The sequence below is a fragment of the Nicotiana tabacum genome, chromosome 15 (assembly GCF_000715075.1).
Source record: "Nicotiana tabacum cultivar K326 chromosome 15, ASM71507v2, whole genome shotgun sequence".
Classification (NCBI taxonomy): domain Eukaryota; kingdom Viridiplantae; phylum Streptophyta; class Magnoliopsida; order Solanales; family Solanaceae; genus Nicotiana; species Nicotiana tabacum.
Genome location: NC_134094.1, coordinates 49,195,119 through 49,267,207, shown reverse-complemented (window position 1 = coordinate 49,267,207; position 72,089 = coordinate 49,195,119). Strand labels below are relative to the sequence as shown.

The 72,089-nt window shown below is 38.8% G+C and overlaps 1 protein-coding gene across 1 annotated transcript; it reads right to left on the bottom strand.

The window, feature by feature from the left end:
- Nucleotides 1–35,268: 35,268 nt before the first annotated feature.
- Nucleotides 35,269–45,382, bottom strand: LOC107790347 (importin subunit alpha-2). Its single transcript, XM_016612269.2, has 11 exons — nt 44,847–45,382; nt 40,945–41,041; nt 40,758–40,849; nt 40,534–40,665; nt 40,207–40,392; nt 39,334–39,497; nt 39,136–39,214; nt 36,399–36,527; nt 36,056–36,183; nt 35,592–35,966; nt 35,269–35,476 (listed from the first exon to the last, which is right to left on the bottom strand). The coding sequence occupies exons 1-10, from the start codon at nt 45,054–45,056 to the stop codon at nt 35,594–35,596; spliced, it is 1,590 nt and encodes a 529-aa protein (XP_016467755.1). The 5' UTR covers nt 45,057–45,382; the 3' UTR covers nt 35,269–35,476; nt 35,592–35,593.
- Between the last annotated feature and the right edge of the window lie 26,707 nt (nt 45,383–72,089).

The following is a 72,089-nucleotide window of genomic DNA, read 5'->3' as shown; positions in this document are numbered from 1 at the left end:
TATTTGCTATATTTGTTTCCAGGTTTACTATTGTGCATACTTAGACAGCATGCCTATAGGATACCATAACACATGTTTTGCTAATGCCCATCAAGATACCATGCCAATAGGACTCCAATTAATCAATCAGTCAATCGCTTCTATTTCTTTTAGTCCACTGCTCATCTAGATATCATGACTATAGGATCTTAATCAACTAATAAATTACTTTTGTTGCAATACTTTATTTTTCACGACCCAAACTGCAGGGCCGCGACGAGCACCCGGTGCCTTACTCAATCGAGTACCAACGTAACATATCTTTCTTATCATACCATCATGGATAAGTGTGCCAAAAGGGCCGTCATGAGATAACCAGAATAAAACATAAGGTAATACTAGACATAGAACGACCCAACATGATATAAAAACTTATACATGTGACATACGGTTCTATAAGGCCGACATGATCATTTGTACACTCAAACCATAGGCCGACAACGCCATACAAGTATCCATATACATGACATCTTTCTACAAGCCTCTAAGAGTACATAAACATCATAAAGGTCGGTACAGGGCCCCGCCATACCAATCAATACATGTCCAAATCACGATGTTATACCCCATGTTTTCGTACGTAAGAGTACGCCGTAAGACAATTTATGTAAGCTCAGAAATGAGATCATTTTTTAAAGTACATAAGGTAAGTTAATCATGTTACCTTACCTTGGAGGTTATAAATATTTAAGATCATAGATAACAAGTACCAAGAGGGTTGAAAGACTTAGAAGCTAAACAAACTGAAGAAAATAAGTTTCGTCGAAAGTCGACAAGTTGGGAATATTATAACATGTACTCTTGGGATAAGAATAGGGTGCTTAACATGATAAGGAGGTTATGTTATGAGTTATTTTAGTCGGATGATAGTCCTGTATTACGTATTGAAGTCAAGCGAGTTGTAGAACAAAAGTTGACAAAGGTCATCACAAGTTACATTCATAAATGTGTTGAAAATTATGTCAAATGTAGCTGCGATTTTCTCCCAATATACTTGGAATTTGTACACCCCGTGCGTCCCAAGGTAACGTATAATGAATATGATATTTTCTAATCATGATTTAAATGAGTGTAAAGTCATAATATGACTATATATGATGTTTGGATATAAAATATAAAGTTTGGGAAAATTGGAAAAAATCGAATTTAAGTTGAGGAAAAACATACTAAGGATTTGCCTTGTAACAAAGTTTTTTGAGAAATATATTTCGTGTATTATAAGAGGTCTTTTTGGGACATATTATATACTAAATTGAAGGTCTTGGAATGTAATTTCCAACACTCTTAACTGTTCATTCATACGACATCCGGATAAAAAGACATGAGCATCTGAAGAAGGACCAATGCTAGGGGGCCAAGCTAGCACCTCTTTGACTTTTCAAAGGTTGATATATATAGGTTTTAAGTTGTCTTTCTCTTCATTTTTCACATAACACGAACAGAGAACCCCAATAAACCTATACTTAATCTCTCTACAAGAGTTTCAAAGAAGATTAACATCCCGGGTACGAAATCAAGAAGCGATAACATTAGAACGATCCCTACAACATAAGTATCATTATACCACCTCTCGTTCTCTTTGTAGTTTGAGTTTTGGAAGGTACTTCATAGTTAAAAAAAATACCTACTTTCTATATTTAATCTTTTAAATATCAAGGAAGGTTGACAAATTTGTTTTCTAATAGTTAGAACTCACGGGATGATGATCAGAAGCCGTGAGTTCAATTTATTCCACTTTTAGCGGACTATTTTGTAGTCCACTCATGTTGACCTCTTGTGCTGCAGAGTTATGGAGTTTGGAATGATAAAGGGCGTGGAGAAACGATTCATGTGGTAGGGTAGTGGGCTGGTTGCAAGTCGTTGCAGTTTTAGGCTACTTGATAACTTGTTGATTGGGTGTGTTATGGTATATTTGGGGATTTTGTTGTATTAAAGGTCCCGAATTGTAGTTAGGTTATTTTCGAGTTGCTGATTGTATTGTGTTGTTGTCTTGCCTATAATAGGCTTGAGGGATCAGTAAAATCAGGGAAAATTCTGCCCGTTTTTTGTTACAGATTAAGTTACTTTCGTTATATAAATGAGAGAGTCAATCGTAACTTGACAATAGCTTCATTGTTGTAGATTAAGGTGCAGTGAGCTGAGTTTAGCATTGTTATTGGACAGATTTCTATAAGGTATGTTAAGGCTATCCCCTTCTTTCCTTTTGGCATGATCCATATGATACAACGAAACAAGCAAACACACAACTTTCACAATTGGCTCTATTCTTAGAAGTAATAGGGTTGCCTATGTTCTTGATTCCCCATATGTCCTATTATTATATTTTCTGTTCATGGGTCTCAGAAAATACATAAGTGATAAAGTTTATTTCGTGATATTAATCAAAGGCATATTGATCTTATGATATCTGGCAAGATCTTATTGACTTACTTCATATGCATTGCATTCATTTATACATATACATTGACCCATGACCAGATGGCGTTATATACGCGTATATTATATGTATATGGGGTATGGGGAAAGCTTATGGCGTTATATACGCACCACCACCTGATCAGCTGGTAAACATTGATGATTTCGCCCACAGAGGCCGAGATGATTTGATGGGATGCCCTCAGAGGCTTGATGATGTTATGTACGCATATACCTATGCATGATATGATATTTATACGCATATGCATGACATTATAAATGTTTCATGATTCACAGAGTTATTCAAACTTACAGGTTGAGTTCTTTACTCCATGTTTCTTTCATGTCTTTTATATACTACTTTTCATGCCATACATACTCGGTACTTTATTTTTACTGACATCCCTTTTACTTGGGGATGCTGCGTTTCATGCCCGCAGGTCCCGATAAACAGGTTGACAATCCTCCTAGTACGCTATCAGCTCAGCGGAAGGTGTTGGTGCACTCCACTTGCTCCGGAGTTACCTAATTGGTCAATATGATTTGGACATGTATTGGTTGGTATGGCGGGACCCTGTCCCAACCTTTATGATGTTTATGTACTCTTAGAGGCTTGTAGACAGATGTCATATATATGGATACTTGTATGGCCTTGGTCAGCTTATGTTTTGAGTGTACAAATGATCATGTCGGCCTTATAGGCCCGTATGTTACATGTATAAGTTTCTATATCATATTGGGTCATTCTATGTCTAGTATTCCCTTATGTTTTATTCTGGTTATCTCATGACGGCCCTTCTGGCCCACTTACCCATGATGGTATGATAAGAAAGATATGTTACGTTGGTACTCGGTTGAGTAAGGCACCAGGTGCTCGTCGCGGCCCTACGATTTGGGTTGTGACAGTATTGCCGCACTTAGATGACATGCCTATAGGGATAAAAGATTATTAAATCAATTTCAATTGTCAACTATTAAAAATCCTGTCCATTAGATATTGTTATCGTCTTAGACAGTATGTTTATAAAAGCAGCACTGTTAATCCTGAGCTTTCAAGTAGTGTACCATCTCATCATGCAAACAATTAGAGAACATGCCTATAGGATCTGCAATGCTTTTAATCTACCTATGCGTTAGTCTAAAGCTACAGTACTGCTTGTACGATACTAGAAATCAGAATCACATAGAAACCATGCCTATAGGACTTAGCGACTCTAATGTGTCTTAATTCTAAAAACTGTCTACTGCCTAATCTACCGCGTGCATTTGCTGTTTATGTGGGGAGGTTAACTTGAGCCTTTTATTGTCTGTATGTGAAGTCCTATATATTTTGAATGTATGCTAGTTTTATCATTTTTGAGCATCCTAAGTAAAGTCTAGAACCACCCAATGGTAGGTCCAAAGCCTCCTGGACCATAGGCACGGAACGGGTAGTGCACGCATAGGGCAAGACCTAGAATTGAATTAGAGCGCCTTTAAGTAAACAACTTTAACATAGTAATCGGGTAGTAGGAGATGATAGTCTGTGTCTGCTGAATAATATGAGAAACTCCTATCTTAAGAGAGTTACGGAGTATTATTTATGTTGCATTGGGTGATCCTTTAGGCTAAAAAACTTAAGACCCCCCCTCCTTTTCTTTTATATATTTATTGTTCATCAAATATAGACCAATCAAGTTGTATTGTATAACCTCTAAAGACTTGTACTGATTATCTATATAGTTTAACTGTTGTCCGATTTTCCTTACACTTGTTCACAATAGAACCTTTAAATTCTTTGTCTTCCCTCACTTATATGATCACATAGGACAATAATAATTTATAATCCACATAGTGTAAATTTCGGTCGAGACCCATAGTTGTGGACCTCGAAGAATACCTAACACCTTCTCTTCGAGATAATTTGAGTCCTTACCCGATCTTTGGTGACACGGACTAGTTAAAACAGAGTTATTTGCAAATAGGTGCCCTAACGCACCTCAAAATCGTTAGGCGGCGAATCTTCTCTTTTAATACCCATTTAAAAGAGTTGTCACGCGTCGAAACGGGGCGCAACAATCAATGACAATAACAACAACAACAACAACAAAAACAACAACAACAATATAATCAAGTTACTCTAACAATTTCAAGCCACTTTAAACAACTCAACCACCTCAACAAATCCACACAACACAACAAACGACTCAAATACACCATTCATCCATTACTTCCATCTTAAAAAGATTCAATATAACTACAACATCAACATGTCTATATAAATAGAGAGGAAGAGGGGTTTTACCTTGTCATATATTTATATATTCATAACTATAACTCGGCACGACCTTCAACAACTATACATACCAAGAACAATGTCAACATGTTATACAATATACTCAACAAGTTGCTTTCATCATCTATTCTTCAACTTACAACTTATAACAACTAACATGATTAAATCATCCAAAATGTCCAGCACATAAATAACCACATTCATATAATTTACAGCCTTATATCCATCATAAAAACAACATTAGACAGCCCAACACATCTCAAAAACATCACAAACAACTTTTGAGTGCTATCTTGCAACATCTCAACCAAACAACCTAGCTAGGGCTTAGATATGATCAAACCCATGTAGGATAAGAGGATCTTACTTTTAAAAACCAAGACAAACTCCAAGAAAAACTCTCCATAAACTTGAAATAACTCACAACTCATCAACAACATCATATAAGTGATCTCCACCACTTCTACAACACTTTTAATAAAGAACTTTGGTGGTCTGGCCTTGGATTTGTGTATGAACCTTTAGGATATGCTTAGATAAAGTTTGAAGGTTCTTGGAATTCTGGTTTTGTCGAAAATTAGACTTAGAGATAAATGCCACCACTTTATATAACAAGATAAGTCTCCACCGACTTTGTGGGTCCCAAAGGGAGCTGCTTGTGCAGTCTCGCAAAAATGCAAATATCTCTCTACTCTAATATTGTATCGATAAAAAGTTTAATGCGTTAGAAACTAGACTCATAGTTATTAAATTTGGTGGTTGTATCCCCCTGTAACTCCAAGTACATTGAGAGTAAATCGCAGTGATATTAGACCCAAATGTTCAGTAAAATTATGAACATAACTTGCGACAACTTTTGGTGTCTTTTGCTTTACAACTCGCTTGACTTCAAAACTTAACATACTAGTCTTATACGATTCAAGTACATCATAATATTACCTTCTTAGTATGTTAAGACTCCTAGTCTTACCCCATAGGTACGGGTTATAACATTCTCAACTTGCTGGCTTTCGACGAAACTTATTTTCTTTGACTCATTCAACTTCTAACCCTCTTGGTACTTGCTGATCATGATCTTAAACCTTTGTAACCTCCAAGGTAATATTATTAACTTACTTTGTATAATCTCAAGGATGATCTAATTTTCAAGCTTATGTCAATTGACTTATGACATACTTGACGTATAAAAATGCGAAATGTAACAAAAAAACACATGACATGCCTCAGATCCCCACACCGTAGCAAGCCCTCTACAGACGTGGATGCTAAACTTGGATTTGTCCCTGACGACCCGAATAATGACCATGGTAGCATTGTATCGGAGGGGCACTAATGGGAGCTGGAGGTGCATTGTATGCTAGCTGCTCAGTACGAGGTCCATAAGCATTGTGGCTGCTTGATGTACCATGTGTAACCTATAGTGCTGACTGTACTAGCATGATAGGATAGCCTCTACCAAGGGAACCCCTTCCTCCAGATGAGGTACCACTAAATCCTCCAAAATGACTAGACCTCTTGTCAGAGATTGTCTCTCTCTCCTGGCCTCTAATGCATTCTATCCTCCTGGAAATCTCCACCACCTTGAGTGAAAGTAGTCTCGACCTCTTTAGCCATCTGAAGCTCGATGCCATATGTAAGACCCTCTATGAACCTCCGCACCTTCTCTCTCTTAATAGGGATCAGGATAGTTGCATGGCGAGACAAGTCAACAAATTTAGTCTCATAATGAGTAACAGTCATGCTATCCTACACGAGTGCTCAAACTAGCTGCACAACTCATCTCTCTGGGTGAGGGGAATAAACTTTTCCAAGAACAACTACAAAAGCTGAGCCCATGTGAGAGAAGGTGATCTCGCTGGCCTGCCCAACTCATAAACCCATCACCACCTCTTGGCTGACCCATACATCTGAAAGACGGTGAAATCTACTCCATTGGACTCCATTAGTTCCAAGTTGCGCAAAATCCCATGGCAATGGTCCAAGAAGTCCTGGGCATCCTATGAAGGTGCACTGCTAAAGTGAGGGGGAAACAACTTGGTGAACCTATCCAACCTCTTCAGTTCATCAGCTGACAATGTGGCCTATCCCTGGGCTGTGTGACAACAATAGGCCGAACCACATCAATTAGTAGAACTCTAGGGTCGGATAACCATGGTCCATCTGCTCTAGGGTATGAGTAGCAAGAGTTTGAACTCCTCCCCTATTCTGAGAAATGGTTGGTGCAATAGGAAACACGCTGGCCTGGGCCATACTCTCCATGAGGCCAACCATGCAAACTAAGGCGTCCTAAAGCACTGGGGTAGCAATAAACCCCTCTGGGACCTGAGATGGTCCTACTAGCTCGGTCGGAACTGGAACCTCACCATCCTGAGCTATCTAAGGCTGAGCTACAGGTGTCGCTACGCGTGTTCTAGGCTGAGCTCTACCTCCACCTCTACCTCTACCTCTTCGGCCCCTACTCTTGTTAGCGGCTACAATCTAGGGCTCCAGCTCCTGATCAGCTGTAGATGAAGCATGTGTCCTCACCATTTATGAGAGAATAAGAGAAGAAGGATTCAAACTTTAAGATAGAACAAAGTCGCACGATAGAAAAAGAAAGAAAATGAAGTTTCCTAGAGCCTTATAGCATCTAGAAGATAAGAACAGACATCTCTGTACCGATCCTCAAGACTCTACTAAGCGTGCTCATGACTCGTGAGACCTGTGCAACCTAGGGCTCTGATACCAACTTGACACGACCCAAAATCCTAACCCACGAGGTCGTGATGGCGCCTAACACTACTTGCTAGGAAAGCCAACACATACGATAAATATGAAAGGAATAAAACTAGCGGTTAACAGTAAAATGATAATATAGAGTAAAATAACTCAGAAGCATACACAATAAGTCTAAAGATCAACATTGACGGTCAACCATCCCAAGACGTAGAGTCACGAGTACATGAGCTATTAGAGTTACTAAATACATTATCTTAAAAGAAATATAATATTGTCTAGTAAAAAGAAATAGTATAGAAGAATTGGAAAGATTACTCTAAAGCCTGCGAACGGTATGCAACTCTATCTCGAGTCATCTATCTTGTATCCGCTAATCACCCCTCGGGACTCTGCTGGTACCAATGTACGAATCTACACAAAAAGTGCAGAAGTGTAGTATGAGTACAATTGTCATGCACCGAACTCAGGGAGCGCGACCGACGCTCAACCGAGTGAACCCGGCTGAGCAAGCCTATTAGATTTCCTTCTATCCAAACTCATCCATGAATAAAGAGAATACATATTTTCGTTAATCAAAATAATAAAGTGATCATGTCTACAATATCAATTCTTATCATTAGTTACTTCATCTTAAAGTCTCAAATTTCACACACATTTTTCATAGTCTGAAATGGAATAAGTAATTCAAACACAACATAACTAGTTTGACTTTTCCAGTACCAATATACAACCCACACTATGTCTACGGAGCCTCTAATAGATACAAAAGAGTATTATGATAATGCCGGTAACAAGGCCCCTGCTATACCTCAAACACGATACACGAGGAACAAAAGATACATGACCCCGAAATGAAGTGGGGCTCACTAAGTCTGTTGGGAAGAGAGTGTACTGTTATCACTGATTAGTGTCTCCTGCTGTGGAATTACCTGCATCCATTGAAGATGCAGTGCCTATGGCAAAAGGGACGTTCGTACATATGGAATAGTACTAGTATGAATGACAAAACACCCTCTCAATAGAATGGTAAATAATACAAACAAGAATAATCATAATATCAATGGAAACCTTAAACAACATCAAATCTCAAATTAGGATCAAGACAGTGTTCAAATTAATTTCCATATCTTACGTTTGTCACCTTTCACAATACCAATATTCATATCACCAATACCACTGTACTTGTAGCACGTAGTCCGATCATGACCTGATCGGCTAGGCCATCTCATCAGAGACATCAACCACAATCATAATTTCCAGCACAATCACCACCATTTGTGCGGCATGGTATCCGATCACGACCCAATCGGCTAGGCCGTCTCATTTGAGACATCATCCCTTTATACCAATCATTTGGTTTCATACCTCTTTCACATCTTTTCATTTCATTGGCACTAGTGGCCACAATTATATAATCATTCTTGGCACATCGGCCGTATTTAGTATTTCATGCTCACCTTTCTCACTTTCAAACATCACCATCATCAACAACAACAAAGCATTACAATCAAGGTTTCTAGCACACATGTGAGCAATTAAGAGTCTTAGACACATAGAGACTTTTCACCAATTTTGGCATAATAGCCTTCGTTCGAATTTGACTTGGAGTCGAAACACTATTATTGCACCGCCCATACTTTGAACATATTCTCAAATGATAACATAACATGATAAAATTATTTTGGGATACCTATTGAACATATATCTTTCAACACAAGCTTATTCGGAATAGCCACTTTCATAATGAACAATTCGGGACTTACATAAATTACATGAATACCATGGGATTCAATTCTAGGAGAGAAGTTTAGCCAACATACCTCAAATCTGTCCCTTAATGATACTACAATGATTCCCTACACTAAGCAACTTCAATCTACAATAACAACATCCAATAGGACCAATATTAGTAACAAATTCCATAATTTAGGCCATTTAGGCATTTTATCAAACACCTAATAAGCATGAATCTCTACACCTCTTAACCATAGAATTAGTTCATCCAACTACTACCATTTACCAATAATTTATCCCACCATCATTCTTAAATAATTCATAACTTCCAACATCACATACATGACAATCCATCCACACCCAACCAACAAAATTCCATCAAATAGTCACCTTTCAATCTCTACAATGGTTATGTATTTAAATTGGGAACTTATGGCTTCCAATCACCATATCATAAATTCCAATACTTAATTCATACTCATATACCCATAATATATCCATACATGTAAGTCTAAGGGTGTAGTATTACCTTTTGGAAGAAATCTTGCAAATCCCTCCTTTGAGTTCTTGAAGAAATATCTTGAAAATCTATGTATTGTATGGAGGATTGAGTTAGTTTTAGGGTGGAATTGATGGAATGAAATACCAAATTAGTAGGGATTACTCACCTTGAAGATGGGTGGAATTGGAGGTCTTGAGAGAGTGGAGGAAAACCCCAAAGTTCGGCCAAGAAAAATGGGGTAAAATGAACCCCGAATGAGTATATAGTGTTTCGGGCGCCACAGGTGGCGTGGGGCACTGCCTGTGGCTCTGGTTCCAGTACCTTGAAATAAATCCCAGTTTTGGGGATAGCGCCCCACGCTACCTTGGGCACTGGAGATGGGAAATCGTTTCTATCTTGTCCAAAAATGGGCATAACTCTCTCATACGATGTCTGAATTCGACGATTCTTTTTTCTATGGCTCTGTAATTTCAATGTGGATCTAATGCTTCAATAAAAAATGAATTTGGATCTCATTTTCTTAATGTGATACCACTTATACTCGAAGAAACAACATCGCTGAAACACTTTTGATATCAAAATAATGCGGTTCCACCCCATAGTTCTCCTTTGATACTCGAATACGTTATTCCCGAATACCGTTGTCGCACTTTAAAATATTAAATTATTAGGAAATTTTAACGGGGCCTTACATGTACTAGGCTCGCTCATATGTGTTCGTCCATAGTAAGCAAGGTAGTAACGAGGCAAAAACAAGACACTTGCATATAAACCTGTGTAGTTAAGTAACGAGAAATAACGAGATGACAAGTAAAATATCAAGTAAGATGACAAGATAACAACATATGAGTGAGACAATGTATGTAAGTATAAAGATATAAAACGAGAAAGTAAAGGAAGGTACTTCTGAAGAAAACCACAGTTTATGCTTCTACAAACAACTTCGAACAGACCTTTCAAAGACAATTATGAAGCAACATAACCAAGTCCTTAGTCCGAATAGAAAAATAAAGAACAACAATACTAAAAAACGACAAGGCATCACCCTTCGAGCTTTTACTCTCAACCTCACCATTAAAGCATAATAGCAAGAACGGAAAGACCTTCGTGCATATTCTCTCAAGCACGGTAATACCCTTTGTGCAATAAAATTGAAATATATAAGGAAGGTACAAAAACACCCTTCGTGCTCAATTATTCTTCCTCACAAGTACGGTAACACCCTTCGTGTAATTCACTCTTCCTCACCAAGCATCACATATAACACAGTATCAAGCAAGGTGGGAAGCATGAACAACATCAAGAAATGTAATTGAACATAGCTCTCCATATGAGAATTTACCAATACTTTTGCACAAAATAGCCAAATTAATAATTCAATAATCCTACCGCCCAATATTTCAATAAGCCCAACATAGGCAATTTCATGGATAGAGAAATTAAAGAAAGTTTCACAACTATTTAGAGCATGGAAGAACATAACACATAAAGTAACATGCTACAAATAAAGCTAATTCTACCTGTATGCTTATCCCATGGCTACCGCATATACACTCGTCACCCATATATGATGCCGCCAACACATAGATCATGTACCAAATAAACCCATTTATACCCTAATTCTCTCAAATCAAGATTAACCAAGACACTTACCTATTTACGGAACAAGATTAACAATCCAACATGGCTTTCCCCTTAGAACAAGCCTCCAAATCACCCGAATCTAGTCAAATATTACTCAAATAAGTCAAAACAAGCTTTAGAAACTACCCTAGTATCAAAAAAGTTCGATCTTTAACACATTTGAAAAAGTCAACTCGAGCCCACATGGTCGAAATCTGAAATTGAGACAAAATCTCGATTACCCATTCACTCCCGAGTCTAAATATGTGATTTGATTCGATATCCGACCTCAATTTGAGGTCTAAATCTCTAAATTACAAAATCCTAAATTTCTACCCAAAACCCTTATTTCTACGCTATAAAATCTTAGATTTAACAGTGAAAATTGACGGAAAATAAAAAAAATTGAACAAAAACAAGTTAAAGTTTACTAACATGTGACGTTGGAAAGAAATTGCTCTCGAAAATTGCTTATATGTGGAGTCTAGATCTCAAAAATGGAGTAAACTTAGCTAAGTCCCAAATCCTAACCTTTTACCCAGCTGCAGGTATCACAATTATGAACTCTTGTTCGCAATTGCAAACAGTTCCTGGGCCCCTTTGATGTCGCAAATGTGACATAGACTTTGCAATTGCGAAGGTTGGACCCTCCGCAAATGCGAACAAAGTTTCACTAAAGCGAAGATGTTCCTACTATGCCCAGGGTTGCAAATGCGATAAAGAACTCACAAATGCAAAGTCAAGCCCTCTCGCAAATGCAAACGAAGCTTCTCCACCTCCTCAGCATCGCAAATGCAAGACTCGCATTTGCGAACAGACCATCACAAATGCGAGGTCTGAAGCACAAGCAATCCCAATTCCTAGCAAATTAGTCCAGAAATCATCCTTATCCCAATACTAATATCAAGTATAATAACATCATACGAACTCACTCGTAAGCTCAAATCATCAAAACAACATCTAAAATCAAGAATCAAACACCAAAACTCAAAGAACTTCAAACTTCAAAGTTCAAAATTTCAACTTTTCACATTAAGCGTCGACACAACCTCGGGTCGCCCGGGACCCCAACCAAACATGCGTACAAGTCTAAAAACATTATATGAACCTATCGGAATTGTAAAAATACCGATCCGAGGTCATTTAGCAATTATATTGACCGTGGTCAACTCTAGCCATTTTCAAGTTCCAAAATCAAGTTTTCTTTAAAATTCAAATTTAGACTTTATGTAAATTAACACATACCACGCACGCAGGTCATAAATCATCAAATACCGCTATGAAAGGTATCAAATCATAAAAAGAGGAGCTAGTACTCAAAACAACTTATCGGGTCGTTACACTCTCAAACCATCAACATTCGGAACACAAATCATACCCTAAAGCCGCATAACACCATCATCTCTAATCACAACCTTCTTTGCACCACCTCTCTGCATCGTGTCCTTTAACACCAACAAATGAGGATCATCAAACTGGCGAGCCTTGATGCACTCCAACAAAGATGACTATGCAACAACACTAGCAAGAACCTTACTAGGCTCGAAAATATTCAATCTCACAAACTTGTTAGTCAAGGCCTCAACGTCCATAGGTAATGGCCTCTCCTCAGCTGGTATAAATCCAAAACTACCTACACTCTCTGCCTTCCCACTCAAGGTATCAGCTACCATATTTGCCTTCACCGAATAATACAAGATAGTGATACCATAGTCTTTCAACTACTCTAACCATCTCCGCTGTCTCAAATTCAAATCCTTCTACTTGAACAAATGCTGGAGACTCCGATGATCAGTGTAAACCTCACATGACATGACATAAAAGTAGTTCCTCCAAATCTTGAGCGCGTGTACAATAGCTACAAACTCCAAATCATGAACAGGGTAGTTCTTCTCATGAATCTTCAATTGGGGAGATGCGTAGGCAATCACCCTACCCTCCTGCAACAATACTGCACTAAGCCCAATGGGTGAAGCACCACAATACACAATATAAGGCCCAAATTTATGGGCAACACCAACACTAGATCTATAGTCAAAGCAATCTTGAGCTTCTGAAAGATCTCCTCACACTCATCAGACCATCTGAAAGAAGCACCCTTCTAAGTCAACTTGGTCAATGGGGCTGCAATAGATGAAAATCCCTCAACAAAGTGATGATAGTAGCCCGCCAAACCTAAGAAACTCTGAATATTAGTAGCTGAAGTATGTCTAGGCTAATTTTGAATCGTCTCAATCTTTTTGGGATCAACCTTTATACCCTCACTAGACACGACATAAACTAAGAATGCAGTTGAGTTCAACCAGAACTCACACTTCAAAAACATAGCATAAATCTGGCGATCCCTCAAATTCTGAAGTACAAACCACAAGTGTTGCTCCTGCTCCTCTCTAATACAAGAGTAAACTAGAATATCATCAATGAACACAATCACGAAGGAATACAAATCCCTCAGTTCATCAAATCCATGAAAGCTTTTAGAGCATTAGTAAAACTAACTGACATCACTAAGAACTCGTAATGACCATAGCAAGTCCTAAAAGCTACCTTACGGACATCCAAAGACCTAATTTTCACTTGATGATAGCCATATCTCAAATCAATCTTAGAGAAGACCTTGGCACCCTAATCAAATAAATCATCAATGTGAGGTAATGGATACTTGTTCTTGATAGTAACCTTGTTCAACTATCAATAATCAATGCACATCCTCACAGAACCATCTTTCTTCTTCACAAATAACATCAGTGTACCCCCAAGGAGAAATGCTCGGTCTAGTGAACCCCTTATCAAGCAAATCCTACAACTGCTCCTTCAATTCTTCTACTCGGGTGGAGGCATATGGTATGGCAGAATATAAATGGGCTGAGTTCCCGAAACCAAGTCAATGCAAAAGTCAATATCCTGACTAGGAGGCTGAGTTCCCGAAACCAAGTCAATGCAAAAGTCAATATCCTGACTAGGAGGCATGCTTGGTAAATCTGCTGGAAATACCTCTGAAAACTCTCTCACTATTGGTACTGAATCCAAAGAAGGGACTTCCACATTAGAACCTCGAATGTAATCCAAATATTTTAAACACCCCTTCTCAACCATGCGTTGTGCCTTCAAGAATGAAACCACCCTACAAGTAGAATTTCCAATGGTCCCTCTCCACTCTAATCTAGGCAACCCCGGCATAGCTAAAGTCACGGTCTTGGCGTGATAATCCAATTTAGCATCGTACGAGGATAAACAATCCATACCAAGAATAACCTCAAAATCCACTATATCCAACAACAACAAATCAACTGTAGGATCAACGCCATTAATAGTAACAACACAAGACCGATACACTCGATCGACTACTATAGAATCCCCAATCGATATAGACACAAAAACAGAAATATCAAGAGAATCACGAGGCATACTCAAGTGCGATGCAAAATATGGATACACATATGAAAAGGTAGAAGCCATATCAAACAACATCGAAGCATCTCTATGCAGAGTGAGATAATACCTGTAATAACTGCATCAAACGACTCTACCTCAGGCCTACCTGGAAATGCATAACAACGGGATTGGACCCCTCCAACATGTCCTCTAACTCTAGGATGACCTCTCACTTACTGGCCTCTACCTCTAGTTGGCTGGCCTCTACCTCTGACTAGTTGACCCCCACCTCTAGCTAGTTGCGCGGGTGGTGTAGTAATTGGTACTGGAATGATGGCATGGCTACCCTGTTGTATTCTACCCTACAATCTCGGGCAATGCCTCTTGTAATGCCCCATATTCCCACACTCAAAGCAATCCCTCACCTGACGTAGCTGCTGAGTATGAGGCTATACCAAATGACCCGAATCACTACTGTAGAAACTCTATATAGAAGGTGCACTTATGGGAGCTGGAGATGCACTAAATGATGGCTTCCCTAAGTGCGGACCATAAGTACAATGACTACCTGAAGTACCACGAGAAACTTGAAGTGTTGACTGGACTGGCCTGATAGAATGGCCTCTACCAAAAGCAACCCCTGCCTCCAGACGAGGTACCACTGAAACCACCAAAATGACGAGGTCTCTTATCCGATCCCGCCTCTCTCCCATAGCCATGAATTTGCTCAATCCTCCTAGAAATCTCAATCACCTAAGTGAAAGAGATCTCATTCTCGGCCGCTTTATCCATCTGAAGTCTGATACCATAAGCAAGACCCTCTATAACCTTTCGCACCTTCTACCTCTCAATAGGGATCAGGATAGCAACATGATGAGATAAATTAACACATCTCATCTCGTATTAGGTGACTGTCATACTACCCTGCTGAAGGCACTCAAACTGACTGCACATGTTACACCCCACACCTAAAGATTTAAGATTTTTCGAGTTTTGTTTTAGACCGGCCAATTAGCCAGCGACGTGTGTGAAGGCAAAGGGGATTACACATTGCATTAGACTTGCGCCAGTTGTCACCGGGTGCAGTGAATGACCCGTTTTGCATGTGGTAGTGGCGGAGTTTCCTAGATATGGTGTAATATAAAAAGGCAGCATCACTCTTTCTCTTTCATTTTTCAATAAGAAATCACTAATATCAGTTCTTCCAAAATGCTCTCAACACCCCCATTAGAATTCCTAAACAATTTAAGGCAAGCCTGAGGTTGAATTTAGGAGGATCTAGTGTAAAGGAGCTAGAAACTTCGCTAGTACATTTATCATCTCATTGTATCGATTCCGAAAATTCATGGAGGTGGGATTTACCACCATAGAAGTGTAACTAGTTCTCCAATAAGGTATGTAGGGCAACTTCCTTTCTTGGCATGAGTTGGTGTAAGTATTTATCTCTCTTTATCCTTCCAAAGGATTTCTGTACTGTAGAACTTGGTTGTTCTGAGTCCTTCCAAATGATGTTGTTCTGTTCTTGTACATACTTGCCGGTGGCATTTATTTTGAAGTCTATAAAGTTTCTAGTTGGTATCTTGTGGTCGGGTAGTATGGTTCATTCAGAGTTTAAACTTGTTATCCCTTGAAACTGCTATTGAGTTGCACTTATATATATGTATCTATTTTATTTTACCAAACCACGCTATAGGCGGCCAGGTACGGCACCTATTTTGCAACCACTGATCAATTAGGTATGATTTGAAGTACTACTGAGCCCTTGCGTGGCTGAGTATGACCGAGCTCTCTATGAGGTTGGGTACAGAATGATGTAGTATAAGATGTTACGATCCCTCCTATGGTCGGGTACGATATAATGGAAGAAATAAACTTTACCGAGACCTTTTTGAGGCCGGGTATGATATGAAGTAATATGCCCCAAAGAAGGGCTAAGTAACATTATGTTACATTTAATGCTTAGCCTCCAAGGGTGGCTCAACCTTACTTAAATCTTGCACATTTTCTTAATTCCATAGTTGTTACAGCTAATGCCCCCGGTGGCTTGTCTTCAAAACTCAGGTTGAAAGCAAGTACTCATATCATTTATGTTTTTGCCACTGACTTTTACATGCTATCTTAATTGCACATACTCAGTACATTTTTCATATTGGCGCCCCTTTATTTTAGGCGATGTGTTCATGCCCACAGGTACAGACATACCCAATGACGTCACTCCCCAGTAGGGTGCTAGCTCCAGTTGATTGGTCGTTGCACTCCACTACTTCGGAGTAGCTGATCAGACGTTATTAGGTATCAAAGCACATTTTCTAGTCATTTTAGGTACGGTGGGGTCCTATACCGAACAAATTAGGTGTTATGATGCTCTTAGATGCTTGCAGACCAGTGTTTTGGAAGTATGTAAATATTATGATGGCCTTGTCAGCAACATTTGCCCACATAAATGTAAAACATATTTTCTAATGCTAAAGTTTCTTTCACATCCAGTTGTATGCATTTTATCTATGGTGTTACTACTTGGGGGCCTTGTTGGACCAGATTCTACATTATGAGGTCTAAGCATGAACGTCGATCTGCACGGGCCTTCCGGATCTCCCCTCCCAAGGTTGGGGTATGACAGCACAAGTCATCTCTCTAAGTGAGGGGGAAAAACTTCTCCAAGAAAAGATGTGAGAACTGAGCCTAAGTAAGAGGTCCTGGTCTGCCCATTCATAAGTCTCCCACCACTTCTTGGCTGAACCATGCATCTAGAAAATGGTGAAATCAATTTCATTGGACTCAACTAGTCCTAAATTGTGCAGAATCTCATGGTATCGGTCCAAGAACTCCTGTATATCCTCCGAAGGAGCTCCACTAAAGTGAGAAGGAAACAACTTCTAGAACCTATCCATCCTCTTCAGCTCATCGACTGACATCGCGGGTCTAACCTCAGGTTGCACGGCAATAATGGGTTGGACCACCCCAACTGGTAATACTCCTAGGGTTTGATATCCCAAAGCCATGTGCTCCAAAGTATGAGTGGCATGAGTCTAACTCCTCCCCCAGCCTGAGAAGTGGCTGGTGCCATAGGAAGCACGCCTGCCTGAACCATGACCATGCGGACCAAGGCGTCCTGAAGCACTGGAGTAGCAATAAATGCCTCAAGAACATGATTTGGTCCAACTAGCGGACCAAGAACAGGAATCACATCAACTAGAGCTATTTGAGGCTTGACTGACGCTGCTCTAGCATAAGCGTGAGTGGCTGTAGGTGCTTATGCGCATGCTCTAGGATGAGCTCTACCTTTGCCCCGACATCTACTCCTTGTAAAGGCTACAACCGGGGGCTCTGGCTCCTGATCTGTTGCTGCTAATGCGTGTGTCCTCGCCATCAGTGAGAGAATAGAAAACAAAGATTCAAACTTTAGGATAGAACAAAATTGAACGATGGAGAAAGAAAGAAAGTGAAAGGTTACTAAAGCCTTATAGCCTCTAGAAGATAAGTACAGACATCTACGTACCGTTCCTCAAGACTCTACAAAGCTTGCTCATGACTCGTGAGACCTAAGAAATGTAGGGCTCTGAATACCAATTTCTCACGATCTAAAATACCAATCAACGGGTTCGTGATGGCACCTAACACCAATTATTAGGCAAGCCAACACTTAAGAATAAATAAATAAATGAGACTAACAGATAATAGTATAATACTATATGAATAAGAGTAAAACTCAGAAATAAATAAATAAGTCTAAAACCAAATGTTGTTTACATAACCTCCCAAGATCTGGTATCACAGAGTATATAAGCTACTAAGAATACTACATACAATGTCTGCGATGAAACAATATTGCCTGGCATAATAAACAGTAAGGGAGAAAATGGAAAGATGACTCTAGAGCCTGTGGACTGGTTTGCAGCTCTATCTCGAGTCATCTATCTGGTAACGACTAAGCACCTCTCGAGAGTTCATTGGTACCAATGTTTGAATATGCACAAGAAGTGCAGAAGTGTAGTATGAGTACAACCGACCCAATGTACTCAATAAGTATCGAGCCTAACTTCAATAAAGTAATGACGAGGCTATGATAAGACACTTACCATATAAACATGTACAGTTAATAAGCAACAAAAATACCAATAGAGATAACAGGATAATAACAGGAAATAACAAAAGAATCCGATAACAGAAGTAATAACCACGTTTATTGAACAACACAATTGAAACCCTTTTCAGAAACTCAAATCAACGGGGAAGAACAATATCCATAATCAACATAGCCAAAGCCTACAAAAAATAACTATAGCACAAACCACACCAAGATTCATAATACATATGTTGTTGCGCACAACCTGATCCAACACACAAAAATATTATTGTGGCGGCAACCCGATCCCATGGTCATACTATTATTGCAGCGAGCAACTCGATCCCTATAACAATATTATTGTAGAGGCAACCCAATCCAACATATCAATTCATATAAAATCATCCAATCAACACATTAACACATAGTTAGGTTCAAAGTAGAATATCGAAGAGAATAGACAAATCCAATTCATTAAGGGAGAGATGATCACTAACAAGGAATAATAGGCAAATCCAATAGCCAAAGGCTAGTCTTACACACATATCTAGACGCGAAATCAAACAAGGTTAATAACACGTGAATGATCAAATGGCCACACAATCCAATATAGCTTAGAAGAACAAGCCATAAACGAGTAAAGACATGTGACAAGTAAGGCATGTAACAAGTAAAGACGTATAGCAAGTAAATCATATAATAAGTAAAAGCATGTGGCAAGTACGACATATAACAAGTAAAGACATATGCAGGTAAAATCAGGTGCCAAGTAAAGGCATATATCACGTACAAGCAAAAAATAAGTGAAAGCATTTAGCAAGTAAAAGCATGAAATAAGTAAAGCCTTTAATAAACTAATTCTACATGAATGCTTTAATCAATGACATCACATATGCACTCGTCACCTTCCATATACATCGTCCTTAACACATAGAGCACGTAGCAAATAGTCCAACCAAATTCTAATTCCCTCAAATCAAGGTTAACCACAATACTTACCTCTTTCCGGAACCAAATCAACAATCCAACATAACTTTGCCATTAACATAATCCTCTAAACGACTCGAATCTAGTCAAATAATGCCCAAAAAAGTCAAAACAAGCTTTAGAAACTACCTTAGTATCAAAAAAAGTTTGATCTTTATCATATTTGAAAAAGTCAACAAAAAGTCAACTCGAGCCACACATGGTCGAATCAGAAATTAAGACCAATTTTTGTTTACTCATTTCCTCCCCCCCCCCCCCCCCCCGCCCAAATATGTGATTTGTATCAAGATTGGACCTCAAATCGAGGTCCAAATTCTCAAAATTAGCCTTCATAAATTTTTTTCCCAAACCCCAATTTCTACATTGAAAAATACTAGATTTAGGAATAAAAATCTATAGGAATTCCTGAAACACTAACCTTAGAAGTTGGGATGAAATTCTCTCAAAAATCTCCTCAATCCATGATCTAGGTCTCAAAAATAGTGAAAAGTTGCTAAATCCCGATTTTCAATCCTTTATATACCTGGGTGTCAGTGTTCTTCGCGTTCGCGAAGCACCTATCATGTTCGCGAAGGTCAATGGTCGACCGACCATCACGTTCGTGAAGACTGCCGCCCCCCAAGCCTCTGTATTTGTGACATTGTTGTCGCATTCGCGATGAAGAAAGGTCCACCAGCCCCCCAATCGCCCAAAGCCTACACGTTCATGTGTGGGCAGCCACGTTCGCAAAGGCCAGATCCCCCCAGGCTATCGTGTTCGCAAGCTCACCCTAGCGTTCGCATAGAGTAAAACCACCCCAGCCCAATTAACCCTTCGTGAACGCGAGACAAGCTCTGCGTTCACGATGCACACCACACCAGCAACAGATCAGATGTTGCAACTTGTGCAATAATGACCGAAAATCACCCTAAACTCACCCCGAGCCCCATTTCAAACATCCACACAAGTATATAAACCTCATATGAACTCGCTCGTAAGTTCAAAATATCAAATTAACATCTACAATCATGAATCAAGCATCAAAACTCAAAGCTTTCAATGTTCATAAACTCATTTTTCCAACTGTCCACAATAAGCGCCGAAACGGCCTCGGGTCACCCGGGACCCCAAACAAACATGCGCACAAGTCCAAAAACTATCATATAAACCTACCGAAATTATCAGAATACCGATCCGAGGTCGTTTACTAACAATGTTGATCGTGGTTAACTCCAACAACTTTAAATTTCAAAAATCAAGTTTTTCTTGAAAAAATCATATAACTTTTTGAAAATCAAAAGGGACCACACACGCAAGTCATGAATCATTAAATTAGGCTATTCAATGTTTTAAAGCACAAAACGGAAAGTTAGAACTCAAAATAACATATCGGGCCGTTACATTAATATCAACGGTCACATACATATTTCGGATTGCTATATTACCATGTTGATAATGTTGATTATATATTGGATGTTCTTATTAATGAAATAATAATACATTATGTACAATTTGATGCATAAAAAGTGTAGAACAATCAATCTCACATCATTTACTATATTCATGTCGAAGAACTTGCACGTTGCATACTTTGGATGACTTTTCCAACATATTCAATGTGTACATAATGTGGGTGTGGCAGGTAAATTCACCAAAAGAAAATATTTAGCAAGATAAGTATATCACGTAGATATTAATTATATTACACATCAATAAATTTAGAGGCTTTAGTAGTCTTGTTTTTTCTTATTTCTCTAGATGACAATGCATTGTGTATTTTAAAATTAAATTTATCGTTATCGGAATCAAATAATGATTGAACAATTACAGCAGTTGGCAAAAAGTCACTCAATTTTTTAAATTGACGGGATCATATAATGATTGAATAATCGTATGAGTTATCTGATCATCAACATTTGTGTTGCCCGGGTGACTATCAGATGGATTAATCTCCTTAACCATTTTATTCTGGAATTCAAGTTCAGGCATGTCATCTATCTTGTACACCTTTGTGGTAGTAAAGTTTTCAAGTCACTCGCGCATATTGTACCTATTAAGTTTGAATCAGAAGATATATTATTTGTCGATTAATGAATAAAGTTGAGGAAGTAACTCATCGCAATCATCCACTTGCTTATTCATCAATTTAGAAGCAGGTGAAGCCAGTAATCTTTGCGCTTCAAAATTGAACAAAACGAACGATGTAGTTGTCTTATCCGCAACAATCGAATGGACCTTATATCTTTCAGTAAAATCATTAATAAATATAAATCAGTAACTCAGCTATATAGATGGAATATTATAGTAAAAACTTAATTTATGACCAAACAATTGAATATTTGCATTCTCTATTGCAACCTTCGCAAAAGTAGACATTATTGCCACATTTGGCCTTTTTATAAATATTGCATGATACATAACTCCATCTAAAATATGAATCTAAACATGTGATTAGTGCATGAACGGTAACATACTTTTATTGTAATATGATAAAGATATTTAAATTAATTACATTTACAACAACATGGGCTGTAAATTAAAACAGATGGAACTAATCGATGTATGGCTCACCTTATCAGTTTAACCCCCACACTTCGCTTAACCAATCCGGGGGTCATTTCGTATGATGGATAAGCAAAAATAATCCTGGGATAAAAATTCAGTATCGCCTTATCTCTTGTTTGGTTACTAATTATGGGATAAGTTCATAATTAAAAATAGTACTGGGATAACTTATACATGCTAGAGGGTGGAATAGTAATCACATGATAAGTTATCCCAAGATAAAGAAGTAAAAGTAACAATCCCAGAATTAATACAACATACCAAAATGTCAATAAAAAATAATACCAAGATAACTAATCCTAACATAATTAATCTCCGTATAACTAATCCAAGCGTAACTTATCATGCGTAACTTTGTCTTAAAACAAAACGACCCTTTAGTGTTTGTAAACATGTTAAACGTACAATGCCAGGGTCGATCAAATCCCGGGGGCTCCACCAATGATAAAGGGGCTTGATTCGAAAAAATTCATACAAAAGCCTTTTCCGTCGAGTGCGGTGCCGAAGCCAATCCCCAAAAAATTTCGTATGCCCGAAATTCCCAAATATAATGGTACGACCGATCCTAACGAACATGTCACCTCTTACACATGTGCCATAAAAGGTAACGATTTGGAGGACAATGAGATCGAATCCGTGTTGTTGAAAATGTTCGGGGAGACCTTCTCGAAGGGAGCGATGATCTGGTACCACAATTTACCGCCAAATTCCATCGATTTTTTTGCCATGTTAGCAGATTCATTCGTAAAGGCACATGCTAGTGCCATAAAGGTTGCAACAAGGAAATCAGACCTCTTCAAAGTAAAGCAAAGGGAGAATGAAATACTGAGGGAATTCGTATCCCGATATCAAATAGAACGCATGGAATTACCCCCGGTCACAGACGATTGGGCCGTACAAGCTTTCACCCAAGGTTTGAACGAGCTAAGTTCGATAGCATCACATCGGCTGAAATAAAATTTGATCGAGTATCCAGCGATAACTTGGGCAAATGTATACAACCGATACCAATCAAAAATTAGGGTTGAGGATGATCAGTTGGGAGCTCCGTACGGACCCGTTCATCAGAACAGGACAGTTACTAAAAACCAGAAGGAGATCGATAGAGAACAAAGGTCGAACAGAGACCGATATCGACCGTACGTCGCAGATCGGGTGAACAACGGTTCAGCACACAATGCAATTCGGAACAATCGAAGGAATGATCGAGGGCAAAATTCTCGGGGGCTTATGAGTAAGAACGGCTTCGATAAATATGTCGATCCTATAGAAGTACCTCGATTATTAGAATATAACTTCAGCGTTGGTGCGTCCGCTATCGTATCAGCCATCGGACACATCAAAGACACTAAATGGCCTCGACCCATGCAGACTGATCCTGCCCGAAGAAATCCCAACCAAACGTGCGAATATCATGGTACCCATGGCCACAGAACGGAAGATTGCAAGCAACTAAGAGAGGAAATAGCTCGCTTCTTTAACAAAGGGCACCTTCGGGAATTTCTGAGTGATAGGGCGAAGAACTATTTTAAAAACAGGGATTTCAACAAGAAAAACGAGCAAGAAGAACTGCAGCACGTCATCCACATGATCATCGGCGGCATCGATACCCCTCAAGGACCAGTGCTTAAACGTACAAAAACATCGATGGTGAGGGAAAAGCGATCTCGGACTCAAGATTACACACCCATGGGGACTTTGTCCTTTGATGATGAAGATGCAGAAGGGCTCATCCAACCTCACAACGACGCACTGGTAATATCCGTACTCATGAATAAAACTAAAATTAAGTGTGTGTTAATCGATCCAGGTAGCTCGGCCAACATCATCCGATTGAAGGTAGTAGAGCAGCTCGGCCTACAGGATCAGATCGTACCCGCAACTCTGGTTCTAAACGGGTTCAATATGGCATGTGAAACCACCAAAGGTGAGATAATCCTACCAATAAACGTGGCCGGAACCATCCAGGAAACAAAGTTTCACGTGATCGAAGGCGATATGAGATACAACGCCCTTTTCGAAATGCCATGGATCCACAACATGAGAGTTGTATCTTCGACCCTACACCAGGCCCTCAAATTCCCGACATCGAGAGGTGTCAAAACGGTGTACGAAGAACAACCAGCCGCAAAGAAATGTTTGTCGTTGACGAAACTAAACCAATATCCTCACTTTCATCAATAAAAGTATCGGGCCAGGAAGGAGAACGGGACACCAAATAGCAATCACAGACATCGGCTTTAACCCAGCCAGACAACTAGAAAATCGAAGAGGATGATGATCAAAGGATCCCTCGATCTTTCGTGATTCCCGATGACTCCCATGCCACCAAATCAACGATCGAGGAGCTAGAGCAAGTCATATTAATCAAGCACTGGCCCGAGCGAAAGGTATACTTGGAAACGGGGTTGAGCCCCGAACTCAGGAAGAAACTCGTTCAATTTCTTATCGATAACATCGATTGTTTTGCCTGGTACCATTTAGATATAACAGGGATCCCGCCGGACATAACGACGCATCGGCTAAGTTTGGGCCCCAGGTTCAGACCGGTGAAGTAAAAGAGAAGACCCCAGTTCGAGAGAAAGTACGCATTCATAAAGGACGAGGTAACCAAGCTTCTCAAAGTAGGGTCCATTCGGGAGGTGAAATATCCCGAATGGCTAGCCAACGTAGTTGTAGTCCCTAAAAAAGGGAACAAATATAGAATGTGTGTGGACTATAAGGATTTGAACAAAGCATGCCCCAAAGATTCCTTTCCGCTGCCCAACATCGATCGCATGATCGATGCCACGGCCGACCACGAGATCCTCACTTTTCTCGATGCCTATTCCGGGTATAATCAAATCCAGATGAACCCGGAGGACCAGGAAAAGACTTCATTTGTCACCAAATATGGAACGTATTGTTATAATGTGATGCCCTTCGGGCTAAAAAATGCAGGGGCTACTTACCAACGCCTAGTAAATAAAATGTTCGAAGAACAAATGGGAAAATCAATGGAAGTTTATATTGATGACATGCTAGTTAAATCCATGCGTGCAGAGGACCATTTGACCCATTTGCAGGAAACGTTCGAAATTTTGAGGAAATACAACATGAAGCTCAATCCCGAAATATGTACTTTCGGGGTCGGTTCGGGCAAGTTCCTCGGCTTCATGGTGTCACATCGGGGAATAGAAACTAACCCCGATAAAATCAAGGCCATCAAAGACATCGTCGTCGTGGATAGCGTGAAGGTCGTACAATGGCTAACGGGTCGGATTGCAACCTTAGGCCGGTTCATTTCAATATCATCTGACCGAAGTCACAAATTTTTCTCTCTACTCAAAAAGAAGAACGATTTTGCTTGGACCCTAGAGTGCCAACAAGCATTAGAGGAACTAAAGCGATATCTATCAAGCCCACCACTACTTCACACTCCAAAAATAGACGAAAAACTTTGTTTGTACTTGGCAGTATCGGAAGTCGCCATAAGCGGTGTCCTAGTTCGAGAAGAGCAAGGTCTCGAGCTAGCTAGAAACTTGGGAGCAGAAGTCATTGAAGCCAATTGCGACTCCTTGCTGGTGGTGAGTCAAGTAAACAAAACCTTCGAAGTTCGAGAAGGTAGAATGTAAAGGTATTTAGATAAACTGCTTGTCACTTTGCACCATTTCAAACAATGGACTTTACGGCATGTACCACGGGAACAGAATAATGAGGCCGACGCACTTGCGAATTCGGGGTCGTCAGTCAAGGTAGATGACTCGGGCTCGAGGAATGTTGTTCAACTTTCGAGATCGGTAATCGAAGAAGGTCACGCCGAAATAAATTCTACAAGCTTAACCTAGGATTGGAGAAACAAGTATATTGAATACTTGAAGAGCAGAAAACTCCCATCAGACCCTAAAGATTCCAGAACCCTACGGACTAAAACTGCTCGATTCACGTTGGCTTCGGATGGAACGTTGTACCGAAGAACATTCGATGGACTGTTGGCAGTATGCTTGGGTCCGGGAGATACCGATTACATCCTACGGGAAGTGCACGAGGGTACTTGCGGGAATCACTCTGGAGCCGATACATTAGTTCGAAAAATAATCAGAGCAGGGTATTATTGGATCGATATGGGCAAAGATGCGAAGGAATTTGTTCGTAAATGTGAAAAATGCCAAAGGTTTGCACCGATGATCCACCAACCCGGAGAGCAACTTCACTCAGTCCTATCCCCATGGCCGTTCATGAAGTGGGGAATGGATATCGTCGGCCCTCTGCCATCGACCCCAGATAAAGCCAAATTCATTTTATTTATGACTGACTATTTTTCTAAATGGGTTGAAGCGCAGGCGTTCGAGAAAATAAGAGAGAAAGAAGTGTCATACCACCCCAGTAGGAATGGACAGGCCGAATCAACGAACAAAACTGTCATTCAAAACTTAAAGAAGAGGTTGAACGACGCTAAAGGGAAATGGAGAGAAATCCTGCCCGAAGTCCTTTGGGCATATCAGACAACGTCAAAATCCAGTACGGGGGCGACCCCATTCTCCTTAGTATATGGGTCCGAAGCATTGATACCAGTCGAAGTTGGTGAACCCAGTGCCAGATTTCGATTCGCGATGGAAGAATCAAATAACGAGGCTATGAATACCAGCCTCAAACTATCAGATGAAAGACGAGAAGCTGCTCTAGTCCAATTGGCCGCCCAAAAGTAGCGAATCGAAAGATATTATAATCGAAGAACCAAGCTCCGCCATTTCAAGCCTGGGTACTTAGTGTTAAGAAACATTACCACCAATACCCGAAATTCGAACAAAGGAAAACTAGGACCGAATTGGGAAGGACCATATCAGGTGCTCGAGAACATTGGAAAGGGATCGTACAGGCTCGGCATTATAAACGGCAAACAGCTATCAAGCAGCTGGAATGTATCACATCTAAAACGGTACTACTGCTAAGGTACGACCTTTCCATATTCGTCTATATTTCAAAACTGACCCCTGCAGAAGTCCGAACAAGGGCTAAGATGGATCTCTCGCTTGAAAGCACGCGTTGCACTCTTTTTCCCTTAGACCGGTTTTATCCCAAATGGGCCCAAATGGGTTTTTCGGCAAGGTTTTTAATGAGGCAACCATTGATCGTGCAGCATTTACAACAATATCCGAGGCCTCGCAAGAGAGTTATTTCACAACAACAGGGTTCCAATAGGAAAAATTATAAGAGCCAAATGGTCAAAGCGCACCATGCTCATATAGATTGGCCCGAACCCAGGCGTGTAATAACGTGTGAAGAAAGTTCTCTTCTTCATCAGCATCTTATATCCAAGGAAAATTCTTCTATTTTGAGATTTATTATGCAATCAGAATTAAGATAAACTCGACCATTAAGCCTACGGGCTACTTTTATTTCGAGTTCGAGCAAATACTTACCCGACCATTATGCCTACGGGCTACATTACTTCGAGTTCGAATCATTCATTGGACTAAGCCTACGGGCTACTTTTATTTCGAGTTCGAGCAAACACTCACTCGACCATTACGCCTACGGGCTACATTACTTCGAGTTCGAATCATTCACTCGACTACTAAGCCTACGGGCTACTTTTATTTCGAGTTCGAGGAAACACTCACTCGACCATTACGCCTACGGGCTATATTACTTCGAGTTCGAATCATTCACTCGACTAAGCCTACGGGCTACTTTTATTTCGAGTTCGAGCAAACACTCACTCGACCATTATGCCTACGGGCTACATTACTTCGAGTTCGAATCATTCACTCGACTACTAAGCCTACGGGCTACTTTTATTTCGAGTTTGAGTAAACACTCACTCGACCATTATGCCTACGGGCTACATTACTTCGAGTTCGAATCATTCACTCGGCTAAGCCTACGGGCTACTTTTATTTCGAGTTCGAGCAAACACTCACTCGACCATTACGCCTACCGGCTACATTACTTCGAGTTCGAATCATTCACTCGACTAAGCCTATGGGCTACTTTTATTTCGAGTTCGAAAAAACACTCACTCGACCATTATGCCTACGGGCTACATTACTTCGAGTTCGAATCATTCACTCGACTAAGCCTACGGGCTAATTTTATTTCGAGTTCGAGCAAACACTCACTCGACCATTATGCCTACGGGCTACATTACTTTGAGTTCGAATCATTCACTCGACTAAGCCTACGGGAAACTTTTATTTCGAGTTCGAGCAAGCACTCACTCGACCATTATGCCTACGGGCTATATTTCTTCAAGCTCGAATCATTGACTCGACTAATAAGCCTAAGGGATACATCGCTCCAAGTTTGAGTAAGCGCTCGCTCGGTTACAGAGGCTATGAAATCCAAATTTGATTAAAGTTGTTTAAACCATTGTGAAAACATTTATAAGGCGTGAATAAATTCCTCACAAGACAGGAAACAAAAACAGAAGCAAGTCGGCAAAAAAGGGGATATATCTATATACAAATTTATCTGCATGGGTGATTATAACGTAAAAACTAAGAACTAAACTTCTCGATCAGGAGCGGTCTCTTCTTTATCAGGCTTCCCCCCCGTTCTCGGATCCGCTTTTGCTCCCATCATCATCATCATCGTCATCATCATCGCCATCAGAAACCAGAGCTTCAGCATCGGCTTCGAGTTCTTTGGCCCTTTTTATCTCTTCAGCGAGATCGAAACCACGAGCATGGATCTCCTCGAGAGTTTCCCTTCGGGGTCGGCACTTAGCAAGTTCGGCGACCCAATGTGCTCGAGTATCGGCGGACTCGACTGCCTCTCTTGCCTGGACTTGGGCAGCTTCAGCATTGGCCCGATAGACGGCCACGAGCGCATCCGCATCGGCCTTTGCCTTTTCAGCATCAGATTCGGCCTTGGCAAGTACAGAGGCCAACCGAGCCTCAAGCTCCTCAATTCTTCTTGCTTGAACCGGCCTTTTTCCTTCATTTTCTAAAGTTAGGTTTCGGACGATGATAACTGGGCTCGAGTAGTCTCTTTTTCTGTAGCAAAGCGGTCCATACCTTCTTTCCACCGCCAAGACTCCGTTCTTATCACGTCGACCTCCTCTCGAAGCTTCCCGATCATCTCGATTTTTTGCTGTAGCTGTGAGACCGAAATGTTAGCTATTGTTCCGGTATCAAGCCCATAGGCTTTCAAAAGCATCATTACCTGCTCAGACAAATCGGTCTGATCTTGATAAGCCTTGGCCAGCTCAGCTCGGAGGTCTTTTATTTCCTCTTCTCTCTGCCCTAAGGAAAGTCTAAGGGAGTTCCTCTCGTCAGTAGCCCATTGTAGGTTGGCCTCGTATCGATGCAGCTCATTTTGGGACCGAGAACATTGTTCTCGATGAACTGCCGTTGGCTACAAAGAAATAAGAAGCGAAGTTAACGAAAAATGAACATAAAGATAGTACCGACAAAATAATTTTAAAAGCTCAAAGCCTGCCGCAATCCGTGAAAAAGATCCGATTCATCACTAGCACCGCCAACGTCCTCAATGCCGGTAAACAGGTCATGAAAGGGATCTTCTTCATCGTGAGGCCCGTCTAGATCGAGGGCTCCCAGAGCTTGAGCTTCCCGAATCACCCCTGCGGAAAAAGCGGAAAAGGTAGGCGAATCCTCGATTGCTGCTGCCCCAAATGAATCGCCTGGAGCATTCTCCTCGGTTCGAAGGGGTTCGAGGGCCCCTTCGGTCATATCCCCTGCCCGTTGACTCCGATGAGATGCGTCTTCGATATCCGATAGTTCAGGGACTCTACCCGAATCTTTCTCCGGTATATCCTCAGTTCGAGGCGGAGCCTCATGGAGCATCATCGATCCAGCCGCCGATGAGGCATCGGTGGTTCTCTTCATTCGGACCACCAGTGCGGACTCATCGTTTTCTTCTTCTTCTTCTTCATCTTCATCCCTTAGATGCAGAACGGATTCCACGGTCAAAGGAATGACATTCTTGTTCGGCTTACGAGCCATCCTCTTCTTCGGTTTTGGATCTTCGAGAACGGAGGCTCTTTTCCTTTTATTTTCCTTCACCGGCTTTGGGACAGAGGCCGAAATTTCCTCCTCATTGGACAAGGGCCTCAAAACCGCGTCTTTACCCAAATCTGCATATGGAAAACCTTAATATTTTGAAAACCACCTCATTCGGATCATCAAAAAGTATGAGAAATGAGCTTACCGTGATTTTTGGCCTCCCACTGACCCTTTGACAAATCACGCCTTGAGCGCTCGGCGTATGTGGAGGTCAAAACAAAGGCCCGTACCCAGTTCTTGAATCGGGAACTGCTCCGGGCATTCAGGGAACTGCTACATCACAAAAAGAGGAGTATCGATAAGAGAATAAATGAAAGAACAAAGTAGAAGTAACAGCAAGATCACACTTACGTTTCATATTTCACTCCTCGGGAAAGGGCATTTTTTCAGTCGGAATCAGGTCCGAAGTCCTTACTCGAACGAACCTGCCCATCCAACCCCGGTCCTTGTCCTCGTCAATACTCAAGAACAGAGCCTTGGTAGCCCGACGCTGAAGTTTTATTAACCCTCCTCGAAAAAGTCGAGGACGGTATAATCGGATAAGATGGTCGAGGGTGAACGGCATCCCCTCGATTTTGCTTACGAAATATCGGATCAGGATAACGATCCGCCAAAACGAAGGGTGGACCTGGCCTAGGGTTATTTAGTATTGACGACAAAAATCAATGATAACGGAATTGAGGGGATCTAACGTGAAAGGGTAAGTGTACACATTCAAAAACCCTTTCATGTAAGAAGTGATGTCTTCGTCAGAAGAAGGAATCATTATTTCTTTTTTTATCCCAATTGCAATCTTTCTTTAGCTGTTGGAGGTGCTTCTCGGTTATCAAACATATATACCTCGATACCGGTTCACATCGACTAGGCACCGATGATCCTTTATCAACCTTGAAATCAGAAGTAAGGACGCACTCCCCAGGAATGCACTCCTCAGGCCGTGGTTCTACCGGCGTATCATCAGCGGCACACTGTGAAGATGAAGTTTTCTCTTTCTGAGGGATGGTTTGTGACGTTTTCGCCATTTTCGAGTTCAGAAGCGAGCAATAGAGAAAAATGACAAAGATTTGGTAAAATTGAGGAGGGACTTTTGCAGAAAGAAATCACAGATTTACTGGTAAGTTGGAGAGTACGAAGAAGAACTTGGGAAATTTGGAAGATAGAAGATGTAAAAGTGGTAAAAGATAAAAGAAAGGGTTATTTATAGGTTCAAGCGATGGCGGTTCAGTATCAGCGGTGGCCGACCACCGCCTGACATGCATTAAATGCCTTGAAAAACTAAACCGACGGGACAGCTACCAGATGCGTCATGGTCGAACCCGATGGAAACGTCAGGTTATAATTCGATCGAGTCGTTAAAAAATCATATCGTTTCTCGCCACATTCTTTCTGAGAAACGAGAGGACTATCTGTATACGGTCGAAATAGATTTCGGCCTTAGCACGTCCGATCGAGTTCGAACGATGATCTATCGAAGTAAGATCCCGAAGGTGGAACAAACTAACCTCGAACCCGGGGAGGCCGATCCGTGTCGAGTTCGATATCATTATCAAGCTCGAATCGAAATCGAACCATGATGCAGAGTAGATCTATCATGCTGATAATCTAGAGACCAACCAACATTGACCTCGAATCAATTCGAGGGCTCGAGCCAGGATCGGGCTCGAACCAAGATCAAGAGCTCGAGTCGAAATCAAGCTCAAACCAAAATCGAGGGTTCTAAGCAAGATCGAGCTCGCAGACAAAAGCCGTTGCAATCCCACTAGAGAGAATCTTGGCAGAAATTGTGGAAAAACTGACTTATCATGGGCCTCCCACTGAATGTTTATTTTATTATGCTTAGAGCCAAATCCCTCCACTATAAAAGGACTTGGTTACCATTTCTGTAAAAACAAGTTTTCTTAGGCTTACATTGTAATAAAAGCGCTATATTCTTCTACAGTAAAGAATCGTTCTTTCAGATTTCTTAGATTGATTCTATTTGTTGAATCCTAAGATTCATTGTTCCTGACAACCTTATCTATTTCGTATTCTCTGCAATCTATATTTACATTTCTATTTATCCTTATATTTTGTGTTAAGTTACGCCACATATCCTCGGAACTACATATAAATTCAACTCTATCCATTTTTCGGGTAAATACACCTAAAACGCAATATGATACAGTTAGTAAAAAAACAAAAACAAACAACAAGCGATAGATATAAACAAGCACTTATATATTTCATGCATCTCGCTTATATATTTCATCACGTCCATATATTTCTTGACAGTAACTGATGTGATGACAACGATAAATGGTATGTTGCCTTGTGAATAGGTAGATGTTTTCAGATGCGCCGCAATATAACCCAACAGTGTCACTCTAATACTCGCTTTCTTACATCTATATGAAAAAAATAAGACGTTTAAAAATGACAGATAAAAAACAGTATTTATATACTAACTCCGGTAGCATGATCGTCATATCTCTCTTCCTATTACCATCTATGACCTCCATTCTGCCAATGAATGTCGGACATCCTATAACATCTACAACGGAAAACATACTTAAAAATTAGCAAATAAGTGTATGTAAACAATTTAATAAGGCACAAGTAATTTACAAATAATCGATCATCACTAATTCGAGTCTCAATAGTTGGGATGTCAACAAATTGATGGGATTTCACAATGTTTTTCATCAATTTTCTTGAATGTAGTAAATATCAAGAAATATATCATGTGATCCCCCATAATCGGCAAATAATTTTCAGTATTAAGAGTCACCTTAAAACCTGTAATTACGTGCAACCTTCTTGGAACTTATTCTGATGTCTTGTGAGTTGTTGCATGCATTAAATCCTTCTGTTGGGATAAAAATAACAGTAAACTCATTATAAGAGTTCCGATCCACACAAGTGAAATAAATATATAATGAATAAGACAGATGAAGATTCGTGGAATAAACAGTGGAAGAACCAATGAAAAGAATCAAAATAATAAATCATGGAACAACCGAATATAGTAGAATCAAAATAAAATTAGAATATGTACATCCTGATCAATAAAAACCATGTCGCGGCTAATAACTTCATTATTGTTCTTCAAATTGACCACAAGATACGACATATCCTAGTTTGGCTAATCTTTCTTGGAAGGATTAAGGTCATCAAGCGAGGACGCAACTACCGTTTCATCTAAAGGCCATTTAGAAAATATAATTAGTTGTAACTATTTAAATTCCAGCAAAATAAATTCACATGGAGTTCACTAATACTATCCCTTTATATAGGCAATGCAAAGGAGACAACAAAGATAATAATTTTATGTATTTAACACAACAATGCAAAAGTAATTAATGAATACGAGGAACTCAAAAGATCATTACGTTAGTAAAGATGAAATGCTTTAGGGAGTAGTTTCAAGTTGGGTTTCAAAATTAGTTTACAATAAAAAACGAAATTAAAAATAAAATAAAATTGCCAATACAAATTGGGGAGTAGTTTCAAGTTGGAGTTTTAAGATAAAATAAATTACATTTCTAACTAAAAAACTTTTTGAATTTTTAAATTTTAAATTAATTGGTTACTCTATTTGAATTAAAAAATATAGATATCTTATAATTAGCTACAATAAGAAAAATAAAAAAAACTACCCATTCAAATTGGGAAATAGTTTCAAGTTGGAGTTATAGAATTTGTTTTTTAAAAAATGCCAATTCAAATTAAGGAATAGTTTTTACTTGGAGTTTTAAAATTATTTTAAAATAAAAAAAAAAAACTTTCAATTCAAATCGGGAGTAGTTTTTTCCTAATATACTAGTCTCTCCCTCTCTCCCTCTCTCTCTCTCTCTCTCTCTCTCTTTATATATATATATATATATATATTTAATAATTTAAATTAAATTAAAAATAATTATACATATTGGTAGTTTTTTGATAAAAATAATAAAAAGGCTTATATCTTTATACTTTTGATGAATTTAAAATTATAATTTAGTAAAAAATATTACATTATTTAAATTTTCAGTAAATTTCAAAATAAGAAAACTAATCAAATATTACAATAGAAAAGAATGTACGAAAAGATGGGGATAAAGACAATTTTATGATATGTATAGACTTAATTAATAAATAATGAATAAATAATAAATAATAAATAAATAAATAACACTCAATAAAATTATTCATAAATTTAGACAATTGAAGAATTTTGAACAGTATAACATAAGTTAAAAAAATATATTTTTAGAGTAATAAATATATATATCTATATTATAATAAAAGAGAATTAATTTCAAAATATAAAAATAATTGACAAGTTAATAAAAAGTCATATTAGTAAATATATAGTACTAAGTACTTGCTAATTTAATAATGAGTAATAAGGAACAAATAATTTATTCGATTACTATTTAATGTGTATTCTTTTGTTTTGTATAGATTTTTAATATTTCTGTACACTACATGAAATAATAAAATAATAACTAATATTTATTAAAATAATTTAATATATTAGATCATAACTTTATAAGATTAATATTCTGTTAAATTATCCGCGCATCGCGCGGGTTCTAACACTAGTGCTGTATTAGAAAAATGAATCCAACAATCACGTTGTCTTGCCGAAGGAAAACTTTTAATCGACCTGTGGAGAGTAGTATTAACAGAAAAACCACACAACCAGAAAATCTTAAGGCTATCTGGTAAACGTCCCACAGCATTAGAAGTATTTTTGCATGGGGAAGAAGAGAGCAGAATTATTATTTCAGCTTAGATTATAACCAAATACAATAACATTTTATTATCAATCTGACAAGAACGCCAAAGATTCAAGACATCAATATTGCAGCACCAAGAAAAAGTGAACAGCTTTAGCCATCATTTTAAGCCGTGCACTGTGCACAAAGAGGTTCTTGGGAACGTCAACATTCCCAGCAGAAGATAAAATAGTGAAATAATAATAAACTACAACCGGCTAAAGCAGAGGAGGAAAAAACAAAAGTTGAAAGGAGATGAATAAGAATAGAACTAAAAATCTCCAGAGCAAATTCATGATTCAAGCTAACTGCAACAAGTAAAAAGATGGAACTGATTCTCCCTGGCATTACTTCCCACCATCACAATAAATTAAGCCTTGCAACTTTTACAACTTTCAAATTGAAACAGATGGAGCCAGTTTTCCATCACATATACTGCATCATCAAGCGACTCTGCAATTAAAATTTGATAAAGTAGCTAAAATACAGAAATAATATTCATGCCCCAGGAAACCACTTGGGCAAACTTTTTGTATAAACATGTGGACTAAAAAAAGCACATGCAGACCTTTAGTTGAAGCTGAATCCCCCAGAAGGCACAGAGACCTCGCCATCTCCAAACTGAAAACCCTGTTGGGGTGCATCACCAGGTGGCATTGTCTCGTCATCTTCCTCCAACCAGTATGTCTCAAGAATCTTAACTGCCTTTTCATAAATTTCTTGATTGTCATGGCTTTGGAGATTCTCAATTTTTTCTAAACCTTCTGCATCATCAATCAGCTGCGCATAAAGATTTACATCCGCTGTCCGGCCCAAATTCTTCTCAGCTTCACCAACCTTCAAGATATTTTCAAGCCCTTCAAGACAAACTGTGACAATCCTTGGGTCAGGACAAATGAGAAGATCACACAGTGGTTTGATACAACCTTGACTAACAAGGTACCTGCAGGTAATGATAACATAAATCGAGCAGAAATGTCAGCGTTTGCCGACAGCTTCTGGTAAACAGAAACCAGAATATCCAAATCTTACTTGATCTGCTCATGCGAACCACCAGATGTGGCATTTGAGATTGCCCATGCAGCCTCCTTTTTTATATCAAACTCCGCATTTTGTAGCAAATTAACAAGAGGACCAATAATACCAGTCTCAATTACAGACTGCAGCATAGATAAAATAACATAATCAAGAAGCACAAGTGGAAACAATAAATAAACATCCTAATATTGCCAAGAAAAAACGGTCACGAGAAAGATTAATTTTTCTGTAGTCCAATTCTTTCTTCTTTTCTTTTTTGGAAAAGGGAGGGAGCTGGTTGGCAGTAGGGGAGCAAACAAAAACTAGCCATAAACCAGAATTACACACCCAGCACTACCTGAATTTGCTCCCTGTTGCCAGCTGTGATGTTTGAAATTGTCCAGCAAGCTTCCTTCTTAATACTCTTCTTGTGATTACCATTCAACAAGTTCAAAAGACAAGGCAAAGACTGATGGTTGATGATACACTGAGAAGAAATTTTATTAGTAAGAAAAGTAAGCTTCAGCATTTGACATCGGACAACAATATACCCTTTTTTCTTAAGGTATCAAAGAACAAGATACCCTTTTCTCTTAAGATATCAGACAACAAGATACCTTTTTTTCCTTAAGGTATCAGATAGCACGACACCCTTTTTAATAAGGTATCAAACGAAATACTAAAAAATGGATTTGATTAGTTAGAAAAATAAGCTTCATTATCTGGCATCAAACAACAAAACCACAGATACACAACCATAGTTTAACACAAAAAAATGAAAAAGAAAGACAAAGCAAAACAAAATCACCAACCATCACAAGAAGATATGATCCCACAGATCAAAACCATTATGTTTGAGCATAGACATACCCTAATACAGCAAAGAGTGGCAAATATAATTTGTGGTCCAAGATGCATGTCTCAATGCCAAGTAATGCAGTTTAAAATGGGAAGTTCAGAAATCTCGGTGTGTCCAAAATCCTATATCTCTCTATTACCCGGTTCAAGGAACATAATACAGAAATATTTCGCCTATCATCAGAAAAGAAGAGACTGAGTTTTTTTTTAACTAATTTAGGAAACACCAAAATAAATCTATCATTTATCCCAATTTGCAACGAGGTAAACAATATCTCAACAGCTGTAGGAAGCGAATCAATAGAGATTAGAGATGCATGGGAATGTTCAACAGAACAAAGAAAGTAGGAGAAGAAAATCATAAACTAGCACAGCTACAAATTCAGTGGAAAAAATGGAAACAATTTACAGTGAAAAGGGAACCATTTAGCAACAGATGAAGAAAAAATTATGTAATGTTAACCACATATATTTTCTCAAGTATGCACGTGACAACTGCTGATAGATACCAACATTATATATTGCAATTTATTAGGTGAATATTTGGTCTGCAAAAAGAATAAACTAGGATAAGATGTTTTAGAATGAATCATCCTCCAACATAACTCCACATGAGGTTGGTTAACACAGAAAAAATTTCAGAAACATCTTCTCAATTATCTTATCACATTTCTGTAGTGCTGGATAAAGATTTAGATAGACATAATTGACCAAAAAACACCCCTGGAGGATAAAGGCAAACTTCACTAAATTTGTATTTTATTAAATTTTGAAGAATTGTATAATGTGAACCAAATATAAAACATGTATAACATAATTAAGAATTAAAATTAGTAAATAAATAATATACATTACTTTCTCCGTCCCAATTAATGTGGCACTTTTTCCTTTTAGTCAGTCCCAAAAAGAATGACATCTTTCTATATTAGTAACAATTTAACTTTAAACTTCCTATTTTACCTTAATAAACTAATTCATAGCCACACACTTCTCTATGGCTTATTTTAGACCATAAGTTTCAAAAGTCTTTTTTTTCTTTAACTCTGTGCCCCGGAAAACACCATCAAATAAATTGGGACAAAGAAAGTAATATATAAATTCTTTCACAACTACACTAAGAAAATTCAAATGATAATGATGGACATAAAAAAAGCCTAGAGAACCTAAGATGTCTTATAGATGAAACATATAGTTTTCTAAATAATTGAGAAATCCCTAAGGAGCAGCGACGCAAGGTTCGAAACTCAATGGATAATGAGTAAGCCCCTCTCTACCTTCATCACTTAAATATTAGTCCTTTAATCTGCAAAAGGGTTCGAACTTATAATGTGCGCCGAACCAACACATCACAAGTTGCGCTCTTACCACTAGACTAAAGCTCTATGAGCCTTCAACATAAAACATATATGAAAAGTCCCACAACGGTACTATAAGGCATGGTGGTCACCTTAATATGGCTTGGACAATCCTCATCTCATGAGCTAACTTCTAGCTTTTGAGGTTGAGTTAGACTCGAGGTTCATTTCGTTAACATGGTATTAGAGTAGGACCCATCCCAATTGTTGTTTCCCGATGTTGAGCCCCCATATTAAATTGTCCAACGCTCCAGATATCCAGCCCTGTGCATGGAGGGGGGACGATGAGTCCCACATTGATGCTTTAAGGGATGGGTGGTCTCTTTAATATGGTTCGGATAATCCTCACCGCATGAGCTAGCTTTTGGGGTTGAATTAGGCCCAAGGTCATTTCATTAACAACATAAAACAATAGTAGTTTAGATAGAGCAAAGTTTAAGTGAAGGCATAAATGACTGTGTAAATACACATATATTCATTCTATGATGAGGCTCTTATCTTGATCTTATTCCCACCTCGACTAGGGACTAATTTTGCCTCTTGTTCTCGAAAGAAAGGGATTAAAACGAATTGTTCCCTTATAAACTTTTGCATTTCAAAGTCGGGACAAGGACTATGCAAATTTGAAATTATTTTACTTCATCACATAAACTAATCATGCAATATGTTTAGCTAGATTCAGTGAAAACTAAGAGATATAAAGTAAATTCAGAGCGTAGAGCTCCCACTTGCCATAAGCTTTGACTGATCCTAAAGATATTACCAATTCCTTCCACCATTATTAACTCATTGATAATTGTATCAAATGCAGAGAACAATTAGCTGTTGTATCATCAGCAAGTATAAAAATTGGAAAAATAGTAACATCCATCTAAATATTACCTGAGTTTGCATATCATCTCCGGTCACAATATTTCCAACTGTCCGAAGCGCGGGAATCAAAACCGATGGAGACGGGTGACTACCATGTTTAAATCAGTCAGTTAGAATCAGGAAATACAAAAATAACCTATATAAAGAAAGGAGAATTTTTAAGCGCTTCATAACCAAAAATAAACTGGAACAATACCAAGCACTTACAGTAATAACTCAATTAAACGCGGGCATACTCCAGAATCAATAACAGCTTGAATTTTATCATTTGTACCATCCGAGAGATATGAGAGCGCCCAGCAACCATCAGTCAAAACTTCTTCATCGGTTAAATGAATAAGTTGTTGAAGAGCTGGAAGTGCAGGCCTTGTCTGCACAATCAAGTTTACAGGTTTAGATATGCATAGAATCATCAACATTATCAGGTTTGTCCTCTGTATATCAAGTATTACTTTGAAATTAACGCACCCAAGAAGTATAAGTGTATAAATTGCACAAGTAATGACACATAATATTCTAAAGCTAAATATAAGAATGAGTACCTTAACGATACATAGTTGAAAATGATAGTTTTAACAATGTTGTTCAACAATACCAACAAGAAAATCACATAGTTATTTTATGAAGGTGACAAAGAAGCTTGCACTCATAGTTTGTTCAGAACCAAATACTATCCAGAAATAAAAATTGTTCAACTTGCTTCCAGTAAAAAGACATCTATTGGGTTGGCAGGCCAACTGTATTTAGACATCCGTGCTGGTCGTTAATAATCTTTAATAAAGTCTCACTGAGTGCAAAAACAAAAAGTTTTTCCAGGATTGAGCTCAATGCATAAAGCATGAATCGTCTATCAGCTTTTGAGAAAGATGTGACGGAACAAGCCACCAAGCAAACACTATGGATGAGCAAATAGAATTAGTTATTGCTCAGCATCAATGAAGAATGTGACTAATATGAACCATACACACTGTACTATCTGTTACAGCAAATCTTTATAAATGAAAGAGCACTTATAAGAAATCACCACTTTATATTTGCAATTTAGAAGAGTTAAAAGCTAATCAAGCCTTAAGGATCCACCTGATCAAAAGCAGGCTGTGGTTTGCCTCTGCAGAAATTTGAAAGTGTCCACGTTGCATTTCTCAACATAGACAGCTTGGCATTTGGATTCAGCTGAGATAGCAAGGGAACTAGAGCTCCACAGCTAAGGACAAGATCGCGGCACTTTGGGGAATCACCAGCAACATTTCCTAGAGCCCACACAGCCTAAATGAGGAAAGGAGAATATCCAAATTGTTCTCAATACCATAAATCAAACACTAGCATTCAATTAATGATAACAGTTCACAGAGACAAACGGCCATAAATAACTTATGAAAGTTTCAATTTGCCTCTACTAGTATATACCTGCTCTCGCACATCATCACTAGGAGAACCAAGAAGTTTCACAAAAATTGGGACTGCACCAGATTCAATCACCACCTTGGTATGCTCAGATGTCCCAGAAGCAATGTTTGTGAGAGCCCATGCTGCCTCAAACTAAAACCATTGAAGGGAAAAGTTAAGGTGTTATCGCACTACTTCTCTTCCCATAGGAAAATTCAAGAATAAGAAAGCAAGGTGGCAAACACCTGAAGTTGTGGAAAGTCGTCCCTCACAAGAAATTGAACAAAACGAGGAACAACACCAGCTTGAATTACTTCCTCAATTGGCGGACTCCTTTCTGTTGATAGTATGATCAGAGAGATTATCTGAAAGTCCAAGTAACCACAAGAGAGGAGTAAAACAATAACACAAACCCACAAAAACAATGATTACCTATCGAGAGCAGCTTCCGAAACTGAGTAGTAGCCTCAAGCTGTAGATTTCCATCTTCCGTCCACACACCCGCAACCATTGCTGGTAAGTTCTCTAGCTGCAAACACAAACGTTAATCAATATCCGCTATCCATTTCTATATTTGAAGGACACAAGACTGCCCTAACGCAGAAAAGAAGCTCAAAGAACACTTTGAATAAGTCAACACAGTAAACAAAACCATTTCAGACTGACCAATAATTCTTATATGATTCTCAAAAATAACACAAGAAACTTCTTCATGTAGAGAAAGTCTCCCATCTGGCATGAAAGAAAAGCCACATCTATCCAACACTTGACCCATCACTACAGCACAACGACTACTGTTTCAACCATAGGAATCCTCGATATCTGATTAGCTCCATATGGCCCATTGCTTTCCAATATTCAATAATATGGCTAGTGAGTCAAGCCTCACGTCCACGAGTCATCCCCAAGAGAGCTAGTTTTAAGTACCTTGGGGTCAATAATCCAAGATAACGGAGAGATTGATGATGATATCACACCAGTGTTGTGAAAAGTGCCCACTTCAACACTTAAAGCGCAAAGCGAAGCGAAGCGGGGCAGTTGGTCGCTTCTGTGTTGTGAAGCGTAGCAGGTGATATAAAGTGTGAGCTTCTGCCAAAAAAGCAAGAAGCGCGAGAAGCGACAGTAGCGACAACATTAAAAATAAAAAAGCTCTCTTTTTATCAAAACATCATCTAGCAGCAGAGAAAATCAGGCGACTACGGTTCCCATTTTCTGCATTTTTCAAGTTCAAGTTCATCAAGTTCAAGCCCGGGTAAGTGATTTCTTCTTCCTCCTCCTCCTTTTTATTTTTCTTTCACTGTTTCAGTCTCAAAATAGCAGCGAAATGCTACCAAATTTTTTTTTCCTTCGGTTCTTTTTCTCTTTTCTAATTCTTCTTCTTCTTTCACTGTTTCATTCTTAAATTACAGCGAGATGCTGCCCAATTTTTTTCTTACTTACTGTCAATTTCCTAGAGAAGTTCTCTGGAGATGCTTCGAGGCAAAAGGTGTGTCAGTTCCTTACATTATGGCGATTAAGGACATGTATGATAGGGCAAAGACTCGGGTTAGGACAGTAGGAGGCGACTCCGATCATTTTCCGGTTGTAATGGGGTTACACCAAGGTTCTGCGCTCAGTCCGTTCTTGTTCGCCCTGGTGATGGACGCGTTAACACACCATATTCAAAGGAAGGTGCCATGGTGCATGCTATTCGCCGATGACATAGTTCTGATTGATGAGTCGCGAGCCGGTGTTAACGAGAGGCTGGAGGTTTGGAGACAGGCTCTTGAGTCTAAGGGTTTCAAGCTGAGCAGGACGAAGACGGAATACCTGGAGTGTAAGTTCAGCGCTGAGCCAGGGGAAATGGGCGTGGGTGTGAGGCTTGATTCGCAGGTCATCCCGAGTAGAGGCAGCTTCAAGTACCTTGGGTCGGTTATCCAGGGGGGAGGGGAGATCGACGAGGATGTCACTCACCGTATTGGGGTAGGATGGATGAAGTGGAGGTTAGCATCTGGAGTCCTGTGTGATAAAAGAGTGTCACCGATACTCAAAGGTAAATTCTATAAAGCAGTGGTTAGACCGACCATGATGTATGGGGCTGAGTGTTGGCCTGTTAAGAACTCACATATCCAGAGGATGAGAGTAGCAGAAATGAGGATGTTGAGGTAGATGTGCGGGCACACTAGGATGGATAAGATTAGGAATGATGATATTCGGGAGAAGGTGCACGTGGCTCCCATTCATGACAAGATGCGGGAAGTGAGGCTCAGATGGTTCGGGCATGTTCAGAGGAGAAGCCCAGATGCTCCGGTAAGGAGATGTGAGCGGCTGGTAATGGAGGGCACGAAAAGAGGTAGAGGGCGGCCTAAGAAGTATTGGTAAGAGGTGATTAGTCGGGATATGGCGAGGCTTCAGATTTCCGAGGACATGACACTTGATAGGAAGATGTGGAGGTCGAGTATTAGGGTTGTAGGTTAGGAGGTAATTGAATATTTCCTTACTTCGTACCATTATGAGACCAGTCTGTTAGGGTTTGTGTTAAAGATAACTAGTGGCAATGTGGTGTCTTACTATTTCACTTTTCAGTGCAGGACCTATTTATCAGCTATCGCTTTTGCTTGGCATCTTTCTTCTGGGTTTCATGTTGTTCCTATTTTTCCTATGATTTCTGTGGTAATACTAATATTGTCTCCATTTGTCTTTTTATTTTCTTGAGTCGAGGGTCTTTCGGAAATAGTCTCTCTACTCCTTCGAGGTAGGGGTAAGGTCTGCGTACACACTACCCTCCCCAGACCCCATTAGTGAGATTCTACTGGGTTGTTGTTGTCTTTTTAAAATTCCGCTTCACTTCAAAAAAGTGAGCGTTTCGCTTCTCGCTTCACACTTTAAGCGAAAAGGGGCTTGTCGCTTTTTCTCGCTTCACGCTCTTCACAACACTGTGTTACACATCGTATTGGAGCGGGGTGGATGAAATGGAGATTAGCATCCAGTATGTTATGTGACAAGAATGTACCTTTGAGACTTAAAGGTAAGTTCTATAGAGTGGTGGTTAGACCGACTATGTTGTATGAGGCACAGTGTTAGCCTGTCAAGAAATTCCACATCTAGAAAATGAAAGTGGCAGAAATGAGAATGTTGAGATGGATGTGTGGGCATACCAGGAGAGATAAGATTAGGAATGAAGATATTAGGAACAATGTGAGAGTGGCCACCCTGGAGGACAAGATGCGAGAAGTGAGGTTAAGATGATTTGGGCATGTGAAGTAGGCCAAAGAAGTTGTGGGAGGAGGTGATTAGGCAGGGCATGGCAAAACTACAGCTAACCGAGGACATAACCCTTAATAGAAGAGTGTCGAGATCGAGGATTAGCATAGAGGATTAGTAGGTTACTAAGCGTTTTTCTTATCCATATCGGTAATATTTGTATTGCTCTAGCATTCATTTAGGCCTAGTTATTACTATATGTTGTTCTGTTTCTTACTCCTATTCACTTTATTGTCTCTTTCGCTTCGGTTTATCTATCGCTTCGGTTTATCTAACATTGTGTTGTTGATAATGCTTGCTGCTATTGCTTCTTTCTCATATTTTATTGTGTCGAAGATCAATCGGAAACAACTGTTCTACCTTCACGAAGATAGGGGTAAGGTATGCGTACATCCTATACTGCCCAGACCCCACTTGTGGGATTCTCACTGAGTTTGTTGTTATTGTTGTTGTTGTTGTAATAAATCAATTAAATATGTATAAAATAATTTTAAAAACACTAAAAAGGAAAAACAATATAGCTTCAGAATTGATGAAAATACTAGTCCAAATTCAATTCATAATCTCGAAGAGTACTATTAACTTGAAAATACTAAGTGGGCGTTTGGACATAAGAATTTTAAAATTCCAAAAAAAAGTGAAAAAAAATTTCAAGTGAAAATGGTATTTGAAAATTAGAGTTGTGTTTGGACAGTTGTGTTTGGGTTGTTTTTGAAGTTTTGTGAGTAATCTGAACGAAAATTTTGAAAAACAGATTTTTGGAGTTTTTCAAAATTTCAAAAAATTACAAAATGAATCTTCAAGTGAAAATTGAAAATTTTATGAACAAACGCTTATTTTGGAAAAAAGTGAAAATTTTTTGAAAAAAAGGAAAAAATTTCTTATGTCCAAACGGGCTCTAAATCTCACAATCTACCTTAACATTTTTCTAGCTTCAAACTCTAACCCTAACGAAAAACATTATTCAACCGACAAGCACCTAAATTAGAAAAATACAAAAGGTATAAAGCGAGAAACTTAATCCGATCTAAATTTACAGCTTAACTAACAATCACTGCAGTAAGAAAACGGAAGAGATATTTACTATTGACCTTCTTTTCGACGGTGGTGTGAGCAGGAAGAGTAAATTGTTGATTAGGCTGAAGGCCTTCGCGGCGTTTCTTCTGCAAGTTCTCCTCTCTCTTATTCTTACGAATCTCAACCATGTTATCCTCTCTCCTCCGCCGACCTTCTTCCGCGTCCACCGCTACTTTATACCGGTTCCGACGAACCTCGGTTCTCGCGTTCGGCCTCAACGACATCCTCGATGAATTCAAATGAAAACCCTAGCAGATAGAGAGGAATATGTGTATATAGATACACACAGCAAAAGTGTATAGAGAGGAGAACTTATATATCTACAGGAGAGGAGAGGGGATGGCGAAGGGTTTTGATTTTGAGAGAGAGGAGAAAAAGGAGGCTTTTATATAAAATACAAAAAGGTTTTATGGGATGTTAGCAAAATGGACATGGATCGGGAGTTATTTACGGATTAAGGACTGATATTTGAATTTTGAAGATGAGGGAAACCTGAATCTGAATACTCGCCCCCGAAAAAGGAGAACGATTGGACGGTGTCGTTAAACTTATAGAACTACGTAAATACGTTGTCGGTTTTGAGTAGTTCCGGGCGGAGAGTGGTTTTAGGGGTGGGCATAAAATCAGAAAAATCAGAACGGATCGAATTAATTCGGTATCAGTTATTCGGTATTAATTCGGTATCATTTTTGTAAAAGTTTGGTACATCGGTACAATTCTCGGTATTGAACTTTTAATACTTAGGTAATAGCGAAATATTTAAGTAGCTCACCCGTACTTCCGAGCCCACGTTTTCAAATTCCCATCCCAAATCCAACTTGTTACAACTTACCCTAGCCCAGTAAGACTAAGCTCAGTCCCTAGGTCTCAGATTTCCCTTACTCAATTACTCCCTTTTTTCCTTATTTCTAATGGTAGGACCTATGTTTCTCTCAAAAAAATAGCTGATGCGAGTTGCGACTGCCGATTTTGCGATAGAGACAATTTTAAGTTTCAACTTTCACAACCTCGAGGACATGACTTTCTCCTCGGTGACTATTCCTCATTCTTTAATCTTCAATTCTTTAACAGGTTTGGTATTATCTTGTACTGTAGTCATAAATCAACATAGATGCATGCAATGATGCTCTTCTGTAATAATTAATAAACATTCAAAATTAAAGGAAAAGAGAAAAATTCACAGTATCATGCTTTGCAGATAGATACAAAGAGAAAAAGTGTAATCTCCTTTTTTCTTTCCTTCAAGAATAAATAGGGAGAATATTTGTAGTAACACTTCTTTTAAAAGAAATCAAGCCGAAGCGAGACAGATAGATGATCTAAGTCTAACCATCTCGTTGTATAGGGGTAAAATATGATATGACACGTGGCTGACTAAAAGGAGGACACGTGGAATCCAAGATGAGATAGCTGAGGACGGAACGCAGCCACTCTGCTTGTCACCGGAAAGGATAACGTTCATAAAGGTGTATTAAATGCTATGCGTCCAGTAGCATTTACTAAGGAATATTCTGCAGTATTAAGAGCGACGGTCCGTTACAGATAATTTGGCATTTATGTTCACCGTTACATCTTCATCAATGACCCTCATAATTGACATTAAATGAGGGCACGATCCTAGGACTTTTTTCCCTAGACATAGTTATAAATAGTGAGCTCAGTTACCATTGTAAAGGACACGATTTCTCTGGCTAAACTTACATTCTATTCTATACAAAATTTTATACAATTTTACTTATTGCTTTTTAATCTCATCATGACTATGTCCGAAAACCGTATTCACTGAATCACCATTTTTTGCTATTTCACCTACATTCTAAGGCTAAGTATTGTATATTTCTTCTATTATTGTATTATTTCAGGATCAAATTAGTTCACCTGTCTAGAAATCACGTATAAATTCAACTGTACCATTTTACGGGTAACACAATTTGGCGCCCACCGTGGGACCTAGACAGCTGTGCAATTAAATTGATCCTTGCTTTTTTTACTAACGTATTTTGATTATTTTGTCTTAGAAAAAAATCACAAAAAAATGACAGATAACACCGTTAACGATGGACATAACCTTGAAATTTGAGGGGATCAGCCTCATTTCGAGGATTCAATCAGTGACACCCGCAATGAGGAGAATGACGCCACGCGCGGTGCATGACAGACGGTACCCTCGACAGGTTCGGGAGTCTACTCCCGATGATGCTGATGAGGAGCATGTAGCGGATGCTCTGAGGGTCCTGCAAGAGCAACAAGCAATCATTCTAGGCCATCTCATGCGGCAAGATCAAGTTATGACAAAATTGAAGCAGGCACTATTGGGGGCCTTGAATTATGCGAACATACGAGATCCAATTCCTCCCGTAATTCCCGCAGACCAAACAACGCAGAGAGTCGACAACAACACTCCCAGGGGTGAAGTTGGCTCCGACGGGGCTGGAGGAAGCAGATCAGGTCATAACAACGAGAACGATTCATTCAAAGATGAGCTTTTACAGTTCATGAGGGAAGTAAACGCCCGCATGGATCAAATCTCGGGCACCACCAGTATTGAAAGGCCCGAACTCGAAGAAGTATGTTCAATTACCGTACAAGCCAAGTGTAACACCAGAATTAATCCCGAAACGTTTCAAAATACCTGAAGTTCCAAAGTATTATGGAACTTCAGACCCACAGGAACATATTACCACCCACACAACGGCGGTAAAAGGAAATGATCTAGCACCTCACAAATTTGTATCTCTGTGGTTAAAAAAATTTTGCGAAACTCTCACAAGGGGAGTCCTAACGTAGTATTCATTACTGCCCGAGCATTCCGTAGATTCTTTTGAGATGCTCGCAGATTTTTTCATTAAAGCTTATGTCGGGGCCAGAAAGGTGCAAGCCTGGAAGGCCGACATATTCAGAATCACACAAGGAGAATCTGAATTTTTACGAGAGTTTGTTACCCAATTCCATAAAGAAAGAATATTGCTCCCGGCCGTCCCGGATGAATGGACAGTTGAAGCATTCACCAAAGGATTAAAGTCAAGAAGTTCAGACGCTTCTCGTAAGCTGAAGGAGAGCATGCTTGAGTTTAATGATCAACACAACAATGCAAAAGGTAATTAATGAATACGAGGAACTCAAAAGATCATTACGTTAGTAAAGATGAAATGCTTTATAAGATAAGAATATCACAAGCTTAAACAATCATGAATGCAACAGAACAACCAACATACTGAATGCACATTAACAGCCCAACATAACAAATCAAATTTTCAGCTGAGAAAAAAGAAACGGCAAGCATTAAATGAGCAAACCATCAGCATGCTCAATTGCAAGTACAATCAAAAAATAATTGAACCGATACACCAATTATGTACCATGTACACACTCACACGTTAGTTTTTTTTATTATATATAGATAAAGATTCAATTATAATTTGTTCGGAAGAAAGATACAATCTATATATAATAAAAGGAGAGGCAAAAGCATAATATTAAGACAAGTGGCATAACCACAAAAAGCCAAGTGGCATTAGGACAAAACAAACTACCTTTCTAACTAAAAAACCTTTTGAATTTTAAACTTTGAATTAATTGGTTTGTTACTCTATTTGAATTAATAAATATGCATATCTTATAATTAGCTATAATAAAAAATAAATATATATAATAAAAAAATAAATTCCCATTCAAAGTGGGGAATAGCCACAAAAAACCAAGTGGCATTAGGACAAAACAAACTACCTTTCTAACTAAAAAACCTTTTGAATTTTAAACTTTGAATTAATTGGTTTGTTACTCTATTTGAATTAATAAATATGCATATCTTATAATTAGCTATAATAAAAAATAAATATATATAATAAAAAAATAAATTCCCATTCAAAGTGGGGAATAGTTTCAAGTTGAAGTTTTAAAATTATATTAAAATAAAAAAATCAAAAATAAGAAAAAAAATAAAATTAGCTATAATAAAAAAACGAAAATATATAATAAAAAAACCTACCCATTCACATTGGGGAGTAGTTTCAAGTTGGAGTTTTAAAAATATTTTAAAATAAAAAACAAAAATAAACAAAAACCTTTAATTCAAATTGGGGAGTAGTTTCAAGTTGGAGTTTTAAAATTATTTTAAAATAAAAAAAATAAAAAATAAAAAACTTTCAATTCAATTTGGAGAGTAGTTTCTTCCTAATATAGTAGTCTATATAAATAATTATTTTATTTTATATATATAAAAAAGAAGTAAATAATTAAATGATGCCAAGTGGTATAACCATAAGACGGCAAGTGTAGATTTTTAGGACAAAGCTCCAACAAAGTTGGAGTTTTAAAATTATTTTAAAATAAAAAATAAAATAAAAAAATAGAAATTGCCAATTCAAATTGGGAATTAGTTTCAAGTTGGAGTTTTAAGACAAAATAAACTTCTTTTCTAACTAAAAAACCCTTTTAAATTTTAAATTTTGAATTAATTGGTTATTCTATTTGAATGATATAAATATAGGTATCTTATAATTAGCTATAATAAAAAATAAAAATATAAAAATCAAATACCCATTCAAATTGGGGAGTAGTTTCAAGTTGGAGTTTTAAAATTATTTATAAAAAATAAATTAGATGTAACAAAAAGAGGAAAAAATATATATTAAAAAAACTACCCAATCAACTTAGGGAGTAGTTTCAAGTTGGGGTTTCAAAATTAGTTTACAATAAAAAATGAAATTAAAAATAAAATAAAATTACCAATACAAATTGGGGAGTAGTTTCAAGTTGGAGTTTTAAGACAAAATATACTACATTACTAACTAAAAAACCTTTTGAATTTTTAAATTTTAAATTAATTGGTTACTCTATTTGAATTAAAAAATATAGATATCTTATAATTAGCTACAATAAGAAAAAGAAAAAAATACCCATTCAAATTGGGGAGTAGTTTCAAGTTGAAGTTATAGAATTTTTTTTTAAAAAAAAAGCCAATTCAAATTGGGGAATAGTTTTTACTTGGAATTTTAAAATTATTTTAAAATAATTAAAACGAAAATAAAGAAATAAAAACTTTCAATTCAAATTGGGTAGTAGTTTTTTCCTAATATAGTAGTCTCTCTCTCTCTCTCTCTCTCTCTCTCTCTCTCTCTCTCTCTCTCTCTCTCTCTCTCTCATATATATATATATATATATATATATATATATATATTAGTTAATAGTTTAAATTAAATTAAAAATAATTATACATATTGGTAGTTTTTTGATAAAAATAATAAAAAGGCTTATATCTTTATACTTTTGATGAATTTAAAATTATAATTTAGTAAAAAATATTACATTATTTAAATTTTCAGTAAATTTCAAAATAAGAAAACTAATCAAATATTACAATAGAAAAGAATGTACGAAAAGATGGGGATAAAGATAAAAATTTTATATTTATAGACTTAATTAATAAATAATAAATAAATAAATAACACTCAATAAAATTATTGATAAATTTAGACAATTGAAGAATTTTGAACAGTATAACATAAGTTTTTTAAAATATATTTACAGAGTAATAAATATATATCTATATTATAATAAAAGAGAATTAATTTCAAAATATAAAAATAATTGACAAGTTAATAAAAAGTCATATTAGTAAATATATAGTACTAAGTACTTGCTAATTTAATAATGAGTAATAAGGATGTATACAGTCGAAATAGATTTTGGCCTTCGCACGTCATCGAGTTCGAACGATGATCGATCGAAGTGAGATTCCGAAGATGGAACAAACAAGCCTCGAACCCGAGGGGCCGATCCATGTCGAGTTCGACATCGTTATCGAGCTCGAATCCAAATCGAACTATGATGCAGAGTAAATCTATCATGCTTATGATCCAGAGACCAGCCAACATCGACCCCAAATCAATTCGAGAGCTCGAGTCAGAATCGAGCTTGAGCCAAGATCGAGAGCTCGAGTCAGAATCGAGCTTAAACCAAAATTGAGGGCTCTAGGCAAGATCGAGCTCGCAGACAAAAGCCGTTGCAATCCCACTAGAGAGAATCTTGGCAGAAATTGTGGAAAAGTTAATTTATCATGGGTCTCCCACTGAATATTTTTTTAATTATGCTTAGAGCAAAGTCCCTCTACTATAAAGGGCATGGTTATCATTTCTGTAAAGGCAAGTTTTTTCAGGCTTACATTGTAATAAAAATACTATATTCTCCCATAGTAAAGAATCATTCTGTGAGGCTTCTTAAATTGATTCTACTTATTGAGTCCTAAGATTCATTTTCTTTACAACCTTATCTATTTCGCATTCTTTGCAATCCATATTTATATTTCTATTTATCCTTACAATTTGTATTAAGTTGCGCCACATATCCTTGGAACTACATATAAATTCAACTCTATCCATTTTTCAGGTAAACAGTTTGGCGCCCACCGTGAGGCCAAGGATAATAGTGGTTATTTGATACGAATTTGAAAAAAACACGCCATTGTGTTTTGCGCTTGTTTCCGAAAAAATCTTGGATTTCGGATTAGCTACGACTAACCATCGATCAAATGGCTTCACCGATCGATAACGGGGCCGGTCTTCAAGACGAAAACAACAACTTGACACCCAGTACTGAAAGACCACTTGTGAACATCATTGGAGCTCGAATCGGAGCGCCAATTGATATCAATTCGCATGTAGCCATTGAGGCGAACCTACATGCTGAACCCGAGAATAGCATCCATAGTGGCACTTGATCTGCGGCTCGAGATACCCATAACGATGAGGAAAACAGTGTTAGCTTGCATATGATTTTCGAAATGTTGCAAGCCCAACAGACATCAATAGCTCAATTACAGAGCCAAACCCAGCTACAAAGCAGGCCGGAGCCTAATCCACCCCGAGAAATCACCCACAAAACGGAACCAACCATAGTGAAGTCAAATGAGCAAGAATCGGGGACTACTCCCGAAATTGCTAAATTGCTCGAGGAACTCACAAAGCGAGTCGAAGCCAACGATAAAAAAGTAGAAACTTATAACTCTAGGGTCGATCAGATCCCGGGAGCTCCACCAATAATAAAAGGGTTGGATTCGAAAAAAACTCTGTGAGTTTGACCATTGAGGTATCTTCTATATTCCTCTTCTTTGTTCGGATCTCCTTCAAGAATTTGGCATAAGCTAGCATTTGTGAGAGAACTTCTGTGAATGGCAAGTTTACATTAACCTGTCTCAGCATCTCTAATAATCTCTCAAACTGCTTGTCCAGCTTTTCTCTATACAACTTTTGGGAAAAAGGTAGAGCGGGCATATGCTCGCTCTCATTAGATTCCTCCCTTCTTGAAGTTTTCTCCTTTTTTTTCTCAGCTCCTTTCTTACATTTCTTCTTCTTCTTATCAACTTCATTTTTCAGCTGCTCCCCACTTTCTTTTTCAGGTACCACCTCTTTTTGGATAGGGGTGGGACCTTTCAATACTTGCCCGCTTCTCAAGGTCACAACATTTATCGTTTCTTTGGGGTTTCTTTCAATATCAGCTGGCAGAGTACCTGGAATTCTCTTAGATAATATAGTTGCAATTTGTCCCACTTGTATCTCCAAGTTACGCAAACATGTCCCAAGTTCTTTGACAGCTGCACCATGAGCATCTAATCTCTCATTAGTCTTGACAATGAATGACTTTATTAGATCTTCTAACCCAGACTGAATTGGTTGTTGAGGTTGAAACTGCGGCCTCGGCTGATTCACAAAACCAGGAGCTCCTTGAAATCTGGAGTTATTTTGTTGCCATGCATTTGGTGTACCCCCAGGTGGACTCCATGAAAAACCGGGGTACTTCTGACCCATTGCATTGAAGTTATAATTACCCACAACATTAACTTCCTCAGTTGAGGCTTGACACTCATGAGTAGGGTGTCCTCTTCCACATATGTCACATGCTGCATGAGGCTCGTTATGTATCAAAGCTAAGGTCAACTTCCTTATTTCTTTTGCCATGGCATCAAGCTGTACCTGCACAGATGTGTTTGCATCAACCTGGTGAACACCAGTTGATCTTCTTCTTTCAGCAATTTTAGAGGGCTACTAATTTGCATCTTCAGACAACTCATCAAGAATAGTGACTATCTCCTCTGGTGTCTTTTTCATCAACAGACCTCCAGCTGCATTGCTCAATGTTCTACATGAGGCTGGTGTCAAACCATCCCAAAAATCCTGGAGTTGCATCCAGAGTTCAATTCCGCTATGTTGACACTTTCACACTATCTCATTAAACCTCTCCCAAGCTTCAAACACAGTTTCAGTCTCGTTCCAATAGAAGTTATGGATTTCTCTTGTAAACTTGCCCGTCTTAGCTGATGAGAAATAGTGCGAAGAGAAACCATCTATTCGTGCACCAGGATCATCAGGTTCCAAACCATCAGTTCTTGCACCAGCCTCATGAGCAACAAATGCTTTAATTAGTGCACCTGCTTCAATAACTTCTGCTTCCTAAGTAACTTGAACCACCTTCTTAAACCCTACTGATTTCTCCACTGGTTTAACAGGTACAACAACTCGATCACCAGTTGCTTTCAATGCAGCAGTAGCCTCTAAATTTGCACCTACACCAGTTGGTTCAATTGCAGCTCCTTCCCCTGCTTTGTGCCCTGTTCGTGCACCCCCTGTAACCTTTGCTCAATGTCGATCCAACCCAAGACCTCTATCAGTCTGCAAGTCATAAGACATCCTTGTAAGAGCTGCTGCAACTGGGACTGAACCATTAGAGCTTCCATCAGTAACTCGATCATCCAAAATATTACGACCCTTGCACACATCACTGTCATGTTGTAATGCTGAATCCACAGCTGTTATCTTTGCTTGAAAACAGGTGACACCAGGATCATTAGCAGGGACCTTTTCAATTGGAATTGCAGCAGCTGGAACACCATTATCAACACATGGAATAATCATAGTCTGGTTTGCACCAACAGCTGCACCTCGAACAGTTACAACACCAGTAACAACTGGTATATGTTGAGCCTTAATTGTATTCAATCCTCGACCTTTAGCATGTGATGTTTCTATCGAAACCACTTCTTTGGCATCGGTTAACTGCTTCAATTTTTTAGCATCTAATAGTTGCCTCGCATCACCTTGATATTTTTCAATATCCATGCACATTAGTCCTGCATCTTCTTGTGATTTTGCATCATTGTTTCCAACAATTAACCGACGACATTCATCTTTGGCATGCCCTTGATGCTTACAAAATGTGCAATATGGCGGAAAATTATCATATACAAATCTTTGGACATGCTTAATAAACTTTCCAGTTTTTTCATCCACAAATTGAACCTTCAAGTGTTGCGGCAGTTTTCCCAGAGATCAAGTTCCACCTTAACCCTTGCAGTGCTAGGCCTAGATTTTTCTTGTGTCACTTTATCGATTGCAATTGGTCTGCCTACTAGAGATGCAATAAACAGCAGTGGTTTCTTTGCAAACAACATAGGAGGCAGACTAGGTAATGAAATCCACCCAAAGGCTTTTGAAGTCTCCTCCTTAGGATTAAAACCTAAAGTCCATGGAAATATTCTAAACTGAAGTTCTCTGCTATTGATCGTTACATAGTTAACAGCCCTAGCAACAACAATAACATAGTCATCATACCTATCAAACCTAGCCAGAACACGTCTTCTTGCAAGCCATCCAACAAGGCAACGCCCATGAGTTCCAAATTGATCAGGAAGCAGCTTATGAATTTGTTGCATATCATATTGCTCCTGTAAAAATTTGACAATCAAGGCTTGATGTAATCCTTCCTCCTTTGAAAAGTGGTTTATCTCCTCCATTGTAAATTTAATCGTAACCTCTCCATGGTCGAAAGTCACAGGTTTGAGTTTGAGTTTTGCCGGAATTTCTCCAGATTGTTTTGTATGTAGTTGCTCTGCATATGAAGAGCTTAGAATATTGGTTTTGTTTGTGTTTCTCGTAACCATATGCTGTGGAGAGAGCTGCTCGTCCATGGTAGCCTTGAGATGGCTCAAATCGGCATTCTTTGAACTCACAAATCCTGTGGTGAAATCACCTAATTTTTGTCTAGGAGGTAGTTCTTGATGTGGAGAACAAACCCCATGGCTTCGATTTGCAAAATCTGAACAAGAATTATGCTGGAAAATTCAGCAGCTTCATTGCGATTTCGAGCTACAGTAATCACATCACAAAAATGGAGATGTGAAGCATCTGGGTTTGAATTTGAAGGAGCGACCAGTTGGGGTTTGTACGCCATTGGATTGCGCATATGCTGGGACTGGTCCGGTGGCTTTTCACCACCGGACGACGACATAGTGGCCGTTGCTGCGCTGCTTGTTATTGATTAAGAACAGGAACAAGATGCAAGGCATAGAACAACATCAAAACACGGTAGCTTTGGCAAATACATAAGATGGAAATGCCTTGATGACACTTGATCTCGTCCAAAACTTTCCACATCCAGTGAATGTGGGAAAAGATCTGTATGAGGAAGGAGAGGAAGATGAAATGTTGCAACAATGATGGGCAGAGGCAGCAAAAAGAGGTGATTTATCACATATGCATAGTGGTAAAGGTATGAAATCACATACAAGGAAGAAGAGGTGGGACGACAAGGTAAATGAGGAAGTAACTATTTGGAAACCCCCAAACAGTGGACAACAGCAACTAAGCCATAGTGCAGAAGATCAAATCATCAATAATGTTCAATTCCAGGTGACCTCAAAGAAGGCTGAAAATGGCAGAAAAAAATCGGGTAAGAACAAAAATGCTCAATTGAAAGATTGCATAATAAAACCTAATGCCATGGTTGTGAAGAGGCATGAACCATTATATATGGTTGCATAGAAATGTGTTATTCAACAACTAGAGAACAACTTACGTGTTGAAATTTGGGAAGAAGGCGAGGAAGAAGATTTGCTTGATTATTGCCGAGCTAAGGCGGCTAGATGTGGAGATTTATCTCCTACGCATAGTGGAAAAAAGAATAAGACACACACAATGGAGAATAGCTGGGATGGTAAAGTGAATGAAGGAGTAACACTTAGGATACTCCCAATGAGAGATGCAAAGAGAAAAGGGGCAGCCCCGACCACATCTACAAAGTCTAATCGATCGAAGAAGAAATGAGGAATTTTGAAGACTTATTGAAGATATCTGAAGAGGATTTTAAGGAGCTACAATTTGAAGAACTCACAAGTATCATGAATGAGGGGCAAGAATCCAATTTCTACTTTGTTTTATTTTATCTTTTTCTAAGCATTATTATATGTAATATCATCATAGAGTGTGTTATAAACTCTATAATGATCATAGAGTATTTACTACTTTCTAGTTCTTATTTTTTACATGCTTGCTAAAAGATGAGGTTGTTCATGCCTCAATAGGAACTGTAAGGTAAGGTCTAGCTTAATATGCGTTTGCTATTAGAGGCAACACTAATGTAGCTTTTGCCCCCCTTACTTGTACTCTTCCTTTGTGGTTTTTCTTTTACTATTAATAAATTAGCTACTGGGCAGATCGCCTAGTAGTATAATTTGCTAAAACAAAATAAAACTATTTCAAACATCTTCATATAAACAACTTTAAGGTATATGCTTCTAGGCCAACAGAGTTGGTGGTGGATGTAGTGCTCGCAAATACCGATCCATCGTGATTCAGAAAAATGCTCTCTAGGGATGACCCGTCGCTACAGTAATGCAGTGGTGGTATTATGGCCACTGCTGCGCCGTCTGGTGGTGGAAAATCACCAGACCTGTCCCAAAAGATGCGCAGATAAGGATAACACACCCCAACAAGTTTCACTCAAAAATTCCAACCCAGCTGTTACAGATCTTAAAAATACCGAAGCAGTTACTGTAGTAACAAATTATCTGGGATTCTCTAACATGTCCCAGATTGTTTCTGGTTCAAATCTGCCAATTCCAAGCATTAATAAAGCTACTCCAAATTCTAACAGTATCATCTCATATGCAGCAAGTTTGAATTACAATCAATCTGCCGCACCTCTCACAAAAACGAGTTTGATACCTTTCGAACTTGTTCATGGAATTCCTACTCTTCAATTCTCCATGGATGAATGTGAAGAATTTGTAAAGAAAGAAGGATTACACCAAGCAGTGATGATTAAACTGTCCAACGGCGCACCAAATTTGCAGATTTTAAGGAGTATTCTGCCGAAAATCATTGGCATCAAAGGTAATTGCTTGGTAAGTTTATTGGCCCAACGACAATTTATTCGTTGTGATCAATATGAAGATTATATGGTTTGCTTAGCAAGATCTGTAAACTACTTTCAACACAATGGAAGAGAGCATCAATACAGAGTTTTCCCCTGGAGTGTAGGATTCAATCCAAATGAGGAAACTTCGAAAGCAGCTGTTTGGATTTCTCTGCCGAATTTATCACCTGAACTGTTCACGTGCAAGCCCTTATTGTCCATTGCAGCTGTGGTTGGAAAACAAATTGCAATTGATAAGGCGACGCAAGTTAGATCTCGTCCTAGTACGACAAGAGTCAATGTTATCATTGATTTACTGTACAAACTTCCTCAGAAGGTTAGGCTTCAATATCTTGATGTTACAACTGGTAAGCTTATCGAGGACTACCAGGAAATTATCTATGATAATTTGCCTTCATATTGTTGCCATTATAAGCATCAAGGACATGAAAAAAATCAATGCCGACACTTAAAAGGAAAGGCAGTTCAAGCTACTCGTGTTGATGAAACAGTTGAGAATGAGCATCAATGTGTTGAAAAATTAAAGGGTGATGCAAGAGATTTTTTGAATGCTAAGAGAGCTGGGCAGCAACTTATAGAAGGATCAGAAAGTGATAAAAACACTAGGCATCATGTGAACGATACAGTTGCTACAGGTGTTAAGGCAGTGATTACACAGCCTCAACATCTGGTTGATGATCGGGCAATTGCTGGTGTGCAAGCAACTTATTTGAGAGTTGAACCAACTGGTAATATAACATATGATATTCCTGCTATCACTGCTTTTGCGCGTTCAGCTTTACAACCTAATACTACATTGATGGTGGGTGGTGATCGAGCTAAACCAGGGGTTCAAACTATTATTGATCGAGGTATAGTAGATGTACATGATAGAACAAATATTGTTATTGAGGAAGAAATACCAGCAAGGTCTAAACCTACAACTGGGAAGAATGCTCCTCAGGGCTTGGAGGGGAAAAACAGGCTGCTAAGGGGCCTTGTTTTGATCTAGTTCAAGCTAGGATTACTTCTATTGCTGGGCACATTTATGCTAAGGATCAACAAGTATCATGTGAGGAGGAGAAGGAAAATGGGACACCAGAATCTGCTAAGCAGGAGCACAAGACTTCAGTGAAATTTGGGCAATCTCCTAGTCCTACTGCTGCTGCTTTAACAACTGGTGCTAATCGTTCTGTCACTTCAAACAGGCATGTTATGATTCAACAAGTCGCTGGGACATCTAGTTTTCAAATTGGTAATGAACGAGGAATGTTTCATGATCAACCAACTGCTGAAAATGCATGTTCTAAATCTACAGCTCAGACATAGAGTTCTCTATTTTCTGAGGGGAAAAGAACTGGACCTAGAGATGCTCTTTTGATAGCAGATACATCAGGTGATTGTGTAGATTTTATGGAATTGGAGTATGCAGCTTCTCGAGGCATGTCTATTGCAACTAACACTGAATGTGAAGATGTTGATACTTTGGGTAATGTAGCTGCTACAGAAGTTAGGGCAGTGTCTGTACATACTAAACGACAACAAAAATGTGCAGATGCTTAGGCAAAAGATAGAGTTTGGACAGTTGTAAATCAATCACCTACCAAAAGAAATTATCCAGGTGCTAAAAACCAGATTTTAGCACCAACGCACACTAATATTTCTAACTCTTTTGATGTACTGGTTGAAGCGCACGATCATGGTATGAAAAACAATGACAAGAATGTGCAACAGGTCATGGAGTATACAAGATCAACAACTGGAAAAATTAAATCCACAAGTAATGAAATGCAGTAGCAAAATACAACTTGACTACATGTCGCAAAAGAGCTCAATGTTGTTGCTGAATGTAATGATGAACAAAAGGCAGTAGCAGCTACACTATGTCATGATGAGGTTGGAGCAATACAAAATGTAGCCCCACCAGCGACTTTTAAATTTTACACGCAAGACATGGGCAGAAAAGGACGAAGAGGGTGAAGTGTTTGGTCCGTATGGAGAGCAACAACGTCAGACAATCGCAGCAGTAAGCTTGAAGAGTTATTCAGGTGAGACCATGACCGGGAACTTTTGGATGCTTTGGACAGTCCAAAACCTCATAAAGGTGCATTTTTAGCTGGCTCAAAAACAACTGCACAGGTGCTGAAATTTAGACATAAACCAGGTAGTGTACAATCAGGCAAGAACCTCACCAAAAAAGCTGAATTTAGAGCTTCTGCAACGAAGAATAATGCCAAGAAGAGGCATGAACCATTATGGATGGTTGCACAAGAATTAGCTAATCAACAACTAGAGGCCAACTTACCTATAGCCATTTATGACGAAGGTGTGAAATATGAATTACTTGAATATTATCGGGAAGAGGCGGTTAGAAGTGGAGATTTATCTCCTATGCATAGAGGAAAAAAGAAGGTGAATGAAGGAGTAGCACTCAGGTAACTCCCAATGAGAGCTGCAAAGTAAAAAGGGGTTGCCCCCACCACATCTACAAGGTCCAATCGATTGGAGAAGAAATGAAGAATTTTGAAGATTTATTGAAGATAGTTGAAGAGGAATTTAAGAAACTTCAAATTGAAGAACTCACATGTATGATGAATGAGGGGCAACACTCTAATTCCTACATTATTTTATTTTATCATTTTTAAAGCATCATCACATGTAATATCATCACAGAGTATGTTATAAACTCTGTGATGATCATAGAGTATTTACTTTTTTCTAGTTCGTATTTTCTTCATGCGTGCTACTTGACGAGGTTTTTTTTATGCCTCAATAGGAATTGTAAGGTAAGGTCCAGCACAGTGTGTGCTATATTCCTATGCCTTTGGGAAGATCCAAGCGGCTATGAGATTATATGCCCTCGTGAGACTTTTTGCCGGCAGCTACACCATGATCCTCTACATGAGGCTGCCATCTTAAGGCAATGGAGGTGCAAATGAGTGATTATATAGCCAAGGCATAGAGGTAACACTACCGTAGCTGTCCCCCTTACTTGTATTTTTCCTTTGTTGTTTCCTTTTTTATTTTATTATTAATAAAATAGCTACTAGGAATACCTAGTAGTATAATTTGCCAAAAAAAAAACTATTTCAAACACTATTAATTGCCAAATCCCCGGCAACGGCGCCAAAATTTGACGAGCGCAAAACACACACTTAAATATGCTCGCTAGTCGAATATAGTATAATATAATATCGTATCCATATGGATTAGAGTTAAACAGTATTATCGTAGTTTGTAGCTAAATTGCTATCCAAGATTATCAACAAAGGAGATTTATGTGATTTAAACTAAAATTAACTATGAGTCTAAACTATCGACTAATGACAAGCAACGTAAGTATTGAGCAAAATAAGTTATCAATTGGGAGAAGATAGGGTTGATAGGATAGGTGCAAGGCAAATATTTGGGATTTAACCCTAGATAATTCACTTCTAATGTTCAAGTGAGTCTCTCGAATTCACTTGGTTATTAGTTCAATTGATTAGTAGAAACTCCTCTCTCGATTAATTCTCAACCTCACAAGATGAACCAATTTTAAGCACGTGAAGATATGCAAGAATTCGTAGTGGATTGGTCTTTAGGAGAACCTCTCTCGATTATCCTCCTAACTAAGTTTAATCAACAATTCAACTAGCCTCTTCCGATTACTAAGAAGAATTAATGACTTCACCCAACAAAATATAATGCAACAATATCACAAGTTATGCCTCTCTCGATTACACGAACAAGTAAATATAGATGCAACAGTTAAAACATCCAAAACTATTCAATACATAAAAATTAGAGTTAATTATCCACAAACAAGTATCAAAACACCAAATCCATCAAACCCTAAAAAGAAATACTCCATAGATATGGAGTAATTCATCACAAATATAAAAAAAAATATAAAATGATCCAAACTCTTGTCTTGAGTGAGGATTGAATGATGAATCCCTTGTGATTTCGCTTCTCCATCTTCTCTCTAGCCTCCTTAGGTCTTAGATGTGTCAAAACTCCCAAAAATAATATTTTTCCATGTATTTATACTAAGTAGGGTCGAGCCCGGATTAAAATACCTTTTCCTACATGAATTTGGAAAATACTCTGTAAAAAATACACAGGCATTCCGCGTGGGGCGACGCGCCAGGCGAGGCGGTTGTAGGGAAATCTAGAGAGCTTTTAATTTGGCAGGAGCAGGAAAATGTGCAGCCGCGGCGCCCCACGCGCCGCGACTGTGGAATTTCTCAGAGTAAATCTTTTTTGCTCACTTTTTGATATCCAGGCTCGGTCATTGACCCTCGAATGCGATCCCGGCTTAATTCCTTGGGCTTTTACTCAGACTTCAAAGCTCCAAATCACTCGAATTAGCTCTATAACATTTACATAGCCCGGAATCCTCCTACAAGGCATAAAATACACAATTAGTGCGAAACACTAGCGATTAAAGTTCAAACTCTATTAAAGTATAGTAAATTAGAGTGCAATAAGCGACCAAAACAGGCAATTATAGCCTACCGCCAACAGGATATTACTGGCCTCGCATGGAGCAAGACGCCAAAGATTTAGTACAAAAATGTGATTAGTGTCAACGCTACGCATCACTAGTACATCAACCGGCAGAACCCTTACATTCGGTTTTGTCCCCATGGCCGTTCATGAAATGGGGGATGGACATCATCGGACCACTACCGCCGTCTCCCGGAAAGGTAAGGTTTCTTTTAATTTTGACTGATTATTTTTCTAAATGGGTGGAAGCAGGTTCCTATCAGAAGATCGTAGAATGCGAAGTGGCTGACTTCCTATAGGAAAATATAATTTGCAGGTTCGGAATACCAAAAGAGATAGCATGCGACAATGTGCCACCGTTTATCGGTGCAAAAGTTACAAAGTTCCTCGAAGATTTGAGAATAAAGAGAATCACATCTTCGCTTTATCATCCGAGCGCAAATGGTCAAGCAAAGTCAAAAAACAAAGTGATCATTCAAAACCTCAAGAAAAAGGTTGGAAGTGGCAAAAAGCAAATGTCCGAAGAGTTTCCTAGAGTTCTATGAGCCTACCGAACAACGGCCAAATCAAGTACAGGAGAAACAACTTATTCCCTCGTGTACGGTGCTGAAGCCCTAATCCCGGTTGAAGTGGGCGAACCCACTTTGAGATATTCTCAGACAAATGAAAAATCAAACAACGAAGCAATGTTAATCAACCTGGAACTGCTCGAAGGACGCAAAGCAGATGATGGAGCGATATTACAATCAAAGAGCCAACTTTCATTTTTTTCAAATCAAGAGACTTAGTTCTAAGGAAAGTAACCCAAAATACACGGGAGCTCAATGCGGGTAAGCTAGGTCCAACATGGGAAGGTCCCTACCGGATTTCGGCTGTCACCGGAAAATGTTCATACGAATTGGAGAACCAGAATGGAGACAAGTTGCCCAACAATTGGAACGTGGCACACCTCAAAAGATATTATTGCTGATGAACAATGCTCAAACTGAAAGTATGTGATGCACTCTTTTTTCCTTCGTTCAGTTTTTGTCCCAATTGGGTTTTTCTGGTAAGGTTTTTAACGAGGCGGCAACAGAAAGCATACTACGAAGACAACAGCAATAAGACCTTTGATAGCAAGGCGAACGAACAAGCTTCCACTCGGGGACGATTAGATAATCTTTGGTTTGATAGAAAATTCCCACTGGGAAGTTAAGTTTGCTACCAAACAGGGGTTACGTGACCATTCACGAGCACAAACCACTAAAGGACTGTTAGGTATTCTTTCTTCGATAGCATGAATTCCTAAAGGGAAGTAAGGTATGTTGCCGAGTGAAGGATTACCTAGCAATTCATTGGTGGAACCTCTGAAGGTATAAGATTTCCAGTGTTCAAATTCGCATTCTTTGCATTCGAACACTGGGGGGGGGGGATAATATGATGAACAATATGAGGAAGGCAACAATGATTTCCACGTCAATCGGGAAAGAAAATTCGGAAACAAAATACATCATCGGGACTGGAGATTGCACAGCCAGCCCCGTAGAAACAAGTTGTACAAGATAGCCACAAGTAATGGCAATTTCTTTTCTGCATAGCAAGATGCTTATGTATTTTTTGAAATAGAAGGAATAAAATGAAACCCTTTTGCTTTTATCTTGTTTCTTATCCAAACGATGAGCTAACTTTGTCATTTGAAAGTTAAACAAGTACTTCAAATGTTAGTGCCGTAGTGAATAGGAGACGTCCTCTTCAAGAGCACCGTAAACATAAGAGGGCCCTCTCTTATAAAAATCCTCATGTTAAAGGGTTGGTTGCGGAAGAATCAATGCCCGGAATCTAAAACGCCATCGGGAAAAAATACACCCGAAGCCGCATATGAAAAGGACACAAAAATCAAACTTGCTCAACGAAACCCTCACGTAAAAAGGATAGTACTCGAAACCAAAATGCTTCGAAGAAAAAGCATCCGAGACTACACATAGTAAAACGCGAGCAGAAAAACATGTGCAGAATGCTCGAACAAGTGAAAAAGTTAAAGACTTGCATAAATATTCAAACGAAGGTGAGACTCAAATGATACTTGAGCAAAAAAATATGTCTTTATTTACAAGGACGTGCCAAAACGACAATAGTACAAAATGGGAAAAGAAAGGAAAAGATAAACTGCAGCGCCTCCGGGACCAGGAGGAAGAGAAGTATTCGCATCCCCAGGAAAAGTAGGTGTTTCCACCAATGGCTCAACGTTTTCCCCAGTTTGGTCTTCGACCTCATCTCCTCCGATCCTTCTTCAGTTTTCGAAAACTCAGAACCGGAATCAGAAGAACCTAGAGCACCAGACTGCGCCGGGAGTCCATATTTTGTAGCCAACTCAAGCTCTCAGGCCTTAGCAATTTCGGCATCAACATCAATGATATCAGCTTTGGCCTCTTCCAAGGTTTTTCTCCTCATGCTGTACATGGAATAAGTTATTTAAACAATGAGGGAAGCTGCTCGGCGCTTAAGCTCTTCTTTGAGTTGGGAAACCTCAGCAGAAAGGCTTTCCCGGGTGGATCTAGCGGACTTGAGTCTAACGTCAAGGTCGCGAATAATTGAACTAAAGAGCCTGTTATGCTCGATAGTTTTCCTATACTTCTCTCCTAGTTGGGCATGTTTTACCCCCACAACAGCAAGCTCTTCGATTTTGGAGTTCAAGGCTGCTTCTAAGTTGGTTACTCTTTCGGCAGCAGCAGCCTTGCGCTCGGTTGCAACAAGAACATCATCCTGGACTTCAGCCTATTTGGCCTTGGTTTCATCAAATCTAACCCTCAACGGCCCAAATTCTTGGGTAAGGGTTACCACTTCTTGCTCACTTTGCTGCAAACGAGCCTCCAAAACAACAACCTCAATAGCTTTGGTTTCTAGTTCTAAAAGGCGGAGAACAATTTGTTCTCGTTCCACCAAAAGATGATTCCCTTTATAACTAGGTTTTTCCTTGTCACGAATGAACTTTTGAAGGCCCTCAGAAGCAAGAAAGTTGGCCTACAAGACAAGAATAAGTAAAACTTAGAATACATCCATACAACAGTAGAAGACGTAATGAAAGGAGAAAAGAACATACCGCTGCGGCATTGTGCATGGCATTGTTCAACAAGCACTCTCCCGAGAGTGCCTGAATCTTTTCCCAGTCTTTTTCTGAAGCCAAAGGCTTTAGATAGTTAGCAAGCTCCACCGGCCGGGATAGCAAGTTGCATCCGATAGAGACCGAAAGAGTAACGTTCCTCCTCCTTTGCGGATCTTCAGAAGGGGCAACATAATTTTGCCCCAAATTCCCATGAACTGAGGATTGTGGAAGAGGAACGCCTTCTTCATGGTCAGGTGCGACTAATGGAGGTGACGATCAACTGCCAGTGAAAGAGTGAACGAAGATGGAAGTGATGTAGCAGTTGGTGGTATTGGTAAATGTAGAGATGAAGCTGATGGAGTTGAAGAATGAGAGGCAGCTGCATCAAATACAGTGCCGGTTGTTTGATGCTCTCCAACCAAAGACGGCAAGGACCCGGTACTCAGCCTCACAGCACCGGTTATAGCAATTGGGTCCCGGAAGCGGGAGTTGGCATATTCTACTAAATTAGATTCTCCCTAAAGTTCTAAAATGCCGTCTTCAGTTGGTGCAACTATCTCAATAGGTTGAGCATCCTGTTGAGATGATGAGGATCATCACCTTCTATGTAAAGAAGCTCCCTCATCACTAGCTTCTTCATCATCATTGATCATCACAGTATCTACGACCGTCCCGGAAGGAGGACTAGTCATCATCGCTACCGGAGATCACTCGGGGATATCAATCTTTGCCCTTTTGTTCTTTTCCTTGGCCGTGGAGGAACATCTTCTCTTTGTTTGTTTGTCCTCCGGCCGGGGTCTTCGTAAAGAAGTATTTGCACCCGAAACAGGCCTGGAGATACCTGTTCGAGTAAGTGCTTCCTGAAAAAGCCTTGCTATATCAACAAGATCAGCCAGAACGACCTCCTTGGGGATAGCAACAGAGCCCGCAGGTAGACCTAATTCCATGAATAAAGTCAGAAGGGTTCAACCAAGTTCTTCATATACAAAAATGGAAGCAAGGTAAATTATAGTTACCATGATTTTTGGCCTTCCACCCGTATCTAAGGTCTAGTTCTTTCCACGAATGAATTTTCGGCGTTGTGACATCCAAAATCTTCTGAACCCATCGGTTCAAACCTTCTACCACTGGTGGGATCCATCAAGTTGCTGAAACATGCGTAAGGTGAAGATACGTCCATAGAAGAATATATAGTAAAAGGAATACTACACAAGGAACTTACGAGTACGGTTCTAAGCAACCGGAAAGGATGAAGCCATTGTCGGAATGGTGTCGTTGGTGGAAACTGCAACGAACCGTTCCATCCACACACAGTCATTGTCATCATCCATGCTAGACAACAAAGCATGATGGCCACGCTTGCAAAGGTTTATCATTTCCCCGCGGAAGATTTTGGGGGAATAGAGATTCATCATATAAGCTAGGGTTAGCTCCTCTCTAGTTTCTTGGCACAAACATCGTAGGTAGGAGATCGTCCTCCACACTGAAGGACTTATCTATGCCAAACATACCTGATAGCAAAGGTAAACTTCCGAAATCACGAAATCAAGCTCTCCGCTCAAAGAAAACACGCTCAAAGTAAAAGGATACGTGAAAAAGTATGTAAAACCTTCCTTGGGAAGGGTCACTCGCTCCGCTAGATCGGGAGCAATAATTTCCAACTCATTGCAGTGAAAGTCCTCCTTCACAGTAGGAATATTGGAAGGACGAATGGAAGAAGGGTACCTGCTAATATCCCATGTACGAGGGTTAGCAGTAGAAAATTTCTCTTCAAAATCCTTCGAAGTATTAAGCCTTCTTGAGATGATGGACCCCCTTGTTAGAGGAATGAAATCCTCATTTTTGTTGTTGCTCTTCATAGAACCGGCACGCTTAGAGGAAGAAGCCATTGGAAAAGAAGAAGGAAAAGATTTTGTGTTTGAAGAAAATTAGAAAAAGGGTGGAAAACAAGGATGCAAATCAGAAGCTCAAGCAATTGTGAAACGCAAAGGAAAAGAAAATTACGTATAAGTAAAATCTTGGCGGCTAAATTCATGGCCATGATTACCACGATAATCGGCAAAAGCTGTACTGAATCATGGGATGACACATGTTCGTGGTATTAAATGCGGAGAGACGTGCGTCTAATTGACCGTCAGAGACCTTCAGAGGGAGTTATAGTAATTCCTGCCAAAAAGGTGTTTCTACCAACTTCCCGGTAATACAAAGTTATGTCACCGAAAAGTAGGGGAACTATCTGTATAGGATAAAATATGATATGACATGTGGCTGACTAAAAGGAGGACACATGGAATCCAAGATGGGATGGCTGAGGAAGAAGCATGCCAGTTCTATGGGATGAACGTCCCTCATAATTACATTAAAGGAGGGCACAATCCTAGGACCTTTTTCCCTAGACATAGTTATAAATAGTGAGCTCAGTTACCATTGTAAAAGACGCGATTTTTCTGGCTAAACTTACACTCTATTCTATACAAAGCTTTATACAATTTTACTTATTGCTTTTTAATCTCATCATCGCTGTGTCCGGAAACCGTATTCACAGAATCACCATCTTTGCTATTTCACCTACATTCTAAGGCTAAGTATTGTATATTTCTTCGATTATTGTATTATTTCAGGATCAAATTAGTTCACTTGTCTAGAAATCACGCATAAATTTAACTGTACCATTTTACGGGTAAACACTCGTTTTAACGTTTTGAGCTATGGTCGTTTACCTAGAGATTTTTATATTAATTTATTTATTTTCACAAAAGGGTTCTAATGATAATATACTCCACTTATCTTCTTCTTTATAAAGTTTAACGTTGATATTTTTGATTTTTTGGCTCTTTTCCCACCTTAATGTTAAAAGTTCTAGCAGTGGGCAGCTAAAAAAAACTACTTATTATATAAAGAATTTGATGTTCATGTATATAGACAGTTGAAGAAGCTTATTTTCTCTATAAAAAAAGGATATCCTCTTTTGCTAGCTGTGTCAATGAGTAAAGATAAAGTTGCCACATTTACATTTCTAACATATAGGCTTGTAATTGAAGATGTCATCACCTCCTGAATACGCTAGGAATTTTTGGAATGCATTGAATTAATGGCTTCGTGTTTGCTGGATCAACTTGCAAATTATGTATTTATCAAACTGGCAAAAGTTTATATTTGACGCTACTACTCTAGTCTCTATTTGTATTTGTATCTCTTTTAATTTTTTATAGATGACAGATAAAAGTAGAGTAAGCGAGACTGGTTCAACTGAAAGCTTACATAATACCAAAGATAGTAATGCCAATACGATTGATACTCAAGGTACAAAAAAAAAACATACCATCTAGATCTATGATTTGGGACCATTTTGATAAATTTGAGGGAAATGGTATTGGTAAAGCAAGGTGTAGATATTGTAAGCTATCTTATACAACTAATACAAGCAGGAATGGAACAACAAGATTGAGAAATCATTTGTCTAGATGCAAAGAATACACACCTAACATTGATAAAGATAATACTCAAACAAAGATATCCTTTCAATCTTGCCAAGGATAGAGGATCGCTTTGAAAATTTGATCAAGAAGTAATTATGAGGGCTTTAATTGAGATAATATTTATTGATGAACTACCATTTAGCCTTGTGGAAAAGGAAGGCTTTATGAAGTTTATGAGTAAAGCTCAACCACTATTTCGACTTCCTTCCTATAGAACAATGACAAGGGACTGCGATGAAGTTTAAGATGAATTAAAGCAAAATCTAAGGAAGTCTGTTTAGATAAGCACAACCAAAAAGTTGTCTTACAACAAACACATGGACTTTATTGCAAAGAATTAATTATATGTATTTGACAGTCCATTTTATTGATAGAAATTGGAAGTTGCAGCAAAGAATACTAAATTATTGCCCTATCTCTAGTCATAAGGGTGAGGAGTTGGCGAAAAGTTATTTGTAATTGTTTGCTTGAATGGAAATTAGACAAGGTGTTTATCGTGACCATTCATAATGCTTCTTCAAATGATGTCACGGTCAAAGAATTGTCTAAAAAATTAAATATGTGAAAATCTAATATGATGAATGGTATGCATCTTCATATGAGATGCATGGCTCACATACTTAATCAAATTGCACAAGATGGTTTGAAAGAAATTGATGCTTCTGTCATACTTGTTAGAAATATTGTGCTTTTATCACAAGGATCTTAAAGTTTAAGTAGTGCCGTGAACATGTAAAGGTAGAACATACTAAAATATTGTGTTTAGATATTCTAACTAGGTAGAATTCCACCTAGTTGATGTTGGATACGATATAAAACTTTGAAAAAGCCTTTGATAAGTTTCATCTTTTTGATAATGGATTTTTTGCTTATCTTTGTTCTCATCTTTGTGAAGATGGTAGTATTGTAAGTCCTCTTGAATGTGATGATTGGGTGAATGTGAAGAACATGATAAAGTTTCTTGCAAGATTTTGTGAGCTCACCAAAAAAGTTTCAGATTCACGTTATGTCACTTCTAATTCTTTTTTTGAGGATATATCTGAACTTTATTATTATTTAAAAATGTGTTTAACAAGCGAGGATGCAAGTTTGAGTAAAATGACTAAGCGGATGCAAGAAAAGTTTAGAAGTATTTGGGTGAGCCTGAAAAGATGAATAAAATGATTTTTACTGCTTCTATGTTGGATCCATGTAACAAGTTTGAATATGTTTGCCTTGCACTTGATGAGCTTTTTGGGGAGGAAAAATGTAATGATCCGACCGGTTATTTTGAGCTCTAGCATGCCGTTCAGCAGTTTGAGACCTTGAGTAGCTTCACTTTATGTATTATGACTTGCAAGTGTAGTCGAATTTGATTTTCGGGAAGTTCGGAGTTGATCTGGAATGATAATTTTCAATTTGGAAGCTTTAAGTTGGAAGAGTTTACCAAGGTTTGACTTTTAAGTAAACGATATCGAAATCAGGATTTGAAGGTTCCTATAGGTTTGTAAGGTGATTTCGGACTTGGGCGTATGTTCTGGTTGAGTATCGGATGGTCCGAGAGCATTTTGACGCTTATTGTCGAAAGTTTACATTTTGAAGGTCAGAAATTTGCTAAGTTTGATCTATAGTGGACTTTGGTGTTATAGGACCTCGGGCAGTGTTCCGGAACCTTGGATAGGTTCATTTTATCGATTGGAACCGGTGTCTGATGTTTGGTCGTGATCCGGTATGTCTAAGTGTGATTCAGACGCGTTATGTTGATGTTATTAATTTGCCTTGGCTAGATTCGAGTCGCTCAAAAGTCGATTCGCGTGGAAGGGATTTTTTGAGTATTGATTTACGTGCCTTGGCGTAAGTAACATATCTAAACTTGGATTTGAGGATATTCAACCTTTGGTACCATGTTATATGAAAGGTATTGGGGGGACGTATGTGCTAGGTGACAGGCGTGTGTGCGTGCACCAGTGTGTTTATGAGATGAAATGGCTTTTACACTATTATGAGATTGTTTGGCTATCATGCCCCGTTATATCTGTGTTTCTAAACCTGTATGTTTATTTGGGTTCTGATTCATGTTAGAAATCATGTCTAGCTTATGTATTATTTGTTTGAGACTCGATAGTGCTATTACTGTTGTTTCTGAGCTATGTGCCTTATTTGTACACATGCTCTCAGCCATGATGCTATGCCCGTGTATGATATATTTGTCTCAGTACTTTCTTATTTGATTCCTCACATTTTGATTGATGCCTCATACGTGTAACATTGTTGAATTGAATACTGCGAGATGTGGTTAATTGCGAATTGGCCAGTTAATGACTAAGCTTGGGCCATAGAGCCGATTTGGTATTGATTTTTGAGGCGATGTGTACGCCAGGATCATATTGGACTAAGTGTTATTGTTTTTGGGCGACACGTGCAACATGCACCATTATTTGGGCTATATGATTATAAATAGCGCTTGGGCAGGATCCGTCCCTCGAGAGTCTAGCATGCCAGCAGTGGACGCAGGTACAGTGTTTTATACACGTGCTTGATGATGGGTAGTTATGTTAGGCACCCGTACAGTGCTAAGTGTGATTATTCTTGATGGATATGTGATATTGTCGTTTTGATATGTATATTTGACATGTAGGCATAGATAAGTACCTTCCTCATGCTAGCTGGTAAATGAAATATTTTATCCATGTTGGGCGCTTAAATTGTTCTATGTGGAAGCATGCCTAAATTTCAGAAATGTGAACAAGTTGAACATAATATCATTGAGTTACATGCTTCTACTATTTCCTTTATATTCTGAATTGTTGTTGGTTATTGATATTAGTCTCTTACTATTTTTTCTGAGCTCGTTACTGCTTTCAGCCCAAGGTTAGTGTTGTTACTTATTGAGTATATGGGGTCGATTATACTCATACTACACTCTGTACTTCGTGTGCAGATCCAGGTACTTCATGACGAGGTGTTCTCTAGAGTTTGTTGCTACCAGCTTTTGGGAGACTACGAGGTAGCTGCTATATCGTTCGTAGACCTTGAAGTTCTCTTTCATTATTTCTACCATTACCGTTCTACTATTCAGACAGTTGTATTGAGAATTTGGCCTTGTATTTTGATACTCAGGAGTGCTCATGTACTCGTTGACACCGGATCTTTGGGATGGTTGTAGCAGTATTGTCGTTATTTTCTCAGCTAGTTCATGGTATTTCCGCTATTGAATTTATTAAACCTTATTTTATCAAATTCGTAGTTATTGTGTGACTATTGGCTTGGCTAATAAGTAGTGTTAGGTGCCGTCACAGTTCCGGTGGGAGTTGGTTCGTGACACACCCAAGCAAAAAGAACGGCATCGACTCTATGCCTCCTCAAGGATCATCTCTCTCGAACCATCGACACTGGAAGCACCAATCCGACCTTGATATTACAACACACCACCATCTCTGATAACTGCTTCTTAGGTACCACTTCACAACACCGTGTCCCCCAAGGGCAAACAAATAAAGACCCTCATAACGATGAGCCTTAGTTCACTCAAATAAAGATGACAACACCACAACACAAACGAGGATTCCACCAAGTTTGGAAACATCAAGTCTCGCTACTCCGTCAACCAAAACCTGAACATCCATAGTCCACTTGCCTCTCCTCCGCTGGAATTAAATGTCGAATCACCCAATCATGAACCAAATAATCCTCCTCCCAAATCATTCACTGTTGCGGCACATAAGTAAGCACCCTACCATTTTCTCAAGCACTGCACGATAAAAACGCATGAACATTATAATACACTATGTATAGCCTCGAAACCATGGGCAACACCAATATTGGGCTGAAATAACTTAACACCCCTCCACGAGGCGATGATAGTAGTCCGCCCACTCACGCAGGAAAAAACATCCTGCACTATATCTGCAGTATCTCCACAACTCGTCGATGCCCACCTGATATCAAGTGCTCCACATCGTATTCGAATGAGTAGGAAGGAATTGAAGACATAAGCTTCAACAAAATCAAATTGCACGACAGGGAATCAAGAAAGGAAA

What these genes read in the sequence shown, in the direction of transcription:
- LOC107790347 (XM_016612269.2), bottom strand. Translation starts at nt 45,056, where the DNA reads ATGTCGTTGAGGCCGAACGCGAGAACCGAGGTTCGTCGGAACCGGTAT. An exon ending in GTGATGATGTGCGAGAGCAG is followed by an intron (nt 40,393 to 40,533) that starts GTATATACTAGT and finishes TTCCTCATTTAG; the next exon opens with GCTGTGTGGGCTCTAGGAAA. An exon ending in CGTTTAATTGAGTTATTACT is followed by an intron (nt 39,215 to 39,333) that starts GTAAGTGCTTGG and finishes TAAACATGGTAG; the next exon opens with TCACCCGTCTCCATCGGTTT.